Source organism: Muntiacus reevesi, chromosome 17 (genome assembly GCF_963930625.1).
Source record: "Muntiacus reevesi chromosome 17, mMunRee1.1, whole genome shotgun sequence".
Classification (NCBI taxonomy): Eukaryota; Metazoa; Chordata; class Mammalia; order Artiodactyla; family Cervidae; genus Muntiacus; species Muntiacus reevesi.
The window spans coordinates 8,055,857-8,119,114 of record NC_089265.1 but is presented as its reverse complement, the minus strand read 5'-3'; the positions used below and the strand labels follow the sequence as shown (position 1 = coordinate 8,119,114).

The following is a 63,258-nucleotide window of genomic DNA, read 5'->3' as shown; positions in this document are numbered from 1 at the left end:
CTGTGGAGGAAGTGGGGAGCCTGACGCTTCCGAGTGCAAGGAAGTATTGGGGAGAAGGGCAAAGAGATGACAGGGGCAGAGCTGTGGGACAGCAAAGGATGTCCCCCAGTTGGGGTCACTTGGGGGAGACCAATGGTGGACGAGAAATATCTGGATAAGGTGAGAGACACTCCGATAGCAAATGGCTTCTGCCCAGCTATGCCCGTGACTGAGCACTAAAGGACACCTCCTTTAGAACCCCCCACCTCCTCCCACTTGGGACAGGGCCTCAGGGCATGTTGGGTTGAGCAGATTGGAGGAGGCTCTGGTGGTGAGCTTTCCTGAACCCCCGGGAAGGCAGGGTCCGGCTGGTAGGCTGTGGTGAGTGGGCTCGGTCAGCCCGCAGACTGGAGGGCAGGTCTCTATGCTCGGTGTTGCTGCTGTTCAATCCTAAGCCGTGTCTGACTCTCTGCGACCCAGGACCGCAGCACATCAGGCTCCCCTGTCCCTCACTATCTTCTGGAGCTTGCTCAAACTCATGTCCATTTAGTCGATGATGCCATCCAACCATCTCACCCTCTGTTGCCCCCTTCTCCTGCTGCCTTCAATCTTTCCTAGCGTCAAGGTCTTTTCCAATGTGTCAGCTGTTTGCATCAAGTGGTCCAAGTATTGGAGCATCAGTCCTTCCAGGGAATATTCAGGGTTGATTTCCTTTAGGATAGACTGGTTGGATCTCCTTGCAGTCCAAGAGACTCTCAAGAGTCTTCTCCAGCACCACAGTTAGAAAGCATCAATTCTTTGGCACTCAGCCTTCATGGGTCCCAGCAAAACCCAGACCCACAGTACCACATCCTAGCAATGTCGGAACTGGTCTGGGACAGCAAAGGATGGGGGTGGGTGCCAGGGGATTTCAGGAGGAAGACAGCCAGCCAAGGAGGACTTCCAGCTGTGTGTGGGTGGGGGAGGGAAGTGGAGAAAAACAGATTAAGGGGCAAAAGGGGGAAAAAAATAGAAGTCTCAGGAACTGTTCAGAAAGGTGACAGCCCTGGTGGAGGAATCGGGCAGAGTGGGCTTGCCCGAGAGGAAACGGTCTTGTCGGCAGTCCTTCCAGGGCGCTAGGGTGAGGGGCTGGGGGCAGGGCAGGCAGCAAGAGTGATGGATTCAGGAAGAGAATAAATAGGGTGAGAGAAGTCTCCAGGCAGGATGGAGGGCCGCTTGGCAGGCAGAAAACTTCAGTGGCAAAGACACTGAGCTGACCTAAGAGGGAAGGAGCAGGAAGCGGGGAGGGGAGTGGGGGGGGGGGGGCGTGGTTGCTGTGGAAAAATCTTGAAGGTGGATTGAGTGATGTTACAAATAAGTAAGGAGCGAGGATGATGTGAACAGAAAAACGCTTGCAGCACGCATATAGCCTCTAGGGAGAGCCGCCAATGTCAGAAGCACCTAAGCCCCCACTGGGGTCTTCCAGTACTGCATGGTCTACACAGGCTGTTTGGAGTCTGGAGACACTTTCAACACCACATTTCAGTGACTCGAATTTGCCATCATTTTATGAGTCAAGAAGAAAGAAAGAAAAATTGGTGATAGACAGAGACATTCTGTTCATTGCTAGGTTCATCCTGATTTCAGGGATATTTAAACAAGGCAACAGGAGGGGTGTGGGAAATCTGCATTTTAAAGCCAGTGAGTCACAGCAGGACAAGGAGCTGAACGTAGACGGTACACGGATCCATGACAAAGACCAGTCTTTTTTTTTTTTTTTTTTTTTTTTTTTTAATATTATTTTATTAGTTGGAGGCCAATCACTTTACAACATTTCAGTGGGTTTTGTCATACATTGACATGAATCAGCCATATAGTTACACGTATTCCCCATCCCGATCCCCCCTCCCACCTCCCTCTCCACCCGACTCCTCAGGGTCTTCCCAGTGCACCAGGCCCGAGCACTTGACTCATGTATCCCACCTGGGCTGGTGGTCCGTTTCACCATAGATAATATACATGCTGTTCTTTCAAAACATCCCACCCTCACGTTCTCCCCCAGAGTTCAAAAGTCTGTTCTGTATTTCTGTGTCTCTTTTTCTGTTTTGCATATAGGGTTATCGCCACCATCTATCTAAATTCCGTATATATGTGTTAGTATACTGTAATGTTCTTTATCTTTCTGACTTACTTCACTCTGTATAATGGGCTCCAGTTTCATCCATCTCATTAGAACTGATTCAAATGAATTCTTTTTAACGGCTGAGTAATATTCCATGGTGTATATGTACCACAGCTTCCTTATCCATTCATCTGCTGATGGGCATCTAGGTTGCTTCCATGTCCTGGCTATTATAAACAGTGCTGCGATGAACACTGGGGTACACGTGTCTCTTTCAGTTCTGGTTTCCTCAGTGTGTATGCCCAGAAGTGGTATTGCTGGGTCATATGGCAGTTCTATTTCCAGTTTTTTAAGAAATCTCCACACTGTTTTCCATAGTGGCTGTACTAGTTTGCATTCCCACCAACAGTGTAAGAGGGTTCCCTTTTCTCCACACCCTCTCCAGCATTTATTGCTTGTAGACTTTTGGATAGCAGCCATCCTGACTGGCGTGTAATGGTACCTCATTGTGGTTTTGATTTGCATTTCTCTGATGATGAGTGATGTTGAGCATCTTTTCATGTGTTTGTTAGCCATCTGTATGTCCGACATAAATCACAGCAAGATCTTCTATGACCCACCTCCCAGAATATTGGAAATAAAAGCAAAAATAAACAAATGGGACCTAATGAAAATTAAAAGCTTTTGCACAACAAAGGAAACTATAAGTAAGGTGAAAAGACAGCCCTCAGATTGGGAGAAAATAATAACAAATGAGGAAACAGACAAAGGATTAATCTCAAAAATATACAAGCAACTCCTGAAGCTCAATTCCAGAAAAATAAACGACCCAATCAAAAAATGGGCCAAAGAACTAAACAGACATTTCTCCAAAAAAGACCAGTCTTAAGTTGTCTCTGTCCTGGCTCTTGTGAAGAGTACATATACGACTTCACAGCTTACAAAAGAACGTGTGCCCTTTGATAACCTAAATGTCCACCGACAGATGAATGAATAAAAAAGATGTGATGCATAAATAAAATAGAATATTACTCAGCCACTAAAAGGAAAGAAATAGGGTCATTTGTAGAGATGTGGGTGGATCTAGAGTGATCCAGATCCAGTGATCACTGGATCCAGTGATCCAGTCATACAGAGTGAAGTAAGTCAGAAAAAGAAAAACAAATATTGGACCAAGGGATTCATGCTAATACATCCTTGCAAAAATATTTCTTGAAACAAATATGTCATAGTAGCATCTCCTTCCTGGATAGTCACATATAAATTTAACATGTGAAAATGGCCAGACTGAAGTGTTTTACTTTGCAATTATTTTTAACTTGTGAAGTGGTATGTACAACTGTGTGTTAGCCTGTGCTCTCTTAAAAAAAATTATGAAAAATCCTTAGTATGGTGCTTGCATTAATGTCTTTGATAGCATTATTCAAAAAGAATTGGAGGCTTTTTTCCCCACAAAATGCTTTCCATTTAGTTATTTTATGTATGTATAGATATATTTGTGAGAATATTTGACACTACATAATTTTTGTGTGAAGTGAAAGTCACTCAGTCATGTCTGACTCTTTACGACCCCATGGACTATACAGTCCATGGAATTTTCCAGGCCAGAATACTGGAGTGGGTAGCCAATCCCTTCTCCAGGGGATCTTCCCAACCCAGGGATCAAACCCAGTCTCCCGCATTGCAGGCAGATTCTTTTTACTGTCTGAGCCACTAGGGAAGCCCAAGAACTCTTGAGTGGGTAGCCTACCCCTTCTCCAGTGGGTCTTCCTGATCCAGGGATCAAACCAGGGTCTCCTGCATTGAAGGTGGATTCTTTATCAGCTGAGCTACCAGGGGAGCCAGTAGCTCAGCTGGTAAAATTTTGTGTGGTCAAATCTAAAATAAATACATAAATACATGACTTCCTATATTCAAGGTCCTGAGTGGAGGATTCAGGAAGAAAATAAACAATTCTAGCGAACAAAGTTCTAACAAGAGTAGAACTTGCTTAACAGGTGTAAAGTAATCTTCTAGCCTATATTGAGAGTTATAATGCGCTAGAAACTTGTTAGACACAGAGAATTAGGCTCAACGTTCTGAGATGGGTTCGTGCCTCACGAAATTTAAAATCCAGGAAAAAAAACAGAAGCTCTGCACCTGCGTCCTCCTTCTTTGGCCCATGAATGTCCCCACTTCTTCCAGGCAATCACAGGATCAAGAGCCTACCTTGACTCTGCCAGTAACTAGCTAATTGCTGTGGGCAAGCTACTTGACTTCTGGGAGTTTCTGTTACTTTAATCCTAAAATGAAGATGCTAAACCAAAGGGTCGCTGAGGTTACACTAGGAGTTTATGGGAAAGATAGCAGATGACACTATGACATGTTAACAATGACTACCCTTGACAGAAGACCTGTTGAGAAAAATATCAAAGGCATTAGTTTTTAAAATTTTTCCAGGGGAGGGACTTCCCTGATGGTCCAGTGGCTAAGACTCCGAGCTCCCAATGCAGGAGTTCTGGGCTTGATCCCTGGTCAGGGAACATAATCCCACAGGCTACAGCTAAGGGTTTGCATGCTGCAACTAAAGATTCTGCATGCCGCAACTGAGACCTGGCCCAGCCAAATAAAATAAATATTAAAGACAAAATAATAAAAATAAAACATTTCCAGGTAATACCTTATCCTTTCAAAATTCCAGTAAAACCATGAACAGTGACCTTCTTCTAAATAATGAGCACATTCCCGTATGTGCAAAATACTGCATACAATTTCAGGAGACATGGGCATCTAAAACCCACCCACAGAAAGCCCCCAGAGATCACAAAGCCCAAGTTAAAAACCTTTGATCTAAGTCTAAGGATTTAACGTATAACATGGTGACTATAGTCGACACTGCATTGTATAATTGAAATTTGCTAAGAGAATAGAACTTAAATGTTTGCAACAACAACAGTGAAAAAGAACCTTTGATGTAGTCCTTGAAGACGAGGAAACCGAAGAGAGGAGGAACAATAGAGAGAAAAAACGCGGAGCTCCGGTTTCCCAGTATACACGGACGGTGCAGCTTAAAGAGAGGCTATGTCTGTGAATATAAACCTACTTGTTTAACCTATAGCTCCTGAGAAAAGTTTTCACAAAGATGGTTCTCTTTCTGGTGATAACTGAAAGACATACACTTGACAACACATTCATGGCAACTCAGGGAAAGAGACTCAGGGCTGGAAGAACCCAGATATTTGATATTAAAACAGGAAGGAAGATCCTAGGAAAGTCTTAAAAAAAAAAAACCCCACCAGCATTAGAGTGTCTTCCTGCCCCGCTCCCCACACACTTGCTAATACTCTCTAGACAGTTTATCGGCAAGGAATTAGGCTAATGAGAAGGCTTGGATTTACAGAGCTTAGACTGCAGTGTGGGATGGTGAGATCCTTGCAGGCAGGAAGCGCTGTGGCTGTGGCCCTCTTGCCCCAGGCAGTGCTTGGCACATCATAAGCGCTTGACCAGTGGTTGCAGAACAAATGATGCTTGGAAGGCCATGCAGTGGTAGGAGTGGGGTGAGTTCTCTGATCTTAGTTGCGGCACGTGGAATCTAGGAGGCTTCCCAGGTGGCTCAGTGGTAAAGAATCTGCCTGCCAGTGCAGGAGACTCTAGAGACACTAGCTCAATCCCAGGGTCGGAAAGATCCCCTGGAGAAAGAAATGGCTACCCACTCCAGTATTCTTGCCTGGAAAATTCCACGGACAGAGGAGCCTGGAAGGCTCCAATCCATCGCGTTGCAAAGAGTCAGACTTGACTGAGTGCACACACACACAGACACATTCTCACAGTTCTTGAAGCTGGAAGCCCAAGATCAAGGAGTTAACAGGGTTGGTTCCCCCTGAGGCCTCTCTCCTTGCTGTGTAGACAGCCATCTTCTCCTCACGTCTTCACACAGTCTTCCCTCTGTGTGTCTGTGTCCTGAGCTCCTCTTCTTATCGAGACAGAGTCCTATTGGATTAATGCCCACCTTAATTAATCACCTCCTTTAACTCAATTACCTCTTGAAAAGCCCTGTGTCCAAATACAGTTGCGTTCTTCAGAGCGCCCTGGGGTTAGCGCTTCAGAATCTGACTGTGGTGGGGAGCCAGGCGGGGAGTATGCAATTAAGCCCGAACCTCCGGGAAAGGTTTTGAAAATACTGACATCCACACTCCACCTTCAGAGATCCAGAGACTGGGTTTGACCAGAGGCCCACATTAGCTTTTAGCACTTACAAGTGTTTTCAGTTTCTTTTCTAAAGTTCCCCAGCTGATTGGAACACCCCTGAGCTAAAGTAACAGCCGGACGGATACGATGCCAATGGGGTGCCAGCCCACGCGATGAGGTGAAGTCCAAGTACAATACAACAGAGGTTCATGGAAGGAGCGTCTGGCCAACACAACCAGAGACTTTGACAAAGACTTTCCAGTGGGTTGGGGGGATAGGAAGATGCCCATTGACAGAGCAGGGTGGGGCCTCCAGTAACTCTGCAAGCAGGGCCTTGCTTGATAGAGCGAATGCCTGCCTCTCAGGAGGGCGGCATTGCCTGGCTTGGGGAAGAAGGGAAAGAGAAAGCAGACACTGCAGTTGGGAGCCATGGTAGGCTTCTGAGCAGGGGCAAGATGTCGTAAATATGGTGATCACCCAAGATCAAGGAGCAGGACAGGGTGGAGGGCCTATGGAGTGTAACGCCCCGGTGGGGATGTTTTCATGGCGACAGTAGCTGTGCGCACACACACACACACACACACACTTTTTCAGAGCACGTCTTCAGAGCACATGGTGAATATGAACCACAGTTCAGAAAGAGTTCACAAGACCTAAAGAATTCTTAACTGGACATAAGAAATCATACAGTATATAATCCTTGATGCAGTTCAAAATAGGAATGATGCATCTACGTTGTTAAAAGAGAGGGACTTCCCTGGTGGTCCAGTAGCTGGGACTATGTGCTCCCAATGCAGGGGGCTTAGGTTCGATCCCTGGTCGGGGAACTAGATCCCACATGCTGCAACTAAGACCCAGCACAGTCAAATAAATAAATATTAAAAAAAATAATAATAAATAAAAGAGATGTTGTTGTTGTTCAGTCGCTAAGTTGTGTCCAACTCTTTGTGACCCCACGGACTACAGCACGCCAGGCTTCCCTGTCCTTCACCACCTTCAAACTCTTGTCCATTGAGTTGGTGATGCCATCCAAACATCTCATCCTCTGTCACCTCCTTCTCATCCTGCCCTCAGTCTTTTCCAGCACCAGGGTCTTTTCCAATGAGCTGGCTTTTGGCATCAGGTGGTCAAAGTATTGAAGCTTCAGCTTCAGCATCTGTCATTCCAATGAATACTCAGGGTTGATTTCCTTTAGGATGGACTGGTTTGATCTCCTTGCAGTCTAAGGGACTCTCAAGCATCTTCTTCAGCACCACAGTTCAAAGGCATCAATTATTTGGCCTTCAGGCTTTTTTATTGTCCCGCTCTCACATTCATACATGACTACTGGAAAAACCATAGTTTTGACTATACAGACCTTTGTAGGCAAAGTTGGAGGAGAAGACAGTGGCCCTATTTGAGACAGAGGGAAGGATTGAAGGTTGCAAGTGCACTGAGGACCGCTCTGGAATACTGGTGATGTTCTTGTTCTTTTTTTTAATTATTATTTTAATTTTACGTTTTTTTAAAATTGAAGTATCATTGAATTACAGTATCGTGTTGGTGGTGTTCTGACTATTGATCTGTGTGGTGGTTGTATTGGCTTGCTAAGTGATCATACATCCAGCTCTCTACTCCCAACTTACACACTTTTCTGTATGTATGTTATATTTCAACAAAAACAAAATTTTTTTACTTTTTTGGCCACACTGAAAGGCATGTGGGATCTCAGCTACACGACCAGGGACTGAACTAATGCTACCTGCATTGGAAGGTGCCGTTCTAACCCCTGGACAAACAGGGGAGTCCCTGAAGTTTAATTTTTAAATCAGCTTCATGAGTGGCAGCCTGGATGGGACGGGAGTTTGGGAGAGAGTGGACAGACACGTACACATGAATGGCTGAGTTCCTTACAGGTCACCTGAAATGGTCACAGCATTGTTTGTTACTCGGTTACACCCCAACACAAAATAAAAGTTTTTTAAACAACTTCATGATGTCCCATTGAAGAGATTTATCACAAATATGCAACCAATACTCTATGGGTGGGCATTTCCCTCTGAGGTTATTATAGAGGACACTGAAATAAATGGCCTTGTAAACACAAAAAATTTTTCAAAGAACTCATAAAATAGACATGCGTAAAGCTCTTTACAGCTTACAAAGTGATTGTATCCATAAATCTATAAATATATACAGGTAAGTTAATATTTATTTATAGAATTATCTTAAAATCCTATATAAATATAATAACATTTACATAATATAAGTATATACACATAAGTGTTATCTCGTTGCTTGTGCAATGACCCACACAGAGCAGGGGCCGGGAAAGCCCCCTGAACAAAGGAGAAGCTGTGGGCGGGCAGAGTGCCAGGGTTTGCTAGTTCCTGACCCCGGGTTGCGGGCGCCCTGGGAAGCTTCCCTCGGCCTGCCTTCTCATCCCCAGCAAAGCCTCCACCCGTCCGTGAGGGCTGATTGAAAGCAAAAGAGAAGCAGCCCATTCTTGACAAAATGGAAAGCAAGGACCCCTGGCCCTTAAAGGATTCTGCACCCACCAAGGGAAAGATACTGTGACCACAAGTGTCCGGATTCAAAAACAGGAAGGGGGAAACCAGCGCAGGGCCGATTTGGAACCGTTCCATGGAAGTGGAATGAATAACTCCGAATCCTGCTTTCTCTGACACTCACGGTGGCCTCCGTGAGCGGCGCAGCTCGTTTCCTTGGAAATGTTTTTGTCATTTTGTCATCAGGCTTCTCACAGTGGGGGGGCAGAGGGGGAGCTGCTGGGGGAGAGGTGAGGGGAGGGAGAAGGGGCAGGCGAGGGGTCACCCTGAGCCAGGTCCTGCTGAGGAAGGAAAGGCAGAGAAGATGGGGGGTACCCAGCCCAGAGGAGGTCGAGGAGTTCAGGCTTTGGTGGGGGGCAAGGGTAGGGGGGTGGCTCTGAGTTCATAGTCCTATCTCTGTGTTAGTCCGGGTTCTCTGGAGGAACAGAACCCATGGGATATATACAGATTCACAGACAGAGATTCATCATGAGGGATTGGGGCAGGCAATTATGGAGGCTGAGAAGTCCCACAGTCTGCTGTCTGCAAGCTGGAGGGCCAGGAGCGCCAGGGGAGCCATCCGATCAGACATCTGCGGGCCTGAGCACCAGTTACAAGTCCTGGTAGCGGCGGAAGGCCCAGAACCGGGAGCTGGGTGTCCAAAGGCAGACAAGGGCTGTCCCAGCGCAAGCGGTAAGAGAATTCTCCTTCCTCAGCCTTTTTGTCCTCTCTGGGCTCTCAGTGGAATGGATGTGCCCACCCCATCGGTGAAGACCATCTTCGTTACTCAGCTGATGATTCAGATGCTAATCTCTTCCAGAAACACCCTCACAAACGCACACTCAGAAATAATGTCTTAATCGCTAACTGGGCACACATTGACCTTACCAAGTTGACACATAAAATAAACCATCACACACCGGTTCTAACAAACGACATAAAATAACCTGAAGAAGCCACAGGGTGGGAGAATAGTGGAGAAGGACCTCTCTAGTGGTCTAGTGGTTAAGACTTCACCTTCCAATCAGGGAGTGCAGGTTCGATCCTAGTCGGGAAGCTAAGTCCCCCACGTGCCTCGTGGCCAAAAATCCAATATGTAAAACAGAAGCAATATTGTAACAAATTCAATAAAGACTTTAATTATGGCCCACATAAAAAAAAAAGAAACAGTGGGAAATCCCCATCCCCGATCAGGTTGATGTACAACCGGCCAGCACTCCACTCATGACCCTTCAGTGGGATGGAGGCAGAACATGCCTCTTGAGCCTTTTCTCTTCTGAACAATGGATGGGAGCAGTTTGTGTGTGAAGTCTGGAGGTGGACGGGGCTGCAGGGAGACAGACCTTGAATCTGGAGCTTGCTGGGCAACCGTCCAACCTTCAAAGCTGTTTCCTCCCCTGTGTGGTGGGGACAACAGTGTTTACCAAGAAGTTGGAGATGATGTGACGAAGCACCTGGCACACAGTAGGACATCAATAAAGATTAGGTCTCCCTTTCAGTTTAGCTCATTGGTAAACAGCTCTTGGCTATGCAGTTCAACTTACCCAATTGATGTATGTGACTATCTCCAACCAAAATTCAGGAGAGGAGATGCCCTATCTTATGCTGATTTCCTGTTTCTGCCCTAAACTCCTTTAGCACTTCCTGTCTCATTCTCATGCCAACCGTGTAGCTGCCGTGTGTGTGTGTGTGCATGAGTGTGCACAGCTTATTTCTCCTGCTGTATTAAAAGAGGGCTGGGGGTGAGAATCAGGCATCTGTTTTGGGGTCCCCGGTGCATGGCACCATGCGGCATGTTTGCTCAGGAAATATGTGTTGAGTATCTGCATGAGTAAATGGATGAACGTTCATTGGACAGAATGGCCTATGAATCTCTACCTGAGGTTGACCCGATACAGGGTCAGTGAGGTCAGCATTGGGATTTCAAAGCATTCGAGGGCCCTTTGATGGTTCTGACACTATTTGGAACCAAGAATGACCTACCCTTTGAGACTGCTTGGTTCATTCATCAGAGACGTGTATCTACTGTCTGCTCCTTGGGCTGAGGCTGTGCTGGATGAGTGGGACCCAAGTCACTACCCTGATTTATCTATTATGCTTGGCTGCCCTCACCACCCCCCTCATCTCAGGGCCTGGGGCCACTGAATCCCAAGTGTCACTCTGAGAGAGAGGGTCAGCCTCTGAAGTACCCTAACCTTGACCTCACTGATTCTATATTAGGTCAATCTCAGATGGAGAATCACAGGCCATTCTGTCCAATGAGTGCTCATCATTTACTCATTCAGTTGCTCAACACACATTTCCTGAGAAACTCCAAGGTGGCGTGCACTGAGGACCGCAAAATAAATGTGCTAGTCCTCACCCCCAACCATCTCCTAGTACAGTAGGAGAAATCAGTTGTGCATAGCTGTGTCGTTCAGGGTCCCCATGGGAAACACAGGGCACAGTCCAAGGGTTAATTAAAGGGTGTTTAGGGAGAAACAGGACTTCCCTGAGTCTTTACTCAGTAGTAAAGAATCTGCCTGCAATTCAGAGACAAGGGTTGAGGTCGATTTCTGGGTTGGGAAGATACCCTGGAGGAGGAAATGGCAACCCACACCAGTAGTCTCACCTGAAAAATACCATGGACAGAGGAGCCTGGCAGGCTATAATCCAGGGGTCAGAAAGAATCGACACAACTGAGTGACTTCGTACGCAGGGAATAAACAAGGGAGCATGTTGGAGCATGTCCAACACTCTGTGTCCAACAAGGGACAGAGACGTGCCCAGGAGACAGTGTCAGTGGGAAGCTATGCCTCAAGGGGCCCAGGGAGAAGCCAGCACTGCTGAGCCAGTGAGCGCTGAAGCCATGCAGCAGCCACAATGTGGCTCTGAGTGAAAGAACGCAGATAGTGCCTAAGCTATTACCTGGCAGGGAAGGGGGATGAAATATTCCAACCTCTCTCTCCTCTTTCCCTCTCATCTCCTGCTGGTGCTTCCCATTGATCAAACCCAACTGGAAGCCAGAGGGCAAGGGAGCCCATGAGGTAAACCATGGAGGTCAACTCCTAGGTCAAAGGACTAAGAATAAACCAGGAAGGGCAGATGGAGATTTAACAAGCCAAACACCCCAAATGAGATCAGCTTCCAGCCAAAGGAAGCCTTGGGCAGGGTCATCTAAGACTCTGAGTGCATTTCAGCTCCATAAACACTCTCCATAGCCCTACTACCTGCAGACACTGGGGAGTCAGAAGCCTGCCCAGAGGAGTCCACAGTCCTGGGAGAGAAGCCAAATGACATATTTTTTTTTTTTAATCCTTCTTGAATCTGTTATCAATCTAGAACAACAGGTGGGACTCCAAACCTTGTCATCCCCACCCGCCCTAGAAACCCAAAGCTTCATATGCTTTCTATCCTCTCTTGATTGTCCTAAAAGAATGTGACTAGTAGAACTCATGTCTTTCTATGAGACCAACTCATGCCTGCACTGGGCAATGACTTACTGAAGACCTACTATGTTCTGGGCTTTGTCAAGAAGGACCAGGCAACTTCTCAGGACAGAGGTTCTTTAAGGTTCTACTCTCCAGGCAACTGGGAAACTCTTTGATTGAAAAACACACACAGAGCATCCCATCTCCTCTGGTCTTCTCTTCCCTTCCCCTCCTGGCACAGAGTATCGGTCAGGGAAGCCGTTGATGAGGGTGGTGGGGCATGTGCGGAGAAGGTAGAGGTTGTGGGAGTTCTTTGTACTGTTCTCAAAACTTTTTGTAGCTTTGGAAGTTCTTCAAATTAAGTGTTGGTCATTTAAAGAGCACAAGTAGTATGGACTTGGGATCGGGTGGAGACAGCAGACACAAGAAGATGCCCCCCACCCCGTCAGGCCATCGCACTGACCGGAGGACAGAGCTATTCCCATGAGAGCACAGGCTTGGGGGTGCCTGGGCTGCTACCCCGCATTGCTGCTAACTCCATCCTTTATTCAGCGGCTTTCTGTGGATGACCTGCCTGTCACCAGGTATGGTGTTAAGTGCTGTGTGGGTGTGGATAAATTGCTTTTCCTTTCTAGGCCTTGATTTCCTCATCTGTAAAACGAGTTATTTGGACTCAGTAATGCTTATGGGTCTTTCTAATGCTCACCCTTTCTGAACCCACAACAAAGGCTCCAGGCCATCTCATGTCTGGTCCTTGAAGAGGGATGCTGGGGACTTAGGCAGTAAGGTTAAGGCTAGCTTTGTCCAGCGTAAAGAAGGCAAAAAGGAGAGAAGCAGGAAGGTCAGCCACAACCCCTCAAAGCTCCAGGGCTACCCTTTGGTAGCTGTAAAACCTCGAATTGGGGCCAATGAATGAACCTGTCTGCACCTGGTCCCCTCTCCTGTATGAGGTGGTGATGTCAGCGCCAGCCCTCAGGGCTCTGCTGGGGATTCCCTGAGTCCTCCTGGCCCAGGCAATGCCTTCCCTCTTCCCCTTCTCTCCTCAAATAGCATCTCAGCACCCCCACCCACACCCCACCAGCCCCGAGGAGCCTGCTTCATAATGACCTCCCTGGATGAAAGGCGCTGGGGCAACAGGAAGGACTGTTGTTTTAACTGCTCTGCGTTTCCTCCCATTGTCTCCAGCATTATAAACAAGCCTATTCCCCAAAGCCACATCTGATAATCCAGCTGCAGGAGGTCAGTGGTCAAGCAATCAGAAGTGCTCTTAGCTGGGATTAGGTAATTCAGAGCTGGGCTTGATGCCCGCAGCAGGTCGGAACCAACCCATCCTTGATGACAGGGGACTGACCTGGGCATAAATGCCTCTCAGCAGGGAAGATGTCAGATGCCCAAACAGTGACCAGGGCAAGGGTCAGCCTGCCCACCCGGCTCCCTGAGCTCCCCAGCCAGCTCAGCCTCAGAACCTGAGGTCATGACAAAAACCCTGCTCAAGGGAGACCCTTGACAATATACAAAGCACTTTCACCCACTCTCAGCTGTTCCTTGCAACTACTTCATGAGGGAGGTAGGCAGAGCGTTTAGAGGGAAAGAACCTGGGGCCCAGAGATTAGACACGTCTACTGAAGGTCCACAGAGCATGTAAGAAGAGAGCAGAGCCTTCCGGGCCAGATTTCTGGACCCAGATGGTCAGAAGCTTCGGCCCCTCCAGGCTTATCACAGAGTCCGGCCCTGAGTGGAGCTCACAGTCTCCTTCAGTGTTTCTCTAATGACTGAAATCAAGCCAATTAGGGGACACATCAAAGGCACACTTACTGTGTGTGATGTTGTTTGGGGACCAGAAGAGTCCTCCAGGTCTTTGTGGCATTAATTGGAGGAATATGCTGTTGTTTAGTCGCTAAGTCATGTCCAACTCTTTGTGACCCCATGGACAATAGTCTACCAGGCTCCTCTGCCCATGGGATTTCCCAGGCAAAAATACTGGAGTCCAACAAAAATAATAAATTAAAAAAAAAGAATACTGGAATGCGCTGCCATCTCCTTCTCCAGGGGATCGTCCTGACCCAGGGACCAAACCCACGTCTCCTGCATTGGCAGGTGGATTCTTTACCACTGAGCCACCAAGGAAGCCCTTAAACAGAGAAATAAGTGTGTCAATAAAAACAAATTACATGTGTATATACTTGAAAGAACTCCCCATTTAGTCAGGCAACCCACTAGATGTGTACTACATGCTCTAGTTAATTACAGCTCAGCTGAGCTTTCTTGCAGGGAAGGGGTTAATGGAGCTGTTATTTGTGGTCACTTATTTCCCTAAATTGGTTGAGACAGCAGAGGAAAGGGGGGTGGGGAATAGGAAGAGAGAGAGGAAAAATGGATTAGTTTCAAGATCAAAAGATGCTCAGAGATCCAAAAGGAAATACAAGCTCCAGGGGTGGGGGGATTTTCAGGACTCTGTATCCTCTTGATAAGGAACTAGTTCTTGGGATGGCCCCACCCTCCTGTCTGAAGCCCTAGGGCCAGGTCCCCTCCGCAGCGAGAGCAGCCGATGCACCCCCTCCCAGAGCCGATGAGTAGCTTAGGTGGTACAAACCCAGACCTGGAAAAAGCCCTAAATCCACAACAAGAAGGAACATCTAAAAAGCACCTGCTTTGTAATGTTTCATTACTTTCAGGTATGGCTTATGTCAATGGTATATGTGAACACAAAACTATTGGCTTAGCTTGTCTGTGCAAAGTAAACACATTCCAGCACATTTCCATTCATCCATAGGCATTTGTGATGCTCTACTGGGTTCTAACCAGTACTAAAGCAATGTGGTTAACCTTGAAGGTAAATGTATAAATGGAAGGATGAAGTAGGAACTTACCATGGATGCTTGGGACTTCCACAAGAATTTGAGACTGTTTCACGTGGGAAAAGGATTGAAGAAAGAATTGCAATAACACATTGCCTTGATTTTTTGTTTTCTCACAAAATTAGATCAAACATTCTGCTCAAAATTTTCAAGGGTTGGACTATTGGGACCAGAGCTGAGGACAAATAAAAAGGTTCACCAGATCGAGGAATGCAGATGAAACCTGTTAATTGTTCAACAGATGATGGAGGAAATACATGTGGGCACTTGGGGCCATTCATTCTCAGCTCCTCTCCTTTCTGATAGAACAGGCACGTGTCATTTCTGCTGAGGCCCTTGGATTATCTCCAGTTCTGGTCCCTGTTACTCCGTTATCATCAGGAAAGTTGATGTAGCAGAGAAAGAAGGAGAGAGTGGAAAGGGAGAGAGATAGAGAGATTGACAGGACTTACAGATATTTTGTAATCCAGGATTCAGCTAAAGCAGTTCTATCCTGGGTGTGTCCCATCTCTTTGCTTTGGCTTCTTGTTGATGTTTTCAATTAATTGAGTAAACTGTGCTATTTGAGCATCTTACTGTAAGATGTAAGTCTTTCTATTTCATGACTCCTGGGAAAGCTTGGCTAAATACTACTCATGCTACCAAACCATCAAAATATCCCCAGACAACAAATCCAAAAGACGAAGGGCATTTAACTTGGCAAAGATGAAATGAAAAGCATTTGAAGTAAAATGAATGGCATGGGCAAAGGCCGTGGGGCATTTCCCTCCTTTTAGGGCAGGTGTCACCAACTTCTGGAATCTAACACCTGATAACTTGAGGGACACATTCTCAACTTCTCAGAAAGGAGGAGAAAGCATTTACAGTAATGTCTTGAGGGAGATAGGGAGAAACCCTGGCTTTCCATCTGTTTCTCTGGCCAGGTAACAGAGTCTGGAAAAAGCTGGAATGTAGTCTTTCCTGCCTGGGAGAAAAAAGCCAATCCTGCACCAAGAAAGAGAAGACCCAGGTTCAGCCAATGACCTAGACCTAACGTGGGTGGTGCAAGGATAGTCCCTCCTGCCCTGGGACTTGCCGGCTACCTTTCACCTGGGCAGGTGATGCTACGTGGCAAAGCCTCCTATACCAGGAGAATGTTGATAGATCCATGGAAATTCAGAGGATGGAAGCAAGTGGAAGTTTACAAGAAACTGATATACAAGACCAGAGCAATAAAACTGGATACTCTGTGTCAATCTGGCAGACATGGCAGGGGCGTGTGGAAGAGTGGGAGGTAGTCAGGGAGGGTAGCAGCAAGTTCCAGCATCTTTCAACAAGGGCGAGTGTTGCCAGGAATTGGTTTGGGATGTGGGGAGGCCCTCTTGGGTTCCAAGAGCACCCAGCCTAGTTCTGCCCTCTGGGAAAACTTGGCTGCTCCTGCCTCTCTTCTCCTGGAGGATCAAAGCTGCATTCAAGGGCTGGCAACTGGTACCATAGACAGAATGCTCAGGTCTGGGACCCTGATGCTGTCTCCGTGGGGCGGTGAGGGCTCAGGGACTTCACACCACATCTCTGGACTTCTTATTTCTTCTCCAAAAAGCGATGAGACTAGACAACATGGTCCTTAAAAATCTTGGCCATCTTCAGTCTGTGTCTCTGCAGGAAACCAGTGGCTCTCCTGAACTGTACGGGAATGTTCAGGGATGGCTGTCCATCCCTGCCACACTCTGTCCTTAGAAGGCCCATGAAGCCACATGGGTCCAATTCACCCCTGCTCTCCACTACACAGAGAGCTATGGTGACTAAGAGCTGACCAGGTCAAGATGAGGTTACCATATCCTCCAAGAGAGACCCAGCACCCGCCCTTTCCCTCTGTAGCTTTTAGCTGGCCCATTCACTATCTGGACCTTAGTTTTTTCATCAATAAAATAAAAACAAAGTCCCTGCCTATTTTACAGGTTTGCCCTGAGGATGCTCTGAAGCTGGTGATGGTGGGAGCTCTGTCCATGCCAGAGCAGTAGTTCTCACACTCGGCTGTGTGTTAGAATTCACCCAGAGCCTCCTCAGAGACCCCTACCAAACGGGCACTTTCCCAGTGTTTCTGCCAGGATCCTAATGTACAGCCAGGGGAAATACTTCTCCTCAACTCTGTATAAATGTAGGGGCTCTTAATGCCTATAAAGATGAAATTTCAGTCAAGCAATTATTTAGTTTATATAAAACCTAAGCTGGAGAAGACTCTTGAGAGTCCCTTGGACAGCAAAGAGATCAAACCAGTCAATCCTAAGGGAAAGCAATCCTGAACATTCATTGGAAGGAGTGATAGTGAAGCTGAAGCTCCAATACTTTGGCCACCTCATGTGAAGAGCCACCTCCTTGGGAAAAGACCTCAATGGGCTGGGAAAGATTGAGGGCAGAGGAGAAGGGGGCTACAGATGATGAGATGGTTGGATGGCACCAACAATTCAATGGACATGAGTTTGAGCCAACTCCGGGAGACAGTGAAGGACGGGGAAGCCTGGCGTTCTGCAGTTCATAGGGTCTTAAAGAGTCCGACTGAGCGACTGAATAACAACAAGTTTGACCCCATTTCTCTCCTAATGATTGCATATGTTAACATTGTTTCACATAACAGTGAGTGATACAATGCTTCAGATTCTCCTGGAAATGAGGAAATAAACAAATAGAAAACACAAACTCTTAATCTCTATAAAGATCTCCAAACCAGTGGTTCCCAATCATCAGTCTTCAAGACCAAATGTGCATCTGAACCACCAGAGGTTCTGGTTGAAGTTACAGGTTTTCCAAACTCCACTCCACAGAATGAACACAAACCTCTGAGTGGGGAAGGGGTATGAGTCATTAGTCTAGGTGGTTCTGAAGCACAGCCAGGCTGGAGAACCTCTGCCAACCCCTTTTGGGACGGGTACCTCCTGCCAGGAGCGAGGGCCTCCTGGAAGGGAAGAAGTTGTGTGGCTTTGAGCCTTTGGGTTCTGCTACCTCGGCCTTCATGTTTCCAATTGTGAAATGAGGTCCTGTAAGAGACGCGTTCTGGGGAAGCTCGGAGTCTTAGCCAACAGGGAGTTTACTGTCGTTCAGCTCCCGTCTTGCAGGTTTCCCAGGTGGCGTCAGTGGTAAAGAACCCGCCTGCCAGTGCAGGAGATGTCAGAGACATGGGTTCTATCCCTGGGTTGGGAAGATCCCGTGGAGGGGGGCATGGCAACCCACTCCAGTATTCTTGCCTGGGAAATCCTATGGACAGTGGAGCCTAGCGGGCTACAGTCCATGGGGTCACAAAGAGCCGGACACGACTAAAGCAACTTAGTACATGCATGCACACAGGCCTGTCTTGAAGCCCTGTCACAACTGGCCTGAGTGGAGGCCACTAGGAGACTCAGATTCCATGCTGTTGCTGGCTTTGTCTGGCTCCCCACTCTCCCTGCACCGCCCCCGCATCCCCCGCACTAACTTAGCCCCTCATCTCACTCAGAAAGCCCAGTTCTGTCAGCGCCTGCAAACTCTCCTGCCCCATCTTCACCCCTCCACTCCACAGACACAGACTGAGTCCCAGAGTCAGCACTGGGCCACCGCAGAAAACACGACAGAAAGCTCCCCTGTACCCGGAGCTTGGGGTCTAGTCTGGAAGAGAGATGAGGACCGGGCTGTGATGGGAACAGCAGAAGGCGCCACGCGAATGCTACAGACAGACCCTGAAACGTTGCTGAGAGTCTGCTGTGATCTGATCTCACAACCTCAGCATCCGTTTGTGTCCTCGGGACTCACGTTATCACCTTCACTTGATGGTGGAGGAAATGGAGGCTGGGAGGCTGAAATTACCCAGAGGCAGGTGACAACTGAGGAATGAAGTTGGGGTTGGAACCCGAAAGTGAGGACAGCAACGCTGGTTTTCTGCATAAGTGCCCTCTGCGCTCTGTTTAGACCTTGTCTTTTATTCAAGAGCCTTCGAAGGATTTTACTTCACGTCCCTTACCAGGGCCCTGGGGAGGATGGACCCAGAGAAGAGGTGGTGCAAGCCCTAGACACTTCCCAGAAATTCCGTGTTCCCAGTGCCTGGTCAGGAAGGGAGGGAAAGATGTGAAGTCCAGGTGGGGCGCATCCGCTTGTCCCTCTGGATCCCCATCCCCAGGAAGGCGTGTAGATAGAGGAAGGCCGCAGACAGCCCTTCAAATGTCCAGGGCCCAAGGCAGAGCCTCTGTTGCTGGTGCCTAAGGGTGGAAGGCATGGGCAGAGCCCTGGACTCAGGTGGTGAGGTGAGAATTCTAAAGCAGTTCAGCTATTCCCTAGCTCTGAGGCCATGCAAGTGACTTCCCTGCAGGGTGCCTTGCATACAAAGCAAGGAGACACTGCTTGCCTCAGAGACTGCTACAGTGAAGACAGAAGATGGGTTAGAAAAGCCTGTGGTGTACCCCTGCTCTTAGGCACTTTGCATCCTTTTTTTTTTTTTTTTTTTCAAACAACAGCTCTCAGCTGTCATCCTCCTTAGAGCTTGCTTCTGTGTAAGGCAGCCCTGTCCAAGGCCACACCCTTGCAAAATGACAATGACAACCAATGACAGGTCCACTCCCCAGCTCTGAAGGCCTGTCCTCCTGCCCCCAGATGGGGCTGCGCTGAAGACCTGTCCTGCCTTCAGACTCCCTATGAAACTGGCTGAGTTGCCATCGAGACTCCATGGCAACCTGACTCGTCCTGCCCATCCTGCTTCTCTCTCTCCCCTGCACAGGGATGGTCTCATGTGCCACAACTACTGAAGACTGAGCACCTTGATCCCATGCTCTGCAACAAGAGAAGCCACTGCAGTGAGAAGCCCATATACCGCAACTAGAGAGTAGCCCCCACACGCCCTGAAACTAAAGAACAGCCCACACAGCAATGAAGATCCAGTACAACTACATACATAAATTAAATTAAGCTTAAAAAAAAAAAAAGAATTCCAAAGTCTTAACTTGGTCAAGCCATTGAAAGAAGCAGTCTTGAAACCACCCTCCTCTGGACTTCTGGTTAGATGATATGGGGTTAGACAGCAAGCTCCATATCTGAAAGCTACTTTTAGCTGAAATTCTATTTCTTGCAGGCAGAAGCATCCTAACTTGCAACATGGCCCAACATGCAGTTTTGACCAAAGGGACCCAAGGACCCAGGGTGACATCAGCCAGGATATCAAACTCAAACTTGCATTATCTACACCTAGAGCAGCGAACTGCCCCGTGACCAGCCCTGGCACACGATGTGAACCCGGAGGCCATTCTGCCAGATGACAGATGAGGAAATGAGGCTCAGGGAAATTATAAGAGCGAGAATCCATAGTTCTTTATATTCTGCAAATTGCTTTTATATAGATCATCACACTTAATCTTTATAAAAATTACTATTATTATCCCCATATTATAGGTGAGTAAGCTAAAGTTGATGGCGGATATTAAACTATTAACAAATATGTTGTGATCTATAGTTTATAAAGTGCCTTGCACATCATCATTTGCCTAATTATTACCTTTGAATCCCATCTCCAGGGTGGAAATTTATAGATGAAGAAGTAGGCTCGGAGGGTCGGCTCACTTGGCCGAGCTCCACTAAGCTCCAGGCTGTTCTTCCTACATCAGTGGTTCTCACGGTGCAGGCCTGGGACAGACAGCCTCAGCATCACCAGAGAACGTCTTAGAAATGCAAATTATTGGGTTCCACCCTGACTGACTGAATCAGAATCTCCAGGGTGGAGCCCAGCCATCTCTTCTGCTGAGACCTCCAGGTGATTCTGATGCACAGTGAGAAACATTTGCTTCACAGCTACAAGTGTCTCTTCGCTAACTGGTCCAAAGTTGCCCTGCTCAGTGAGACAGGGGTCATAGTTAAAGCCCAGTGCTCTTTCTAGCACAGAAAGTGAAAGTGAACGTCATTCAGTTGTGTCTGACTCTTTGCGACCCCATGGATTATACAGTCCATGGAATTCTCCAGGCCAGAATACTGGAGTGGGTAGCCTTTCCCTTCTCCAGGGGATCTTTCCAACCCAGGGATCGAACCCACCCTCCTGCATTGCAGGCAGATTCTTTACCAGCTGAGCCACCAGGAAAGCCCAGCACAGAAAACTGAGGCTAAACTCAAAAAGGAATTTGGATCCCGAACCAGAAGATAAAAGCTAAGTTCGCAGCTACTAAACTGAGATGGTAAAATGATGAAGCATACACTGTACTGTTGAAAGGATTGTCTTTCAACCTTGAAGAAAACTGTCTCAGATCAAAAAGCAGAGGCAATGCGATTGTATACATCACACAGTTGACAAACAGAATCCAGCTAGTGGGATGGCCAACAATATATCAATATATCCACCCAGAAGAATTGAACACTCTTTGGAAACGGATCCATAATTTGGTGTGGGGAAGAGATAATAAATACAGATCACCAGCCATTTACAAATGTGATGTCATCGAAGCCTAAACAATCCTTCCTGGTAGGTATAATCCTGCCACGTTATGCTTAAAGTTCCTGGGGCTCAGAAAGCTTAAATAACTCACCCAGGACTCACTCAGTTAATGAATGGTGAAAACAGTATTCAAATAAAGACCTGGTTTTCTCCAGATTCTGAGGTGTTTTTTTTTTTTTGGCTGCTTGACTGTATTATTGATCATGCTGCATTTGGGAGAAAACCTTCCAAAGCAGCCCAGCACCAACATCTCGCCTGCAACCTTGAGGTTGGCTTGGTCCCCAACGAGGACCGTCTTAAGCCCTCTTTGCTTCCACGCCCTCCACTCTGTAACCCTTGCAGTGATTCATTCGATGATTTCTTAAAATATTTTCAGACACTGACGCTGAGGGAAGGTCCTGCTCTTTGGGGGTTCTCCATTAAAAGGAACAATGTCCACCCAGCATGACCCCGGTGCCTCTGGCCGCAACCAGACAAATGCACCCACGATCTGAGCCAGAGTGAACATTTTTTGTGTTCCTGTGTGGTTGGTTTGTATCAGCCCAGCAGCTCCTGCAAGCCACAGGGTGGTTGCTCAAGAGATATTGTTGACAGATTGATTTACTGACTAATTTATCCGACATACTTATCCAATGACATCGGTGTCTTGGAGGGAGTTCAGAGGAAAATAACCAAGTTGATTAAAGGATTGGAAAATGTGCTTTACAGGGAAAGGTTATAGGGACAAGGGTTATTTAACTTGGAGCTAAGAAGCTGATGAACACTGCATGTACAGGCCATCCTGCTGGAAAGAAACGAAGGCTGGTTATGTCTAACCAAGCCTCTTCCCACCTGGGAGCCAGGCCCCAGAGAACATGGGTACCACACAACCAGCCAGAGCAGGGCTGGGCATTGTGGCTGCTGGTGGCAACTGTATCTCCCCAGTGCCAGGTCTCCCCCACCCGCACATGTGCACAAGCACGCCTGCACATACACACACACGTGCGGGCTCGCACACCCCGCCCCCCACACATACGTAGACATGCATTTGAGCACCTCGGTGTTGAAAATGGCAACCAGCTCTCCTGTTTCCCCAAGGTTAGCCAAGGCCCTTCCCAGGTCACCACAACTGATAGGAATCTGTGATGATGCTGACGCATCTTAGAGGGCAGACAGGGAACAACTTAGGTTATACTTCTCTGGAGGCTGCCCCATACGGGGATGTTCGCACCATCTACATGGTCCTTCTGGCTGAAGGAAGGACCACATGCCTGCCCAGAGCCTCCTCCACAGTCACACTGCCAGGAGGCAATGGTTTCTGCCCTTTCGCATGACTGCAGAGCAGATTCCTCCTCCACGGAAGGAGCCATCAGCGGGGGCAAGAAGAGGATGCAGACCAAGGTGCAGGGACACAGCGCCAGTCACGCTGGGCTTGGTCCTCGCTGCTTGAACGCCTTCTGCCAATCACCCTGGTCCCCCGGCCTTGGTCTCTTTGTAGGCAAACCTGGGACAGGAGGATGGCACTTGCCCCACCCAGGGATGAACATGAACGTGCGAAGAGCCAGAAGGAAAGAGCTCACAGGCAGACGTGGGCTTGGCTTGGTGGCCTTCCCGTAACTTAATCCTTTGGCGCCACCCTTTCCTCTTCTGTAGAAACAGGCTCAGCGATGCTAGCCTTGAAGTCAGAAAATGCAAAGAGGCGATGCCTAGGGACCCCGACCCACTCCTTGCCATTCTTTCTGTCACCCTGGCTCTGGGTCCTCCGAAAAGCACACGTGCCCCAACCCCCCACATGGGGGTTCTGCTTCCCTGCTGGCATTGGAGTGGGGGCAGTCTCCCTCCTCCCGGAGCCCGAGGAGGCTCCTCAGGAGGGATTTCTCCCTTTCTGGCTCCAGCGACTGTCTTGTTCCCTCTCCAGGTCCAGGCTCTGATACTAACAACCTGTACATCAACGAGCTGGAACCTGCATCTCAGGGATGCCGTGTTGCAACATGACCTCCTAGCACACAGCCTGGCCAGCAGGGGAAAAGACCCGGCCTTCCGTCATGCGAGCATCTCACTTAAGACGTCTGTCCTGCAGTCTCGAGCACAAGCCCCTCACTGTTAGCTGTTGCCCAGACCCCAGATACTCTGCCCCTGGGCTGACCATCCCCGTGAAACGGACTCACCATCCTCTGGGAGAGCACCAGGGCAGGCCAGCTCCCCTGAGTCCTCTGAGCCCGCTGGGGCGGGGGTAACATCCAGCGGAGGGAAGTCACGCCTCTCTCCCTGCCGTGGTTCAGCCTCCTGGGCCCGCACGGCTGGCGTCTTCACGGCCGCTCTCCTCGTCTCCAGAGTCCAGAGTCCCAGCCCCAGAGAGCAGGTACCTGGTCTCCTCTGCCGATTTGCACTGAGGCCGGACACACAGCATCTCTCCCCAGAACAGAGAGATTACGACAAGCCCAGGGAGGATTAGGGGGACGCCATCTGCAGAGAGAGTAATTAGCTTAGCGGGCTACACAGACTGTTCCTGGCCCTCTACCCCAGGGTACGCTCGTCAAGACAGTTAAATACAGGCTTGTAGGGGAGCCCGCCAAGCCTCTGGACTACCAGGGGCTCCCCTCGGCCCCAATTCCAGTTGTCTGCATGGACCACAAGCAGCCTGTGCTGGCAAAGGGCATGCACACCCACCCCACAGAAACACCAGGCCATACCCTTGAATAAAGCAGAAAAAGAAATATGATGCCATCACACGAGATAGGAATTAGGTACATTAAGTCCCCTATGCATGAACCTTCAAATGAGAGCTTTCAAAGCGCATCAGCGCCAGGCATGAGTGAGAGCGCAGGTTGCCCTGCATCTCATGTGGCTGATGACCCGTCAGCTCTACCACCTCCCACGTCCTCTCCTTCCTACAGTAACTCTTCTTGGCCATTCACCCGATGCCAGCCCCTGTAGGCCTTCTGTAAGTACTACCGAACTTTTCAGGGTACTGTACTGTAAGATTAAAAATGTTTTCTTTATTTTTTGTGTTTGTTTTTTAATATATCATTTGTGTGAAAAGTATCATAAACCTATGACAGTGGAGTACTACGTAGCCGACTGTGTTAATTGGGCACCTGGGCTAATGTTGTTGGGTTCTGTTGGCTGTTGCTTACTCACTCAGTTGTGTCCAACTCTTTTGCAACCCCTCAGATTGCAGCCCACCAAGCTCCTCTGTCCATGGGATTTTCCAAGCAAGAATACAGGCATGGGTTGGGGTTTCCCAGGTGGTTCAGTGGTAAATATTGTTGGATCTACAAACAAATTGGATTTACGAACATGCTTTTACAACAGAACTCATTCAGATGAGGGGACTTAACGTACACGGAGCCCTGAAAGAACCAGCTAACACATTAGCCCATCCATCAGCTGTTTTCTCTACCAACAGCAAGTAACCAGTTTCCCTTGGGAGGACTATTCTTACTGTTTTAGCAAAAATTGGTCATTTGGGTTTTATGTTGGCAGCAATTTGGGAGGAAACCTAGCATTCTCAAATATACTCTGAGGGCAGAAATTGATTCTTTCTTAAAATATCGTGTTTAGGTGGTCCAGGACTGCCTGCAGGCAGGGATAACCATGTGATCTGAAGCATGGCATTTTCCTCACTGGAAATCACTCAGGTTGATGAGCCATCTGTAGGAATGACCGAGCCTGAGAGTGCTGGGCCCCAAGCACAGTGCTCTCTGAGATCAGCTCTCCTGCATTGTCCACCCTTTTGTGGCATGAGCCCTCCACTTCCTCGCTGTCACTGTAGCCCCGCCCTCCTAGTATCCTCGAGGGTTCCCCCATGTTACCCCCCACCCCGTGCCCTCCGAGGGACCGACTGGTCTTCCACAAGGCTGCAGCCTCCAGACCACATTTCTCACTTTGGGGCAAATTCCCTGTCCCTTTGGGGAGTTCACCACCTATCCCGTCCAGACTTGTGCACTCTCTTCCTTAGTCCCCTTAGGCACATTTTATAAAAAAAAAAAGACAGAAAGAAAGAAAATCATTTATCTATTTATTTGGCTGTGCCAGGTCTTAGTTGTGGTATGAAGAATTTTTTTTTTATTTGTGGCATGTGGGGTCTAATCCCCTAACCAGGGATCAAACCCTGGCCCCCTGCATTGGGAGCGTGAAGTCTTAGCCCTGGACCACCAGGGAAGTCCCCTCTTGGGCACCTGTGATGGAGATTCTCCCTCCCGCTCCAGTCCTGCCACCATCCCATGAGACTGGGATGTGCGTGGCATCCAGCCCACAACCTGGCCTCATGTTCCCTTGACTCAATCCCCTGCATCTGCACCCACATCACCAGCTCACTGCCCAGGATTCGGCCCTCATTTCAGGCTCGACTCTGGAAGCCTCGACCTGTGGGGCGAATGTCGGCCTGGCCGTCCTGCTCCGGCTCTTCCCCTCCTGCCACCTCCTTTCTCTAGCCTTAGCCAACCACAGCCACCCTCCCTGATCCCATCACCCCTTCCTGGCTTGAGAACTCTCTGCACCCGCCTAGCGCCCTCGGGGCATGGCTTCAGCCACTCTGTTGGTCCACTCTTGCCCAAGACAGGAAGCATCTGCGGGTAAGTCCTGACTCCATTCCTTCAACAAATATGCATGGAGCGTCCGTCACTTGACAGACATTCCTTCAACAAATATGCATGGAGCGTCCGTCACTTGACAGACCCTGTTCTAGGCACGGGGTCTTCAGAACGAACAGAGCGAAGACCCTGCCGTCATGGAGGTTATGTTCTTGTGGGAGAAAGCAGAGTAAATCCATATGTGTCAGGTGGTTGTAAGTGCTGGAGAGGAAAATAAAGCAGGACCAGAGGCTAGAAGGGCTTCCCTGGTAGTTCAGCTGGTAAAAAATTCGCCTGCAATGGAGGAGACCCCAGTTCAATTCCTGGGTCAGGAAGATCCCCTGGGAAAGGGATCCCCACTCCAGTATTCATGGGCTTCCCTGGTGGCTCAGCTGGTAAAGAATCCACCTGCAGTGTGGGAGACCTGGGTCGATTCCTTGGTTGGAAAGATGCCCTGGAAGAGGGCACGGCAACCCACTCCAGTATTCTTGCCTGGAGAATCCCCATGGACAGAAGAGCCTGGAGGGCTACCGACCATGGCGTCCCAAAGAGTGGGACACAACAGTAATTAATCACAGCACAGTACGGAGGCTAGAGAGAGCAGGGGGGTGGGCCTTTTAAAGGTGGGGTCAAAGGGTGCATCTCTGGGGCTGTGACCTGTGGTGTTAAGGCCAAAGTGAAGTGAGCTGGCCAAACAGGCCCCTGGGAGATGAGCTGCCCCCCACCCGCAAGGACAGGGGCAAGAAAAATGCAAAAATACACGCTCCTAAGAAGGAGCATGACCGAGGGCTAGAGAGTCCAGCAGCGCAAATAAAGTAAAGGAGAGTGAGCGCAGACAGGATGGGAGAGGGAGGCAAGAGCCGAGCTAGGGCAGACTTTGGAGGCTGTGTCTGCATCTCACACTTTGAGCAGGCTGATGGCTCTTCTGTGCTCCATTCAGTCTTTGAGTGAATGATCCAAACTTAGAATCATATGGAAGTTTATTAACAGGCTGAGGTGTCTTAAAAATGACCTTTTTCACCTGTTCATCTGTCCATCCCTTCAGGGGTCCTCCCCCGGGAATCCAAGGGTCCCCAGCTGTTGAAGGGCTGCATACTCCCAAGGCTTAAATCTGCCTTCGGAGAAGTGTCCACTAGGGTAGACTCCTGTTTCATCAACACGATATGCCCTCCATGAGGCTCCTTTTCTATTAATGAGCAGACTTCCTACCCTCCCCAGCCCTGGAAAAGTCTCCCAAGACTGTCCCTTTCTCAGGGCCCTGCCAGGAAGTTGGACGTGCAGCTCACTTTGGTGACCAGGGGACGTATCCGGCAACCAAAACACCCCCACTTCCTGGTTCTGGCAAATCACTTTACTTCTGTGAACAAGAACGTTTCTCTGCCTGGTCCATCTTATGACCTGGCTTGACCCAACTAGAGCTCAGAAATCAGTCTCTATAAACTAAGAGAGACTGAATATAGTTACACGTAATTCTAAGCCCAAGTAACGGTGGCTTCACCAGGATGTGGGTGGTTTTTCCTCATCACAAAAATTCCTGAGGTCAGTGGTCAGTGGCTGGTGCAGCAGACCTCATCTGTATCACCAGGGGCCCCTGGATGGGATTCCCACCCATGTGCTTGCAACATGACCACAGGTGTTGTGAGACCCAGTTGCTGTTGTTGAATAGCTAAGTTGTGTCCAACTCTTGCGACCCCTTGAGACCCCTGCCAGGCTCCTCTGTCCATGGATTTATCCCAGTCAAGAATACTGGAGTGGATTGCCATTTCCTTCCACAAGGGATCTTCCAGACCTGGGGATCAAACCCACATCTCTTGCAGTGGTGAGTGATAAAGAATCCACCTGTTGATCAGGAGATGCAAGTTCTCTCTCTGGATCAGAAAGATCCTGTAGAGGAAGAAATGTCAACCCACTCCAGTATTCTTGCATGGGAAATCTCATGGACAGAGGAGACTAGTGAGCTACAGTCCAAAGGGTCACAAAGTCAGACACGACTGAGTGACTTAAAAACAATCAACAACAACATATGTGAATAGAAAGCTATGTATGTCATGTAAGTACCTTTACGGCAGTGTTATCAGTCAGGAGTCTTCAGAGACTCAAAACCAAGAAGATAGATAGATAATAGAGGGATAGGTAGGAGATAGATAGACAGATGGTAGGTATTTAATAGATTGATAGATGATTGATGGATAATTTGATAGATGACTGGCAGATTAAATGATAGCTAAATAGATAAATAGGTTTCCCTGGTGACTCAGCTGGTAAAGAATCCACATGCAACACAGGACCCAATGAGCCATGCCATGTAGGGCCACCCAAGATGGGCGGGTCATAGTGGAGAGTTCTGACAAAATGTGGTTCCTTGGAGAAAGGAATGGCAAACCACTTCAGTATTCTTGCCTTAAGAACCCCATGAGCAGTATGAAAAGGCAAAAAGATAGGATACTGAAAGAGGAACTCCCCAGGTAGGCAGGTGCCCAATATGCTACTAGAGAAGAGTGCAGAAATAACTCCAGAAAGAATGAAGAGATGGAGCCAAAGAGAAAACAACACCCAGTTGTGGATGTGACTGGTGATGCGAGTAAAGTCGGATGATGTAAAGAGCAATATTGCATAGGAACCTGGAGTGTTAGGTCCATGAATCAAGGTAAATTGGAAGTGGTCAAACCTGAGAAAAGAAGAGAAGCTAAAGACAAAAGAGAAAAGGAAAGATACACCCGTCTGAATGCAGAGTTCCAAAGAATAGCAAGAAGAGATAGAAAGCCTCCTAAGTGATCAACACAAAGAAATAGTGGAAAACAATAGAATGGGAAAGACTAGAGATCTCTTTAAGAAAATCAGAGATACCAAAGAAACATTTCATGCAAAGATGGGCACAATAAAGGACAGAAACGGTATGGACCTAACAGAAGCAGAAGATATTAAAAAGAGGTGGCAAGAATACACAGAAGAACTATGCAAAAAAGATCTTCATAACCCAAATAACCACAATGGTGTGATCACTCACCTAAGAGCCAGACACCCTGGAGTGCGAAGTCAAGTGGTCCTCAGGAAGCATTACTACAAACAAAGCTAGTGCAGGTGATGGAATTCCAGTTGAGCTATTTCAAATCCTAAAAGATGATGCTGTGAAAGTGCTGCACTCAATATGGTAGCAAATTTGGAAAACTCAGCAATGGCCACAGGACTGGAAAAGGTCAATTTTATTCCATTCCCAAAGAAAGGCAATGCCAAAGAATTTTCAAACTACCACACAATCAATTGCACTCATCTCATACGCTAGCAAAGTAATGTTCAAAATTCTCCAAGTGAGGCTTCAACAGTACATGACCCAAGAAATTCCAGATGTTCAAGATGGTTTTAGAAAAGGCAGACGAACTAGAAATCAAATTGCAACATCTGCTGGATCATAGAAAAAGCAAGAGAGTTCCAGAAAAACATCTACTTCTGCCTTATTGACTACTCTAAAGCCTTTGACTGTGTAGATCACAACAAACTGTGGAAAATTCTTCAAGAGACTGGAATACCAGACCACCTTATCTGACCCTGAGAAACCTGTACGCAGGTCAAGAAGCAACAGGTCAAGAACCGGACATGGAACAATGAACTGGTTCCAAATTGGGAAATGAGTACGTCAAGGCTGTATGTTGTCACCCTGCTTATTTAACTTATATGCAGAGTACATCATGCAAACTGCTGGGCTGAATGAGGCATAAACTGGAATCAAGATTTCCGGGAGAAATATCAATAACCTCAGATATGCAGATAACACCACCCTTATAGCAGAAAGTGGAGAGAAACTAAAGAGCCTCTTGATGAAAGTGAAAGAGGAGAGTGAAAAAGCTGGCTTAAAACTCAACATTCAAAAAATGAAGATGATAGCATCCAGTCCCATCACTTCATGGCTAATAGATGGGGAAACAAAGACAGATTTTATATTTTTCGGTTCCAAAATCACTGCAGATGGTGACTGCAGCCATGAAATTAAAAGACACTTGCAGATCTGGTTTCCTCAGTGTGTATGCCCAGAAGTGGTATTGCTGGGTCATATGGCAGTTCTATTTCCAGTTTTTTAAGAAATCTCCACACTGTTCAGATCTGAAAGAGACACGTGTACCCCAATGTTCATCACAGCACTGTTTATAATAGCCAGGACATGGAAGCAACCTAGATGCCCATCAGTAGATGAATGGATAAGGAAGCTGTGGTACATATACACCATGGAATATTACTCAGCCATTAAAAAGAATTTATTTGAATCAGTTCTAATGAGATGGATGAAACTGGAGCCCATTATACAGAGTGAAGTAAGCCAGAAAGATAAAGAACATTACAGCATACTAACACATATATATGGAATTTAGAAAGATGGTAACGATGGCCCTATATGCAAAACAGAAAAAGAGACACAGAAGTACAGAACAGACTTTTGAACTCTGTGGGAGAAGGTGAGGGTGGGATGTTTCAAAAGAACAGCATGTATATTATCTATGGTGAAACAGATCACCAGCCCAGGTGGGATGCATGAGTCAAGTGCTTGGGCCTGGTGCACTGGGAAGACCCAGAGGAGTCGGGTGGAGAGGGAGGTGGGAGGGGGGATCGGGATGGGGAATACGTGTAACTCCATGGCTGATTCATATCAATGTATGACAAAACCCACTGGAAAAAAAAAAAAAATTAAAAAAAAAAAAGACACTTGCTCCTTGGAAGAAAAGCTATGACCAACCTAGACATCATATTGTAAAGCAGAAACATTACTTTGCTAACAAAGGTCCATCTAGTCAAAGCAATGGCTTTTCCAGTAGTCACATATGGATGTGAGAGCTGGACCGTAAAGAAAGCTGAGCGCCAAAGAATTGATGATTTTGAACTATGGTGTTGGAGAAGACTCTTGAGAGTCCCCTGGACTGCAAGGAGATCAAACCAGTCAGTTCTAAAGGAAATCAGTCCTGAATATTCACTGAAAGACTGATACTGAAGCTGAAACTCCAATACTTTGGTCACCTGATGCGAAGAACTGACCCCTTGCTAAAGACCCTGATGCTGGGAACGATTGAAGGCAGGAAGAGAAGGAGGCAACAGAGGATGAGATGATAGGATAGCATCACCGGCTCAATGGACATGAGTTTGAGTAAACTCTGGGAGTTGGTGATGGACACGGAAGCCTGGCATGCTGCAGTCCATGGAGTCGCAAAGACATGACTGAGTGACTGAACTGAACTGAACTGAGCATGTACTCTTGTATATGTCTTGCATCCAAACTCATGTCTTAGTAGAGGTTCACTTCTGATGATGAAGATGATAAAAATGATGTTGATGAGAATCAATGTTATGGAGAATGGAAGTTCCTCAAAAAAATTAAGAGATAGAACTACTGTATGATCCAGCAATCCCACTTCTGGGTCTGTACCCAGAGGAAATGAAAATAGGATTTTGAAGAGGTATCTGTACCCCTATGTTCACTGCAGCATTTCTCACAACTGCCAAGATACAGAAACAAACTAAGTGTCCATCAGTGATACATATACACAATGAAATATTATTCAGCCATTAAGAAGAAGAAAATCCTGCCATTTATGACTACACAGACAGAACTTACAGGCATTATGCTAAATGAGAAGACAAACAGAGAAAGACAAACACTCCATGGTATCTACTTACATGTGGAATCTAAAAAAAAAGTCAAATCATAGAAACAATAGAAAGTGTTACCAGGGACTGGGCAGTGGGGGAGATAGGGAGAGGTTGGTAAAAGGGTACAGACTTTAAGCTGTGTGATGAGTAAGTTCTGAGAGTCAAACGGTGACGGTAAAATAAAAAATAAAAAAATAAAACCAAGGTTGATGAAGCTGATAAAGGATAAAAAGAAACAATAATGGCCAAATCTGCCCTGAATCATTCAAGGATAGTCAAAAATCTCTTGGTGGTGATTATGTATATTGTAGACTGAAGCAAGCAGTTCAGTCAGTTCTACTTGAGCATTAACTAGAGTCTATGAAGCCTGAATGTTCTGAACTTATCTAGAAGACTCTTGAAGTCTGCAGTAGCATTTAGCATGGCCAACTGTGGTTTTCTTTTTTGGGGCTACACTGTATATGGATCTCGGTTCCCCTACCAGGGATCCAACGAGCGCCCTCTGCAGTAGAAGCACAGAGTCCTAACCACTGGACGACAATTGTTAAGACCAAGGTTCCAGCACTAGTTTTTGATCTTGTGCAAGATACACAATCGCTCTAGGATTCGGTCTCCTTGTCTGTCAAATGGGAATGATAATCATTACATCGATCTCATGGAATTGTTGTGAGGATTAAAAGAAAAAATGCATTTAAAACTCCCGGAATATAACATCCATTATTTACTAACTAAAAACACTCTTTAGCATTGTTTGGTAATTCTATGAGATTTTTGTTTTGTTTCTATGACTAAACAGGCCTTTAGGATAAGTAAGCTGAAATATATATATTCATTCCACAAATGGTAAATTAAAAAGATACCTTAAAGGTTAATAAGCTCAAAGCCAGACTATGTTACTTTTGTATGAATCTCAAGCAAGATTCAAGGATGTCCATTTTAATAAAAGAACCCTGAAACTGTTAGTTGCTCAATCCTGTCCACTTCTTTGTTACTCCATGGACTGTAACCCGCCAGGTTCTTCTGTCCATGGGATTCTCCAGGCAAGAATACTGGAGTGGGTTGCTATGACCTTCTCCAGGGGATCTTCCTGATTCAGGGACTGAACTCGAGTCTCCCGTATTGCAGGCAGTTTCTTTACCATTTGAGCCACAGGGGAAGCCTCCTGGATGTGGGGAAAATGAGTCAAATGCCTAGGTAGACTCTGTCCATAACCTGTTTTCATTCTATTGGTATCACTTTATGGTGCTTCCAATTATTCTTACCAAAAATTTACTGAGTGCCAGCCACCATCCAGGCTGTCCACTAGGACTCAGGGACCCAGGGGTGAAGAAGATATTGTCCACACCCTCAAGGAAAAAGTAGGCTGGGCGGGGAGGCATCCATCCAATAGAAAGGTGAAATGTCACATCATAGGGTCATGATAAAGATAGCCACTTTATCTTTAACCTGGTGGTTCAGTGGCTAAGACTGCACACTCCCAATGCCAGGGGCCTGGCTTCAATCCCCGGTCAGGGAACTAGATCCCACAAGTTGCATCTAAGAGTGACAGGCCACAGCTAAGACCCAGTGTAGCCAAATAGAGAAATATATTCTTTTAAAGGTGAAATGCCACATCATAGGGGCTTGATAAAGACAGTCACAGGCATTCAACATACAGTGGAGCATACCATGGCATGTTAAGTGGTAAGTAAAAGTCATCAATAAGAGGAAATGCCCTCGTGTCTCACAACCTAGAGGAAACAGGCATCAAAACAAATCATCAAAAGGGTTAAGTGAACACTTAGAAAGTGTGAAGTGCTGCCGATGATGCATTCAGGGCTATGGACCCTGTCACACGGACCCGGAAAGGTTTTCCTGGGAAAGAGATGATTAAGCTGAGACACGAGGCGCTAGAAGGATGAGGGCAGAGAGAGGTTAGAAGAGCTTCCAGGAGGAGAAGCAGTACATGGAAAGTTCTGGAAGGGGGAGAGGATGGGGCTGGAGAAGAAGGAATGGTCCAGATCACAGAGGGCCTTGTAAGCCCCATGTAGTCTTCTCCACGAACAACCGTGGAAGGTTTTAAAGCAAGAAATTGACGTAGTCCATTTTTTTTCCTCTGATGTAAACATTTAATTATATTTTGAAATTGTGTATCAGTAAAAGTAATAAAGAATAGAATTTTTAAAGCATGTTCAGTGTGACCTTATTTTAAATTTTTAAAAAATGTTTAGTTTTTATTAAGTTATTTCATATTATCTATCAATTATCTTTCCATACATCTATATAATCATAGACAATTGCCTGAATATTTATGACGTAGTTAATTTTTAAGTGCATGTGTGTCTGTGTGTGCAGAGAGAGGGAACAATATAACTCATATAAAATAATCAGAGATCCTAAGTGAGTTGCCCACAAGGTCGAGGAAGGTGGAGTCACATGGCCCAAGGGGATGATGGCTCTGTGTGGTTGGGACCTTTGGGAGCTCTCATGTCTGGCCAGGACCCCCTCTCACCCCCCAAAGAGCCAAGGGGACCGGGAAGGTACCAGTGGGGGTGGCCCCAGGACCCGAGGGCTCAAACACCAACTCCCCACAGCATCCCAAGCTTTCCCCAGGCGGCTCCTGGGCGCGGAGTCAGGGCTTACAGGCAGGGAGGCAGGGGGGAGCGGGGAGCAGGACTCGACCTGCGGGGTACCAGCTGGGTTTCCAGGAGAGAGCAAGGCAAGGCTAACCAGGAAGGAGACTGGGTCCCCACGGATCTCCACGTGTGGGGTGTTTGGGCGCTGCACAGGGACACCCCTACAGAGCTGTTTTCTGTACCCAAGACAGAACTGAGCTGCACTAAACCAGAAGTCACAATTCCACTGGCCAGTGCAGAAGTGGGTAGAAACCGGATCCTGGCGGGACGAGGAGTCGGTGAGGATGGCATATGGAAGTCAACTTCTCCACGGAGAAAAATCCCCGACTGCGGAAGGAAGGAGAAAAGTCGGGCTTGGGTTAGAAAGATGTAGCACCTGAGGGGGCATATGTATGTGTATAGGAAAGCCTGAGAAGGCTCACTGCCTGAAGGAGAACAACTTTCAAGGAGTAGGGCTAGAAACAAGAAAGGGCTCCAGGTCGCTGAGCAGGGGTGGGAGGCTGAGACCCAGAGCCCGCAGGAGAGGAGGGACCAGAGGAGGGGAGCTGGGAGAGCCACATCCACGTGGGTCCTCATGACCTCACAAAGCAGGCATCCTCAGCCCAGCGTTCCTGAAGCTCCAAGGCAGTCCTGGCTAGGCCTCCTAGCAACCGGATGCAGGGCATGGCACTCCTAACACCCCAGGGAGTGAAAAAAGTCTTCCAATTTCAGGTGAAGAGAACACATGACTTTTAAAAGAACGAGTGCTCCGATTGGCCTAAGAGGGAGGTTTGTCCTCCCAGGGACACCTGGACAGTTCTCCTGTCCCTGAGTGTCAGCTCAGAGGCCCGAGACAGGCGGGTGGGTGCCCAAGGAATGCCAGGCCAAAGTTGGTCCAGTCTTTGGAGCGGGGGGCTATCTTCCAGGCCGGCGGTGACAGCCTCTGATGCAGCAGAGCCCACGTGGAAGGACAGAGGGGGTGGGCGTGGAGGTGCTGTGCCCGTCTACACTCCAGGGGGGCCCTGGGGGGCCCCTGCGGCCAGTCACAGGGGTGCCACCTTCATCAGAGCCCTCGGGCCCTGTGAGCCCGTCAGGATTGTAGGCCAATGTGTGGAGGGAATATGTGTGTGGTTGTGGGTGTGGTGGGATCCGGGGGGTCTCTGGCCTTAGGGCAGAGAAGGGGGCAGATTTCGATGGTTGCTCAGAATCATTTCTGAGGCCAAAATGCATGAGCAGTGTGAACACCTGTGGACTGAGGAGGATCTAACCGACAGGGCCCAGGCCTCCAGTCTGTCCTGCTGTAGAACTTAGGCAAGACCACCCCGGGCCAGCGGTGTGCACAGGTCAGCCTCCGACCAGCAGTCTCAACCTGACAGGGAGGCAGCAGGCAAGGTGCCCCCAGCTGAGGCTTCCTTCCCTGGCCCAGGACAGGTGCTTTCATCATCTTTCCTGGATTTTCTAGCCAGCTGTCCTTTCAGATGCTGACCTAGGGAGTCTACAAGGGCTGTGGGGGAAGACAGAGGATCCCCAGGGGCTGAGACGAGGCTCTGGGCCTCCCTCAAGCACGTCTGCCATCAGTTCCCCACTCCCCTCGTCCCAGGGGAGCAACACTCCTGTGTTCAGTGAATTCCCATTCATGCCACACCTTCTCTTACCCCCTCCTTGAAAGGGACTTGATTCTCCTACATGTGTTGGTGATCTCTAGGAAGCTTTCTAGAAAGGCCAAGTGAACTCTCAAGTAAAATGAATTCTAACCTAAAGAAAGGAATAAAAGTTACCTTAACCAGTCTTAATTCCCTAGCTTCACCAAGAAAGATGCGTTCCTTCTGCTAAAGCATTGCTTCATCAAGCTTCTTCTTGGCTAGTAATTTACACTTTAGTATGAATTTCATGGTCATATCACTATCTCTGGAGCAGTCTCAGAGGGAAGTCAAATTTTGTTTGAGGGAAGAGGAAGCACGGATCATACTAATTCAGGACTTGAGGGCTGCTGACAGGGTAGAAACCTGGAGCTGCAGCAGCTAGGATGAAAACTCCTAGGGGAAGGAGCAGGGCTAGAAAGGTGAGGGAAAGCTGTCCAGAAATGAAAGACAAATTCTGCCCAAGTGTACCCCTAGTCCTGGTCACTCTTCAGGATCCTGGGGGCCCAGCATGGGCTCCCAGTGATGATGATGTCCCGATTCCTCAGTCTCACCCTCCACCCCTCATATCACACCCTGCAGAAACCAGAAGGTCGGGAGCACCTACGGAGACTGCTGAACTGGGAAGAGTTTGACGAGCTCAGAGACTCCCGCAGAAGCATCCTTCTGGACACCCTCTATGAAAGCATCATCTTTGCTGTGGGCAAAGGCTTCCCATGGGGGGAGGTGGCCCAGGTGGTCAAGTTCACGGAAGAGCTGCTCAAGGAAACCAAAGGTACAGGGCGGGGCAGAGTCAGTGAGGCCTGGGGAGGGCTCACAGCCCTAGGGGCCCTCCAGAGAGCCTGGAGCCACTTGCTTTCTTTCCCTGGGATTTAGCCTCTTCATATGGCCCAAACAGGGCCCTGTCCAGACTTTCTGGAAAGTGGAACAAACAGCAGGTCCTTGCTGAGTCTTGTTCCTGATCACCCTGGTGGGAACTCTTGTACCACACCAAGCTATTCACAAAGCAACCAGGGGTGTTTGTTTTCTCAGCCAGTCATTCACACTTTAGTATGAACTACATCAGTTTTCCCTGGAAACTCAATGGTAAAGAATACTCCTGCCAGTGCAAGAGACATGTGAGACACTGATTCGATCCTTGAGTTGGGAAGACCCCTGGAGAAGGAAGTTTCAAGCCAGTCCAGTATTCTTGCCTGGGAAATCCCATGGACAGAGGAGCCTGGTGGGCTACAGACCATGAGGTTGCAAAGAGTCAGTTACAGCTTAGCAAATAAACAACAATGAACTTCATCACTAAACCTATACCTCTGGGGCAGCTAGTTGAGAGTAGGGTCCAAGAGAAGTCAATTTTTGTTTTAGAAAAGAGAGAAGAAATAATAATAATTCAGAATTTTTATTTTGATCCTGCTTAACTTAAATATGTCACTGTTCTGCTTAAAATCCTTCATTGAATTTCCATTGTACTCCTGAGAGACTGCAAATTGTTCCCAGTGTCTGTTTTGGCTCTGCTGACTGTCTTGGAGGGATCCTCTACAGATGTCAGCTTGCTGGCAGGGGTGGGGGAACCAGAGTCAGGTTATGGAAGAACAACTCTCCCACCACTACCCTGTGTTGGGCTGCAGGTGAATAGGGTAAGCATCTCTTGCTGTGATCCACAGCACGAGGGGGTGTGGCCACATCTTCCCACTCCTTGTCTGAGATGCAGATTCTTTCATTAAGCAGATACATGGAGCATCCCCTCCATGATTACCATTGTAGTAATACTCAACCAAGAATCATCAGTAGGTGCTAAAATCAGTGGCTGAGTGCTTGATGGGAAATGGGATATTTACACACCTCCTCAGAGTCTCCCCACAACGTCATTACTGATGGTAAAGGGGAAAAGAATATGTTTATGGTGAGGGAACCTGGTGGAAACCTCCTTAATCAATGCTCCATCAGCAAGAGGACACAGATTATCGTGCCACCCAATGGGATGCAAAAGAAACAGCCAGCATCCTTCTGTGATGGTTCTAGCAGAGTCTCAGAGCCTGACATCATTGAAAAAAACTTCCAATCAGGGCACTACACAAAATCCCTCTCCTGTAAGCTTCAAAGCACAAAGGTCATGAGAACCCAGGAAAGACAGAGGAACGGCTCCAAACTGAAAGACACTGAGGCAACGTGTCCGCTAAACATGACAGGTGGACCCGAATTGGGTCCTTTTGCTGTAAAGAATGTCACTGGGATAACTGGAGAACCTTGGGTCAGGTCTGGGTATTGGACACGAGTGTTGTGTTGAGGGTGATCTCTGGACTCTGGTGGTTGTGATTGTGAATGTCCTTGTGTAGGAAATGCACACAAAAAGATCCTGGTTGATGGGGCATTAAGTGGATCACTTCTTCTTTAAGTAGTTCAGGACATTTTTCTTTGTACTGTTTTTTTCTAGCTTTATTGAGATATAATTGAAATACAATATTGTATAAGTTTAATGTAAGCAACATGGTTTGATATATGTATATATTGTGAAATAATTAGCATGATAAGTTTAATGAACACCACCTCACCTGGTTTTTTTCTTGGGATGATAACTTTTAAGGTCTACTCTCTTGGCAACTTTCAAACACACAATATGATATTGTTAATTATAGTCATCATGTTTTACATTATATCCTCAGGTCTTAATTATCTTATAACTGGAAGTTTGTACCTTTGGCCACCTTCACCTATTTCACCCATGCACCAACCCATGGCTTCTGGCAACCCCCTATCTTTACTATTTCCATGGTGAAGTTCAGAGTTTTTTTGATTCCACATGTAAGTGAAATCATACTGTATTTGTCTTTCTCTGACTTTTCTCACTTGACACATAATGACCTCAAAGTTCATCATGTTGTTACAAATGCTAAGATTTCCTTCTTTTATGGCTGAATAATATTCCTTTATGTATGTGTGTGCATGTATACACATGTATGCATGTATGTATACATACCCACATATATAGAGTATATTCACATTTTCTTTATCCACTTGTCTGTCATTTGATTCATGGGTTATTTCTGTATCTTGGTTATTGTGAATAATGCTGCAGTGAATATGTGGTAGTGTTAGTCACTCAATCATGTCCAACTCCTTGCTCCCCATGGGCTATAGCCCACCAGGTGATTCTGCAGAATTTCCCAGGCAAGAATACTGGAATGGGTAGTCATTTCCTTCTCCAGGGGATCTTCCTGATCCAGGAATCGAACCCAGGTCTCCTGCATCACAGGCAGATTATTTATCATCTGAGCCACCAGGGAAGCCCACACCAAACATGGGGGTCAGACATCTCCTCGAGAGTGATTTCATTTCCTTTGAATGTACACCCAGAAATGGGACCACCGTATCATGTGGTAACTTTATTTGTAATTTGTTGAGGAATAGAATCAAGGGATTAGATTTGATAGACAGAGTGCCTGAAGAACTATGGACAGAGGTTCGTGACATTGTATAGGAGACAGGGATCAAGACCATCCCCAAGAAAAAGAAATGCAAAAAAGCAAAACGGCTGTCTGAGGAGGCCTTACAAATAGCTGTGAAGAGAAGGGAAGCAAAAAGCAAAGGAGAAAAGGAAAGATATACCCATTTGAATGCAGAGTTCCAAAGAATAGCAAGGAGAGATAAGAAAGCCTTCCTCAGTGATCGGTGCAATGAAATAGAGGAAAACCATAGAATGGGAAAGACTGGAGATCTCTTCAAGAAAATTAGAGATACCAAGGGAACATTTCATGCAAAGATGGGCACAATAAAGGAGAGAAATGGTATAGACCTAACAAAAGCAGAAGATATTAAAAAGAGGTGGCAAGAATACACAGAAGAACTGTACAGAAAAGATCTTCATGATCCAGATAATCATGATGGTGTGATCATTCACCTAGAGCCAGACATCCTGGAATGGGAAGTCAAGTGGGCCTTAGGAAGCATCACTACGAACAAAGCTAGTGAAGGTGATAGAATTCCAGTTGAGCTATTTCAGATCCTGAAAGATGATGCTGTGAAAGTGCTGCACTCAATATGCCAGCAAATTTGGAAAACCCCAAAGTGGCCACAGGACTGGAAAAGGTCAGTCTTTGTTCAATCCCAAAGAAAGGCAATGCCAAAGAATGCTCAAACTCCTGCACAATTGCACTCATCTCACATACTAACAAAGTAATGCTCAAAATTCTCCAAGCCAGGCTTCAACAGTATGTGTACCGTGTACTTCCAGATGTTCAAGCTGGATTTAGAAAAGGCAGACGAACCAGAGATCAAATTGCCAACATTCGCTGGATCATTGAAAAAGCAAGAGAGTTTCAGAAAAACATCTACTTCTGCTTTATTGAGTATGCCAAAGCCTTTGACAGTATGGATCACAACAAACTGTGGGAAATTCTTCAAGAGATGGGGATACCAGACCACCTGACCTGCCTCCTGAGAGATCTGTATGCAGGTCAAGAAGCAACAGTTAGAACTGGACATGGAGCAACAAACTGGTTCCAAATCAGGAAAGGAATAAGTCAAGGCTGTATATTGTCACCCTGCTTATTTAACTTATATGCAGAGTACATCATGTGAAATGCTGAGCTGGATGAAGTACATGCTGGAATCAAGATTGCCGGGAGAAATATCAATAACCTCAGATATGCAGATGACATCACCCTTATGGCAAAAAGTGAAGAGGAACTAAAAAGCCTCTTGATATAAGTGAAAGAGGAGAGTGAAAAAGTTGGCTTAAAACTCAACATTCAGAAAATTAAGATCATGGCATCTGGTCCTCTCATTTCATGGCAAATAGATGGAGAAACAGTTGAAACAGTGACAGATGTATTTTTGGGGGGCTCCAAAATCACTGCAGATTGTGATTGCAGCCATGAAATTGAAAGACACTTGCTCCTTGAAAGAAAAGTCATGACCAACCTAGACAGCATATTAAAAAGCAGAGACATTACTTTGCCAACAAAGGTCCATCTTGTCAAAGCTATGGTTTTTCCAGTAGTCATGTATGGATGTGAGAGTTGGACTATAAAGAAAGCTGAGTGCCAAAAAATTGATGCTTTTGAGCTGTGGTGTTGGAAAAGACTCCTGAGAGTCCCTTGGACTGCAGGGAGATCCAACCAGTCCATCCTAAAGGAAATCAGTCCTGAATATTCATTGGAAGGACTGATGCTGAAGTTGAAACTCCAATACTTTGGCCACCTGATGTGAAGAACTGACTCATTTGAAAAGACCCTGATGCTGGAAAGATTGAAGGCGGGAGGAGAAGGGGACGACAGGGATGAGATGGTTGGATGGCATCACCGACTCAGTAGACATGAGTTTGAGTAAACTCCGGGAGTTGGTGATGGACAGGGAGGCCTGGTGTGCTGTGGTCCATGGGGTCGCAAAGAGTCAGACACGACTGAGCGACTGAACTGACTGACTGAGGAACCGCTACACTATTTTCCGTAGTGACTGCACCAATTTACAGTCCCACCAAAATTGCACAAGTGTGCCCTTTTGTCTGCATCCTCTCCAGGACTTGTTATTTCTAGTCTTTTTGATGATAAACATACTGAAAGGTGTGAAGTGAGATCTCACTGTGGTTTCGATTTGCATTTCCTTACGGTAGTCATGCTGAACATCTTTTCATGTACCCGTTGGCCACCTGTATGTCCTCTTCGGGAAAAAGTATATTCAAGTACATTCCCCATTTTTACTTGGGTTATTTGAATGTTTATTATTGAGTTGTATGATTTCTCAATATATTTTGGGTACTAACCTTTGCCAGACATATGACTGGCAAATATTTTTTTCCCATTCTGTAGGTTGCTTTTATTTATTTAAATATTTATTGTGATGATGATATTGGCTTTTTTTGGGGGGGGAGGGGGGGGCAGATCTTAGTTCCTCAGCCAGGAATCAAACCCATGCCCCCTGCATTGAAAGCACAGAGTCTTAACCACTGGACTACCAGGGAAGTCTCTTTAGGTGGCCTTTTTTATTTTGTTGATCATTTCTTTTACCGTGCAGAAGCTTTCAGTTTGATGTCGTCCCCTTTGTTGGTTTCTGCTCTTGTTGCCTTTACTTTTGGTGTCGTACCCCAAAAATTATTTGCTAAGATTAAAGTCAAGGAGCTTTCACCTGTTTTCTTCTAGGAGTTTTATGATTTCAGGTTGTACTATTTTTTAATAGACTTTCTTTTTTAGAGTAGTTTTATGTTCCCAGTAAAATAGAGCAGAAGGTACAGAGATTCCCCATGGAAACCATGCCTTCCCCCAACCCACACTCACAGTATTTCCCATTATCAACATCCCCCTCCAGAGAGGGTACACGTGTTCTAACTGATGAGCCGACACTGATACGTGATTATCACTTCAAGTTCATAGTTTACATTAAGGTTCGCACCTGGTGTTATGCGTTCTTGGCTTTTGACAAATGTGTCGTGGCATGCATCCATCATTACAGCATCATACAGAATGTTTTCACTACCCTAGGAATTCGCCAAGTCCAATCTAATCATCCTTCCCTCCCCCTCAACTGGTAGAAAGTAGATGTTTCCACTGCCTCTGTAGTTTTGCCTTTTGTCACATAGTTGGAATCCTACGGTCTGTAGCCTTTTCGGATTGACTACTTTCACAAGTAATATGCGTTTTAGTTTCCTCCATGTCTTTACATGGAGGAGTTCATTTAAGGACTGAATAATATTCCATTGTTTGGATGTATCACAGCTGATACATCCATTCACCTACTGAAGGGTGTCTTGTACCTCAGCATCCAGCCTAAACCAGTTTTCACGGCCTCCTTGTCCGCCACCTTTCTAACCTATCTCCATCTCTCAACCTGTCCACTGCTTTCACATCATGCATCCGTTCACCAAACCGCACCATGATTCTTTTCAGGCACAAGTAAAATCCCATCACTCCTCTACTCCAAGCAATTAAGAGTTCCTATTGTATATCTTACACGCACTTGCATCAGCCCTCTCTTTTTATTTCTGGGGCTGTCAGGTGGGCACCTTTCCATGTCTGTCCTCCCAGCCAGCATTCCAACCCAGTGATCACAGCCCAAAGGCTGAAGCAAGACTTGCAGTCCTCAGGGGCTGGTTTCAGGGATCCTTAGGAAATTTCATCACACCCCAGACAACCCCCCGTCCTTTGGAGCCTTCCTGGCATCCCTCTGGATCCCACTCCCCGCTGCTCACAGCGATGCCTGGGTACCAGGTTCAGCCTTGTGGTTTGAGCTCTGCCGTGGCTCATGGCCAGAACAAACACTGATGAACAGGAGAAGAATGTCAGCCTCAAGCAGGTGGGAACTCGGGCTCTTTCAAGTTTCCATCAGAGCCTTCCACAGGCTGAGCCCTTGAAAAACAGTCGACGATGATGCAAACCCAACTTCAAACCAAGGAGATTAGATCGCTCTGGCGCTTTCAGTATTTCTGGCTATTGCATACCTTGCCAATACACGGTCTATCTATGTCTCTAGACTCTTAAACCTCAGAGTTACTAGGAGACTTGGTGATCAGAAAACTCAATTCCCTCTACTAAAGGAACTCCCTCTCAACAAGCCAGCAAGGCTTTCCTAGCTTCTGATGGCACTGTAAGCAACAGGGAGCTCCCTCCTTCTGAGGAAGGTCATTCCTTTTTACAGTCACTCTCGTTATTAGAAATTCCTCCTCATATTTAGCTACACCCTCCTCTGGCACCTTCTATTAATACTCACACGCCCAAAGTCTATCCTCTAGATAGAGCAGTGAGTGGGCCCTGAAAATACTTAATGGGCTTCATATACTCTGATCGTCATGTCTTCACATGTCGACTGGACACCCCCAAGTGCATTTTATCATTCTTACCACGATGTCATTTCCATAGACCCCTCTACCCCACGGGCATCCCTGGTAGCTCAGATGGTAAAGAATTTTCCTGCAATACAGGAGACCTGGGTTTGATCCGTGGGTCAGGAAGATTCCCTGGAGAAGGGAATGGCTACCCACTCTAGTATTCTTACCTGGAGAATTCCATGGACAGAGGAGCCTGGTGGACTATAGTCCATGGGGTCACAAAGAGCTGGACAGGCCTGAGTGACTAACACCTTCACTTTCCTTCCTCCACCCCACCTCTTTATCCTGTCCCCTCTCTTGCTGCCCTTCTCTGAGCATCCTTGTGTTTGTCAATGTCATTCTCAAAATATGGCATCCAGATCCCAACATGATACAACCTGCAATTTGATCAATGCGGTGATAAGGGATTTTATCGTCACCCTTATCCTGGTGGTGATGCTCCTGTTTCTATAGCTTATGGACACATTTAGTTTATCAGCATCAATGTCACGGTCATATTGGGTAGGCAGTGCACCACTCATGGTCGTCTTCCCTATCTTGCCCTTGTACTTGGCGATGTGGAATACACATGCAGGACTTTACAAATCATCCCCACTGATTCCATTTGTCACTGTTGATCCGTCTTTCCTCCTCCTGGCAGCTTTTAAATCTTGATCCTGGGACATCCAGCTTTCAAGATCTTCCTCTTACTTTTAAATCCGCTCCAAATTTGTGAAACTTGATTGTTACAAATATCAAGTAGGAGCAAGCTCTTGGGAGGGCTCCCAGTACTTGAAATTGGACTCGCTGAAGCTAGCTATAAGTCATCTGGAGGCTCCGAGCCCAGACGGAAGACTCAAACCCTAATTCTGTCCCTTGTAGGATGTGTGGTCCTGGGCAGCCACACCACCACTGAGCCTCTGATTACACATCAAAAGGAAATTTTAAAAAAGAGCACCCGATTTGTAGGATTGAGGTTATGAAGATGAAGCCCACAGCATGGCTCTTGATGCATGGAGGGGCTCAGTGAGAACTGGCTCTTATTTTCAGGAGGGACCACAGGGACAAAGACCCAGAGACTCAAGGTGGGTGATGTGATTCTGAGATGGCCAGATCAAGCGTGGCCAGGCATGCTTCATGCGGAACCTGCTTCTCATCAACCTCCAAACACACTGAAGTCATCAGCCCTTTCTCAGGAGGAGCAGACATGGCCCCGGGACCCTTTCTCCTCAGATGCATCAGAGAAAAGGGGACAGGACAGTGGGCAGAGGACCTAGAGGTAAAGCAAACGGCAGACTCACTCCCGAAGTGAGTGCAAGGAAGGAGGCAGAAAAGACGGTCCCGGGAAACTGACCCGCCAAGAGGGCCGACTCTGGCTGGCTCCGGGCTTGGAGGGTGCAGACAGTGGGGTGCAGCAGGGAACCTCATGGGTGGGAGCCACCCTAGAACTCCACCTCCTGAGCTGGGCCCATGCACTCGAGCCCTGCCGTGGCGCCAACTAGATGATACCTGCCAGGCCAGCCCAGACATCACGCTATGTCCATATTACCTCCCAGAACCACATCCCCAGGACACTCAAGGGCATGAACAAGCGCCTCAATCCTCTGAGGCAGGGGGTGCCTTCCTCCCCAGGGCACTCCTTCTCACTCTGCATCAGCTCCAGGCCCAGGCTGAGCCGGGCCAAAGGCCACACAGCAGAACCAGGAGGCACCGAACTCTGCAGTCTGTAGACCTGGGTTCAAGTCCATCTCCAGCATGTATTACTGTGCAACCTTGAAAACATCACTTTCTCTGGACCTGCAGTTCCTAATCTCTAAAATGAGGGCCATAAGAGTTCCAACTCACAGTGGGGTTGGAAAAATTAAAGACACAGGCCTGCAGAGGATGATGGAGTGACAGAGAGGAAGTACTTGGCAAAGGTCAGACCCCCAACCAGGCGTGGAGGTGAAGCGGGTCACACAGCAGAGACTGGTGGTCCGGGACCAGAGGTTGCTGCACGCTTTCCCCTCTCCCCACCCCTGAGAGTAGGGGGCTCACTGTCTGGCCCATTTCTTGTCTCATCCTTCCTCGCAGGCAGGGTTGCAGCTGGGTTCAAGTCAGGGGCTGGGGGAAGGGAGGTCCAGACTGACCTGTGAGGCAGCTGCCCTGCCCATGGCACGCAGGCGAGGAGACCGCAGTGCTCACCACTCGTTCCCCTTGTTAGGGGACCCAGGCCGTGAGGGGCAGGCAGGTCAGATTCCAAATGAGCTGTGGTCCTTCTCACCTCCGGCCTCATCTCATCTCCTGCCTGGCTCCCGCCCCCAGGCCTGGCCCACCCTTCACAGGTTGTGGGGTGTGAGATGCCAACAGCCAGGGTTCCCACTGGCTATCAGCTCACCTTCAAGCTTCTGTTTCGGCTAAAGTCCACATGGGGCTGTCACTCTTCTTGGAAGGGAGCTTCTCTTAGGGTGATTTTTTTGTTTGTTTTTGTTTAGTTAATCCGGGACCGTGGTGGTTGAGTTCTGTTTGCAGACAAGGTAACAAAGTTGGCCGGCAGCCTCTAAGGAGAGTCATGTTTGCACAGCAGTGATTCAGAGCTCCGCCAGGCTGGCCGCCAGTTCAGCTTATCTCCGGGCCCAATCGGGCCCCAGAACCGAGAGGGAAAGGGTGGCCCTTTATTCAAAAGCAGAAGCTGATTCCGCTCCAGCAAACGGCTCACCGGCATGTTCGAGTCTCAGCTCCAAGCCAGAAGAAAGAGTCCTTGTGTTGGCCCCTCCTCTACCAGGCTCTGGGAAGCCCCGGGGCAGATCCTATCCTGCCGCGTCCTTGGGGCCCAGGGTGAAGTCACCACTCTCCGCGCAGAGGGACAGAAGCCTGCCAGCTCCGGCCCGGTGGGAGGAAACCACAGGAAGTGGCAGATTTTGCACACCCTGCCTCAGCTCTGGGAGAGGAGGGGAGAGAAATTGGGGCAGTTGGGGACCTCAGGGAGCTGCAGAAATGCAGAGTGCCGGGGAGACCCCAAGCTTCCTATCTCCAGCGGGCCCATAGCAGCAGGAGAGGGGGAGCAGGGGGCAGCCTCCTGACTCAGGCTTTGCTCAGCGGGGAACTGAGGGCTGGAGGCACACAAACCAGCTCAGATGCTCACCTGGGACCTGGGAACACCTGCCCACGGTCCCTGGAGCCACTCTGCAGTTTCCGCCTCTTGTCATCATCAACATCTGGTGGACACTGGCCTCCTCTGGGGCTCCGTCTGCACCTCTGGGCTGGGGAAGACCCCTTTCCTGCTGACCTGGCCCCCAAATCATGAGCCTGGGAGGAAGTGGGCCTTGATGACCAGTCAGCGGAGGCAAGAGGCGGCCAGGCGAGGGTCCAGTGAACTGTGTCACGGCCCTGGCATCTGTGGTCCCACCCACGGCCACTCCTGACTCTCCAGGAAATGTCATCCAGGCAGCTGTAGGGTGGAAGGGGACTGGCAGGAGCCAATGACTCCCCCAAGCTCCTTGCATGAATGCTCCCTCCCAGCACACTCGCAGCCATGCCCAGGGACCACCCCGCCAGCCCCTGAGCATCCGCCGACATGGGGGAGCCTCCACTGACTCAGGACCAGTGCCGCAGAAAGCAGGTGCCCTTCTGCCTTCCTGAGAGCCTGTCTGTCTCGCGGCACCTGGGCAGCTCAAACAGAACACCCCTCGGACTAAACCCTTGGAGACAACTTTGCTGAAGGAGGATGGAAGCTCCCCCTGAAGGCATTAGTTGAGACCCTAGGAGACCATCTCTTGGGGCAAAGAGGCAACTCTTTTTTTTTAAACTTTTTATTTTGTATTGGCATATAGTCAATTAACAATGTTGTGACATTGTTGTGACATTTCCAGTGTACAGGGAGGGGACTCAAACACGCATACACATGTATCCTTTCTCCCCCAACCCCCTCCCATCCAGGCTGCCACACAATGTCAAGCAGAGTTTCCTGTGCTATACACTAAGTCCTTGTTGGTTATCCACTTTAAATACGGCAGTGTGTGCACGTCCATCTCAAACTCCCTATCAAAGGGGCAACTCTTAGCCCAGAGGTCTTCCCCTGACTGTATTCGTTTGCTCTGGCTGCTATAACGAAGCTCCCCAGACTGGGCCACTTCAACGACAAAAATGTATTTTCTCTAGTTCTGGAGGTTGGAAGTCCAAGATCAAGGTGTGAGCAAGATTGCTTTCTTCCAAGGCCTCTCGGGCTTTGCAGATGGCCATCTCCTCACTATATACCGCACGCGGCCTCTCCTGTGAGTGTCTGTGCCCTAATCTCTTCTTATAAACACATCAGTCATAGCCGATTAGGGCCACCTCATGACCTCATTTAAACTTAATTACCTCTGTAAAGACCCTGTCTCCAAGTGCAGTCATATTCTGGGGTCCCGGGGGTGAGGACTTCCACGTATGAATAGGGGAGGGGGGAACCCCGAGTTAATACAGCCCACGATGCTGAGAGAGGTCACAGACCACCAGGTGGGGCTGAACCAGCCAGCCAGCCAGAAATCGAGGTGCCGCTGGAACCTTTCCTGAGGGGCTGCACCTGCTGCAGAGGAAGGTACAGAAATCTCAGCGTTTTCACACTGTTAGCCTCACTGTGACCTTGTGTCATAGACATTATTTGTTTTAATTGGAGTATAATTGCGTTACAATGTTATGTTGGCTCCTGCCGTATAATGAAGTGAATCAGCTGTATATATACACACATCCCCTCCTTCTTGAACCTTCCTCCCACCCGCCCCTCTAGGTCGCCATGGCTGAGCCCCCTGTGGTCCATAGCAGCTTCCCACTAGCCACCTGTTTTACACATGGCAGTGTCTATGGTAAATCCTAATCTCTTTATTCGTCCCACCCAGCTTTCCCCATCCCAAATCCACACGTCTAGTCTCTGCATCTGTCTCTCTATTCATGCCCTGCAAAAAGGTTCATCGGTACCGTTTTTCAGATTCCACATATGTGCGTTAATGTATATTTGTTTTTCTCTTTCTGACTTACTTCAGTCTGTGTGACAGTCTGAGGTCCATCTATGTCTCTATAAATGACCCAATTTCATCCCTTTTTATGGCTGAGTAGTATGCCATTATATATATGTACTACATTTTCTTTATCCATTTGTCTGTCAATGGGCATTTAGGTTGTTCTATGACTTGGCTGTTGTGAATAGTGCTATAATGAACATTGGGGTGCATGTGTCTCTTTGAATCACGGATTTCTCAGGGTGTATGTCCAGGAGTGAGACTCCGCCCTCACCATCAGCTGACGTGTTCTGGCATGGATGCACTCCCCGTGTCGGGCAGGGGGTGGTACTAGCGTCCTTGGGACCAGACTTCTGGCCCTTTGGAGTGATCCCTGCCCTACCTCTAACTTCCCATGTCTTTCCTCAGTTGGTTGGACATTTTGGTCGGTCTCTGAATCCTCCATCAGCAGAGGGGACACAGAATGGTATGAAGTCACCAAGTTTTAGTCTTGGTACCATGCCCTGTCCCTGAGACAGTGAGATTACGTGGTCATTTTCGCCTTGGGGGTGATGAACAATAGGATGAAGATCCAAAGTCAGTGGCCCTTCACCAAACTTGAGACGGCTGCAGGAGGCACCCACCTCATCCTAGAATGTAGGACCATGGCTGCTTAGAATCAAAAGGATCCAAAAAGTCACCCGATTCAACCTTCCTTCCCTCCCACCACCACCACACACTTGTTATTCAGGAATGCTCTTCCCAGCTAACTGCCTGCTCACTCCTTCACTGATAAAGCTCTCACTTCTAGAAAGTTCTCCCTTGCTGAACTGAAATCTGTCTCTCTGAGGCTTCCATCTGATGGCTCCTGTTCTGAGCTCTGAACCTTTCCAAATCAGCTTAATCCTTGCTCCACTCACTCAGTCATCCTCCAGCCAGCATTGGCAGAGCTCTGCACCAGTAGGTGGAGAAAAGCAAACATCACTCAGCAGTCGTGATGCGCAAGCTTTCCACCTGGATCACCTCATTTAATGTTCACACCAAGCTCTATTGGGTGGCTACTATTGTCCCCATTTCACAATGATGCAACTGAGGTTCAGAGAGGTTAGGTAACTTGCAAATAGTCACACAGCAAAAAATAATGCCAGCATTAACCTGGAGATTGCCTGGCACCAGAGTCTGTCCTTCCTGCCAAAGTTCTTTAGCATTAGCCAGCTTCTCAAGGACTAGGGATGAGGGATGGTGATGGGTGTATTTGCTGAGCAGAAAAGGCAAGAGGACCACTATGGACAAAGAGAAGAGCTTAGGCAAAATCTCATAACAATCTTTAAAATACCTGATTCTGTGTTTGCTCCTTGAGTTGCAAGAAAGTGAACAGGGAAGAAATCTCTATAAGGACAACAAAATCTTTCTAAATCTTAACGTTTGGGTAGATTTTTCCTTAATGGGACTATTGGTTTTTCTTTAAGATAGACACAAAAATAGTGAATGGGAAAACATTAAGGCACTCGCTCAAAAAATTAAATATGGAATTAACCTACCGGTAGAATTACCTATGTTCCAGCAATTCCACTTCTGGAGATAACACCCAAAAGAAGGGAAAGCAGGGACTGGAACAGATATTTGTACACCCATGTTCACAGCAGCAATGACCAGACCGTGGAAGCAACCCATCAACAGACAAATGGATAAACAAAGTGTGGTCTATACATAAAATAGGATATTATTCAGCCTTTAAAAGAAAGGAAATTCTGATACAGGCTTCAATATGGATGAACTTTAAGGACCTTCTGCTAAAGGAAAGAAACCAATCACAAAAAGACATATACTGTATGATTCCACTTATGTAAGGTGCCTAGGGTGATCAAATCTGTAGAGACAAAAAAAAAAAAGGATTTGCTGGGGACTGAGGAGGGGAAATTGGAAAGAAGTGTTTAATGGATACAGAGTTTCAGTTTTGCAAGATGAAAAAAGTCCTGGAGGCAGATGGTGGTGATTGTTCCACAACAATGCAAATGGATTTAGTGCCACATCAGTTCAGTTCAGTCACTCAGTCGTGGCCGACTCTTTGCCACCCCATGAATGGCAGCACACCAGGCCTCCCTGTCCATCACCAACTCCCGGAGTTTACTCAAACTCATGTCCACTGAGTCAGTGATGCCATCCAGCCATCTCATCCTCTGTCGTCCCCTTCTCCTCCTGCCTCCAATCCCTACCACCAACAGGGTCTTTTCCAATGAGTCAACTCCTCACATGAGGTGGCCAAAGTATTGGAGTTTCAGCTTCAGCATCCAATGAACACCCAGGACTGATCTCCTTTAGGATGGACTGGTTGGATCTCCTAGCAGTCCAAGGGGCTTTCAAGAGTTCTCCAACACCACCGTTCAAAAGCATCAATTTTTCGGCACTCAGCTTTCTTCACAGTCCAACTCTCACATCCATACATGACCACTGGAAAAACCATAGCCTTGATTAGACGGACCTTTGGTGGCAAAGTAATGTCTCTGCCTTTTAATATGCTGTCTAGGTTGGTCATAACTTTCCTTCCAAGGAGTAAGCATCTTTTAATTTCACGGCTGCAATCACCAACTGCAGTGATTTTGGAGCCCCTCCCAAAATAAAGTCTGACACTGTTTCCACTGTTTCCCCATCTATTTGCCATGAAGTGATGGGACCGGATGCCATGATCTTAGTTTTCTGAATGTTGAGCTTTAAGCCAACTTTTTCACTCTCCTCTTTCACTTTCATCAAGAGGCTTTTTAGTTCCTCTTCACTTTCTGCCATAAGGGTGGTATCATCTGCATATCTGAGGTTATTGATATTTCTCCCGGAAATCTTGATTCCAGCTTGGGCTTCTTCCAGCCCGATGTTTCTCATGATGTACTCTGCATATAAGTTAAATAAGCAGGGTGACAATATACAGCCTTGATGTACTCCTTTTCCTATTAGGAACCAGTCTGTTCTTCCATGTCCAGTTCTAACTGTTACTTCCTGACCTGCATATAGGTTTCTCAAGAGGCAGGTCACTGGTCTGGTATTCCCATCTCTTTCAGAATTTTCCACATCTGATGGACATCACCAGATGGTCAACACCAAAATCAGATTGATTACATTCTTTGCAGCCAAAGATGGAGAAGCTCTATACAGTCAGCAAAAACAAGAACAGGAGCTGACTGTGGCTCAGATCATGAACTCCTTATTGCCAAATTCAGACTTAAACTGAAGAAAGTAGAGAAAAACACTAGACCATTCAGGTGTGACCTAAATCAAATCCCTTGTCACCATACAGTGGAAGTGAGAAATAGATTTAAGGGACTAGATCTGATAGACAGAGTGCCTGATGAACTATGGACAGAGGTTCATGACATTGTACAGGAGACAGGGATCAAGACCATCCCCATGGAAAAGAAATGCAAAAGGGCAAAATGACTGTCTGAGGAGGCCTTACAAATACCTGTGAAAAGAAGAGAAGCAAAAAGCAAAGGAGAAAAGGAAAGATAGATATTCCCATTTGAATGCAGAGTTCCAAAGAATAGCCAGGAGAGATAAGAAAGCCTTCCTCAGCAATCAATGCAAAGAAATAGAGGAAAACAATAAAATGGGAAATACTAGAGATCTCTTCAAGAAAATTAGAGACACCAAGGGAACATTTCATGCAAAGATGGGTTCGATAGAGGACAGAAATGGTATGAACCTAACAGAAGAAGATATTAAGAAGAGGTGGCAAGAATACAAAGAAGAACTGTACAAAAAAGATCTTCATGACCCAGATAATCACGATGGTGTGATCACTCACCTAGAGCCAGACATCCTGGAATGGGAAATCAAGTGGGGCTTAGAAGGCATCACTAGGAACAAAGCTAGTGGAGGTGATGGGATTCCAGTTGAGCTATTTCAAATCCCAAAAGATGATGCTGTGAAAGTGCTGCATTCAATATGCCAGCAAATTTGGAAAGCTCAGCAGTGACCACAGGACTGGAAAAGGTGAGTTTTCATTCCAATCCCAAAGAAAGGCAATGCCAAAGAATGCTCAAACTACTACATGATTGCACTCATCTCACATGCTAGTAAAGTGATGCTCAAAATTCTCCAAGCCAGGCTTCAGCAATAGGTGAACCAAGAACTTCCAGATGTTCAAGTTGGTTTTAGAAAAGGCAGAGGAATGAGAGATCAAATTGCCAACATCCGCTGGATCATCGAAAAAGCAAGAGAGTTCCAGAAAAACATCTATTTCTGCTTTATTGACTATGCCAAAGCCTTTGACTGTGTGGATCACAATGAACTATGGAACTGTACACATAAAAATGGCTAAAACGGTAAATTTTAGGTTGTGTGTAATTTACCACAATAAAATTAAAATTAAAAAGTTCTAGTGGGAGTACTATAGTTCTGTTCAGTCCATGTCTTCTGCTCACACTTTAAAAATACCCCTGTAGCTGAGGCATACTTCTTGGAGCTGGAGAACCTGGGTTTGAGTCCTGATTCTGCTTGCATACACTAAACCTCAATTTCCTCATCTGTTAAATGGCAGCAATTACCTCTTTCATAGGTTGTGACCAATTAAATAAATTGATGGATAATTAAATGGTTTAAACCTGTAAAGTAGCACATCCGTGCAGGCTGGTTGTATTATCATTTACTAAGAGCTGAATACTGAGCAGCAACTACATGTCCAGAGCTTTTTGGAAAGATCCTTCGGAAATGAGAAATCAAGTCCTTCCAGCAGCTGGTGAGAAGTTCACAGTAGCAGGGAGAGAAGAGAACACTCCAGAGATCTGGGGAGAGCTGTGAACTACTGGGTCCTCACTACATGGTCTGACCAGAAGGCTTGCCTCTTCTTCTGTCCTCTGCAACCTTCTAGCTGGAGACAGCCAACCCCCAGCCATCCTTTGCCCTTAGCAGCTGGTGTGGCCAGGAGAGAAGGCACATCTGCATCCCATGCCCACCCCAGCAAGGGAGAGAGAGTCTCTCCTAGGGGAGTGGACTGAGGAAAACCAGCCTCTAGGAACTCATTGCCCTAGGAGCCTGTGGAGTCCTTGGGGAAGACGGGTTTATCCCAGAACAGCCCACAGCCCCCAGGGAGTGGGGATGCCCGGAATCGTCTCCACGACAGTGATGACAACCATGTGATTTACTGAGTGCCACTGTGTACCAAGGTTTCCCAGGTGGCACCAGTGGTAAAGAGCCCGCCTGCCAAGGTAGGAGATGTAAGAGCCGGAGGTTTGACCCCTGGGTCAGGAAGATCCCCTGAAGGTGGCCATGGCAACCCACTCCAGTATTCTTACCTGGGAGAATCCCATGGACAGAGGAGCATGTCAGGCTACAGTCCACAGGGTCGCAAAGAGCCAGACGCAACTGAAGTGAAGCATGCACTGAAGTATGCACGCATGCAGTGTACCGAGCACTGTGGGAGCTCTGTCCCCTATGCGCACATCTAACCCTACGAGTCAGATGTCTTTACTGCCTCCATTTTACACGTGAGAACAGTGGTGCCCCGGCGAAATAGCTCATGCAAGTAGCTAAGAAGCGGAGACAGGCTCGGAGCCCACAGCTGCGTGAATTCCCAGTCTGTGCTCCTACAGCCACAGAAAGCTCTGAGGCATGGCCCCAGCACCGAGGCCCTCTTCAGGCCAGGGGGCTGCCCTGGACTCCTTGGTGGCCTCCTCGCAACTCTGAATGGTGGCTGAGAACAGAGCACGTGGCTGGCAAGGTGCAGAGCGAGTGGATCCTGGGTACTGTGGTCTTGGTGTTGGTCAGGCAGCAGTCATCGGCATTGAGGCAAGACTCTCCACCAGCAAAAAGATGACACCTCCCTGAAGGTTCGGTGATGGTTAGCATTTTCAGAAGTAAATATTTTTTTTTAAAGGGTTGCACACTATTTTTTAGACAGAGTGCTATTGTACACTTAAGACTACATACAGTGTAAGTGTAACATTCATGAGCACTGGGAAACCAAAAAATTCAGGTGACTCACTTTATTGCAATGTTCGCTTCATTGCCGTGGTCTGCAACTGAACTTGATATACCTCAAAGGTCTACGTGTGTTTGCCTCCAATACATCTAACAAATATTGCATAGACTCAGCCCTTTCTGGCCATTTGCTGAGCCTATTAGCATATTCTGCTGTGCTCATGAGCATATTAAGGACACCTGTTTAATTTCCCTGGCTCCAACCTGTATTCAAGGCCAAGCATTTCTGTGTAATACCTGTTGCAAAACCACCTTTGGAAAACTGTGACCGAGAGTGTTGGGGGCCCCTTCCAGTGTCCATCTCCAGGGTTTACAAAGCAAGTCCAAGCCACTGCAGTCTGGATGCTGAAAGAGGCCTCCGCAGGTCAGGCTGGGGTTGGAACTCTGGCTCTGCAACTCTCTAGCTGTGTGTGTGCATGCGTGCTAAGTCACTTCAGTCATCGTGTCCAACTCTTTTGCCGCTCTGGACCGTAGCCCACCAGGCTCCCCTGTCCATGGGCTTCTCCAGACAAAAATACTGGAGTGAGTTTGCATGCCCTCCTCAGGGGATCTTCTGGACCCAGGGATGGAACTTGCGTTTCTTATGTCTCCTGCGTTGGCAGGCTGCTTCTTTACCACTAGGGCCACCTGTGTGCCCTGCGGCATATCCCTTGACCTCTTGGAGCCTCAGGTTCTCTCGCAGGTAAAGTGGGGCTGGCGGTTCCACCTGCTCACCTTGCTGGGAGGCCTTGGGCGGCGCCTGAGATGACCCAGGGCACGCGGGCCAACAAAGGGAGCTCCCTGAATAAGAGTCCTCTCTTGCCCCAAAGAAAACACACGCCCTCTTCTGAGCTGGCACCAGCACCCTGGGGCGGATGAGTTTGGCAGAACCTTTTCAAGGGCACAAAGGGGGTCATCGGGGGCAGCATTCGGGACCCCGAATGGGGGTGGGGTGGAGGGTCCTGGCTTTCCTCTGCTTTCCCAGCGTCCCAGGCTGCTCTGGCAGGAGCTCAGGCATTGGGAACTGTAAGGCAGGTCAGGCTGCAGCCTGATGGGTTTCCTCCCCTCGCAGCCAAGGCGGGGGCAACCAAACTGGTTTGTCAGGGGCCACCAGTAGCACCTGGATTCTCCCCCTCATGCCCACCCAAAAGGAGCAGCCCCTCTTCTCCTTTCCCAAACCCCCCCTTCCATGTGCTCCCCCTGGCCCAGCCCCAGATCCTACAGTCTGGGTGGGAGGAAGGGAGGGATCCCAGCCTGCCTGGTCCAGGCCCTGGGTCCCTTTGCCCTGATTCTGGAGCATCTAGGCTGCAATCCCACCCACGCTATCCCAAACTCCCCTCCCCACTCCCACCAGCTTTGCGCAGGTGCTGGCCTCCAGGCCCTTGGGGACCGTCTTCAGGAAGTTCCCAGCAGCCAAATGCAAATGAAGCCAGACACTCCCTGTAAATTGAAGAGCAACTTGCAAGGACAGATCTGGCCGCCTGGCAGCCGGAGACTTCTCCCAGAGACTTAATCCTTAGCTTTCTGAGTCATCAGGGGCTTCTCTTGGCAGAGAAGAGTGTTATGGGGCTTTGGCACCATCCTTCTACCAGTTGGTCAATTCGTGATGGCCCCTGGGTATGAAAGTCTGAGTTCTCTGGCTCAATCTGCCTCATAACTCTGATGGAAGTCAGGCAGCAGTCGTCGTGGAGTCAGACCCCATCGTGGAGTCAGTGGTTCTTTTCCTGAGATGGTTGGGAGTATGTGTATATGGGGAGGGAGGGAGTGCTGTATTTTTAGAAAGCTCTGGGTGGTGATGGAACCCAGGGCTCCTACTGGTCCCTGGGGCACAGGTTCAGGGGTGGAGACCCCAGAATCAGCAGCCAGCTTATTTCCTGGCACAAGAGAGAGTCCAAGGAATGCATGGGTCACTGATCTCTGTGACACAGGTGGGAAGTTATGAGGCTCAATCAGAAACAGGAGGAAAGTGCGTTGTTCTGGAGCTGCCGGAGCTGTGCCTCCACCCACACAGTTTTATCACTATCATTTCCCTGAGAAGCTGTCATATTTATTTATTTTTCTGGGTGGTTGTTTGTTGTTTAGTTGCTAAGTCATAACTACTCTTTTGTGATCCTCATGGACTGTAGCTGTCTAGGCTCCTCTGTCCATGGGATTCTCCAGGCAAAAATACTGGAGTGGGTTGCTATTTCCTTCTCCAGGGGATCTTCCCAACCCAGGGATTGAACATGAGTCTCCTGACAAATAAAATGTATCCATTTGTCAATAATTGAGAAATAAGTGCTGAAGTTACACCCCAATGATTTCCTCATCCACTACCTCACAGAGTCACCACTTCAGTTTGTAGCGAGAACCCTTGTAGCACATTTCAAATACACAGAGCACTGTTGTTGGCTGTGGGGACGTCCTCTGTGGTCCATCTCCAGTGCTTTCTCGTCCTGTATAACTGAAACTCTGTCCTTGACTCACAGCTCCGCATGTCCCACTCTGCGTCTACAAGGTCCACCTTTTTAGATTCCAACTACGAGTGAGATCATGCAGTATTTGTCATTCTCTGTCTTGCTTATTTCAATTAGCATAATGTCCTTCAGGTCCATCCTTGTTGTTGCAAATGACAGCATTTCCTTCTTTTTAAGGCTAAATAGTACTCCATTGTGTGTGTGTGTCTGTGTGTGTGTGTGTATCATAGTTTATTTAATCATTCATCCATCAACAGACCTGACAGGCACAGGCTATTTCCATACCTTGGCTCTTGTGAATAACATGGGGGTACAGCTATAGCTTCAAGATCCTGGTTTCATTTCTTTGGATGTATACTCCGAAATGGGATTGCTGGAGCCTTTTGAGAAGCCATTTTAGAGCTTTTTTCCCCTAATTGCCCAACGTCATCAAATTTCAATAACATAAGTATTCTGTATGTATGATTATATACTATATGTATATCTGCTTTATACATTATAAAGCTTACTCTTTATATTCAGTGCAAGGTTAAAGATGAGTAAATAACATCTTAAAATTAAATTGAAAATTGAAAAACTATTAACATCAAACTTAACTGTACTTTCTGAGTAACTTTTAATGTGGCTTATTTATGTACCTAATTTGTAATTGTCAAATTATATAAGCAAAGAAACAATTTATATAAATATGACAAGAGCAATGCAAACAATTCTTAAAATGTCATTCAAAACTGTTTTTTTCCTGGGAAAACAATGGACAAAATTAATTCCTTAAAATTATTTTCAGTAAATTTAACTTTCAACTTTTGCTTAACACAGCGAGGTAACCAGTTGACTTTGGCCACCTCATGCGAAGAGTTGACTCATTGGAAAAGACCCTGAAGCTGGGAGGGATTGGGGGCAGGAGGAGAAGGGGATGGCAGAGGATGAGATGGTTGGATGGCATCACCAACTCGATGGACATGGGTTTGGGTGGACTCCAGGAGTTGGTGATGGACAGGGAGGCCTGGTATGCTGTGATTCATGGGGTTGCAAAGAGTCAGACACGACTGAGCGACTGAACTGAACTGAACTGAACTGAACCAGTTGATAAGAGATGTGGGGTGGGTGGTCTAGGAGACCTCTGTGAGAACCAGGGGTCCCGCTGGCTGCTCTCGAGCTCGCCAACCCCCAATCCTCAGCATTTCCATTCCTCAGATGAGCCACGTTCTCTCCAGCCATGCAACCTTTGTGCATGCTGTTTCCCCTGCTTCCCCCTTTTCCGCCTTTTTTGCTCAGTGATTCCCTCTGACACAGCCTGTCCCCGGTCCTTCCCCACTTCCTCAGGGACCTGCTCCCTGACTTCCTTGAGAAAGTCCCTTCTTTCTACGGTCTGCCCACCCAGCACTAAGTAGCCCTGAGCAGGATTATACTGTGTGTGTTCCCCCCAGCACTTCACCACCTTCCTGGACTGTAGGTGAGTTCTTGGCCCATGGAAGGAAGGCCGCTAATGAATCCTTGTTGAAGGGATAAATGAATAGCTCCATCACTACACTTCACATGTCACAATTTGTCCATTGACTCACTAGATATGTATTGACCCTCACTGAGCATAGAGCCCTGAGCTGGGGGCTGAGAGAAAAAGAGGGGAGGGCATCTGTCCAGCTGTCTCCTCTTCCCCAGACTGGAAGCGCTCTGAGGGCAGGGGTCACAACAGACTTACATCCCACCTATGTCATATTATCGTGGTGGCCGTCCTGCTCCTTAAGGGTCCCCAGGAAAAGGCTGTGAGTCAGGCAGGCCTCTACCCCCCTCCACACCCGACCATTGGTCCTGCCACTCAAATCTGCCTTTGCTGCCCGTGCCTGCTGACCTGGCACGCTCAGGCCACATGACTCCTGTCTGGACTGGGCCGAAGTCTCCCCACAGGCCACCATGTGACCACAGTCTCCCTGGGCAGGCCCTGGGCTGCCTGGAGTACAAGTGCTGGCTTCCAACACAGCACTCGAGGCCCTCCCATCTGCCTTCCTCCCACCTCTCCACTCAACATGCTGTTTTCTGCCTCCACCGATAAGTGCCAACGACAACAAACTCAGCCTTGTTTCCCACCCGGGCCATGTGGCTCCTTGCCCCTCGGATCTTGCTCAGGCCGCACCCATGCCGTGCCTCCCCCACAATCTTTCCTGGCTCAGCCCCACTCAGCCTCTGAGATGTCGCTTATGCCTCATCTTCTCCAGGAGAACCCATATCCTCAACTGAGCATTCCCTATCACCTGATTCTGTTCCTCTTTACACATGTGTCAATATCAGCTTGTGTATCTCTCCTGTGTGAACTTTGAAGGCAAGAGATGCATCTAGTAAGACACATCATAATGTTGCTAGAACTTAGCATAATGCCTAGCAATTAATAGGCCCTCAGTAACAGCTTGACAAATTAATTGTGTATGGATAAATAGATGGATGCAAGCATGCATGGATGGAAAGATGGTTGGGTGGAGAGATGGATGAATGAATAATGAGTGAATGGATGATAGATGAATGGAGAGATGGATGAATGGATGACGAGTGAATATTCAGATGATGGATAGATGGATGGAGAGAGGGATGGATAAAAGACAAGACCTATGGAGAGATACAAAGATGTGGCCTGGAGAGTTTTCTCACAGTGCAGAAACAAACACTTCTTTTCCTGCAGCATTCATTGACTACTACCTTACAGTGGGCTCTGTATAAGGCACTGGGACACTCCATCCCATTTGATCCCCCTAACAGTCCTGTGAAGTAAACATGACTATTCCCCATTTTACATTTGAGGGAATGGTGGTCCAAGAGTCACAACTAGGAGGAGACAGAGTTGTGTCCATCATGCAGGCCCAGCACCCTCCCCTACCCTGAGACGGGGTACTGTCTTGGATCTTGGAGTTGCTGATTTGCCTTGAAAGGAAGGGAAAGCACAGTCCACTAACCTTTAATTCTGCACGGTGGAGAGGCTCCCCGCTCCCTTCCCCCAGGGGTTGCTGTTGGTCAGTCGCTCAGTTGTGTCTGACTCTGTGACCCCACGGACTGGAGCACACCCGGCTTCCCTGTCCTTCTCTATCTCTTGGAGTTTACACAAATTCATGTCCATTGAATGAGTGATGCCATCCAACCATCTCATCCTCTGTCACCCTCTTCTCCTTCTGCCCTCAATCTTTCCTAGCATCAGGGTCTTTTCCAATGAGCTAGCTCTTTATGTCAGGTGGCCAAAGTATTGGAGCTTCAGCTTCAGCAACAGTCTTTTCAATGAGTATTCAGGGTTGATTTCCTTTAGGATAGATGGATTTTACCTCCCCTGTGAGACTAAAGCCTAAATCTTAGTGACACTTCACAGCACTTTCTACTGAGGCTCAAGGTGGAGCAGTGCTCCATGTGCTATTATTTCTGTAAGCCCTGCTCTCTTAGACTCTGGGGAGAATTAAGGTTAAAACACCCATGCAGAGCCAAGACTGAGGAGCCAAAGTGAAGGCAGAATCAGCAGGTGGGGAGGGCTTGAAAAACAGCCCTATGGGCCGGGCAGAGACAGCCCCTCCTGAAGGCCCCAGGGACACTCTGGCAGGGCCCCGAAGATGGTGGTCACCAGGTGGGGGGATCTGCAAGCAGGCTGGCCCCCACCCCAGGGGCTCCCTGGTCTCTGTCTACATAGAGGGAGCTGTGGAATCCCCCTCTCTGTGCCCAAGCTCTTGCCCTGCAGAGCTGACAATGAGTCAGGGGGCAAGAGAGACATGGCTGAGTTCACGGCGCCCCTAGAGGGTGGCACCTGTTTGAGGGTCCAGGGTCCTTCTCTGTCACTTGTCCTGTCCTCTCCCTGCCAGAGATCTGTCCACAGGGCACGCACCTCACTCAGTGAGACCCTTTACTGAACCACCTCTGTCTTGAGACGCAATCACATGCTCGGGAGAGTCCTGCCCTCCTGACCACACTCTTACCCTGAGCCTCTAATGGAGTTGTGAGCCAGAGGCGTGAAAGGCGGACTTCTCTGGTGGTCCAGTGGTTAAGAATATGTACTTCCGTTGCAGGGGGCAGGAGTTCGATCCCTGGTCAGGGAACTAAGATCCTGTATGCCACACAGTGCGGCTGAAAAGTAAACAAATTAAAAAAGAGAGATATGTGAAAGGAAGAAGATGGGAGAAGATGGTTTATCCTCCAAGGAGCATTGCCCAGTGCTACCCTCAGAGCTGATCTCTACATGGTGTAAAGAATACTTGCCTAAGTCAGTGACCCAAGTGGCCAGTATAATGTCTCTGTCTCTGCAACCAACTCACACTCCATTCATATCAGAATCCCTTTGATACCCTCACTTCATTCCTGAAGGGTCTGAAGTGGAAACAGCATAAAGCACAGCTGAAATAAGCCTTTAAAACAAGAGTTAAATGTCAAAATATAGGCAAGGAGTGGGATAATCATATAAGAAAAAAATAGGATAAATGTAAGTTACTGCATAAAATTGCCCCTGAGCTTCCCAGGAGCCAAGGGAAAAGGGGAAACATGATACACTCCACGACTTTCTTGATCTAAAAAAATGGTGACATGCAACAGTTGGTAGGACATGGTCTCTGGGGTCAGCAGATATTGATCAGCCATCCCTACCACTTTGGTCCGGTTCATACTTGCTACCCGGCCCTTTTGTGCCCACAGGCTGCTCCATCACCGAGGCTGTGACAATCCTGGGGAACAAGCTCAGAGATTACCAGGGGCAGTTCAACACCACCCACCTGCTGGCCCTGTGTGACTACTTCCACAACACCTTCATCCGCCACTACAAACTCTACCAGTACGTCCTGGGCCAGGACCGGGATGTCAACCTGACTGTTGCTGATCTGGAGGTGTGCACGCCGCCCCAGCCGCTCCCACTGACCGAGGGCAAGGACTGGGAAGTCTGGAAGCACGAGCAGCAGCTGGAGGAGCTGAGAATGGCCGAGGTGCAGAAGCGGATCAACATGCTGCTGCTGAAGGGGGCCTTGCACCTGAAGCAGCAGCACCTGCTGCAGGAGACATTCTCCGAGCTGCCGGGGCGGCAGCATCAGGCTCTGAAGAGAGAAGTGAGAGGGGCCCGTGGGGCAGGGGGAGGCCTGCCTGCCCCAGCCTACGTCCCTTCCCGCCAAGAGAACCTGCGGGCGGGACCCTGGGGTTCTCGCTCCTGGGAGGGTGCAGGAGGGGACGGGTTTTGTGCACATGTTTCATGAAACATCCCTCAGATGTATAATTCATGTCCCATTTTAGTGATGAGATGGCTGAGGCTCAGAGGGTTTAACTGATTTGCCCAAGGTTCCCGAGCTGGCATGTGGTCAAGTTTACACTTGGACTGAGGCCTGCTTGACCCCGAAGTCCAAGTTCTTTCTAGCACAGATTCCACCAAAGGAGCCCCCAGTTTCCAAACCACCATAGACTCTCACAGTGCCCTGTCTGCCTGCAGAGCTGGCATTCATGGAGGCCTGGGAGTGAAGGAAGGTCCATGGAGGTTTCATCCCCTCCTTGCCCTCCGATCTTCTAACCAGGGCCTCCCATTGGCTGAACCCAGTCGGTAGTGACAGGTCAAGGGAGCCGGTTGATGCAGCTCCTAAAAGTCACCTCCTGGGGCATAGAGTAGGGTAGAGATAGATAGAGAGTAAGTCTGGGGAGCAGGGGATGCAGGGTCCCAGGACACTGAGCAAGGAGGCTGCTGGGTTGAGAAGTGGAACCTGTGGTGGGACTCTGCCTGCAGGTGGCCTCAGCTTTCCCCAGGCCCTGTTCACCAGCCACGTTCTGTTTCTTCCAGGAGCTAGAGAAACTCATCAGTGAGGCCATTCACATCCAGATCGAGGGCCTCAAGGAGCTGCTGCAGTATGAGATACAGATAACCTTTGATATTTTGGACCTGAAACTTCAGAAGAAGACTCTAAACCTCAACGCCCCCATCCCTGCCCTGGTCCCCATTGCTAGTCAGTCAGGCCAAGATGAAGCTCTTCGGTTGTCCAAAACCAACAAAAGAAAGAAAGCAAAAGCAAAGAAGTAGAAGGCCCCTGATGTCTACAGTCTGAAGACTCTGAGAAAGAACCATTTTCAATGATGAAAAGATTATGTGATGTGCTCAGCACCCTGTAGGTCAGAGATGTCTAGCGATTAAAAGAAACACACGGAAGTCCTGGCTGCAGTACTTGTTGAGTGTCTGTTTCATGTATAACTGAGTTACGTGGGTGAAGGAGGTGGGGACAGGGAAGACACAAGACTTA

The 63,258-nt window shown here is 47.9% G+C and overlaps 1 protein-coding gene across 1 annotated transcript; it reads left to right on the top strand.

The window, feature by feature from the left end:
* The first annotated feature begins 34,923 nt into the window (after nucleotides 1-34,923).
* C17H8orf74 (chromosome 17 C8orf74 homolog) lies at nucleotides 34,924-63,041 on the top strand. The gene is made up of 4 exons (XM_065907736.1): nucleotides 34,924-34,971; nucleotides 36,462-36,654; nucleotides 61,685-62,088; nucleotides 62,805-63,041. Exons 1-4 carry the CDS (start codon nucleotides 34,924-34,926, stop codon nucleotides 63,039-63,041), a joined length of 882 nt encoding a protein of 293 aa, XP_065763808.1.
* The last annotated feature ends 217 nt before the right edge of the window (nucleotides 63,042-63,258 follow it).

What these genes read in the sequence shown, in the direction of transcription:
- C17H8orf74 (XM_065907736.1), top strand. Translation starts at nt 34,924, where the DNA reads ATGGCACTCCTAACACCCCAGGGAGTGAAAAAAGTCTTCCAATTTCAG. An exon ending in AAAAAGTCTTCCAATTTCAG is followed by an intron (nt 34,972 to 36,461) that starts GTGAAGAGAACA and finishes CACACCCTGCAG; the next exon opens with AAACCAGAAGGTCGGGAGCA. An exon ending in GCTGCTCAAGGAAACCAAAG is followed by an intron (nt 36,655 to 61,684) that starts GTACAGGGCGGG and finishes TTGTGCCCACAG; the next exon opens with GCTGCTCCATCACCGAGGCT.